The sequence below is a fragment of the Lytechinus pictus genome, chromosome 7, assembly GCF_037042905.1.
Source record: "Lytechinus pictus isolate F3 Inbred chromosome 7, Lp3.0, whole genome shotgun sequence".
NCBI classification, from domain to species: Eukaryota; Metazoa; Echinodermata; class Echinoidea; order Temnopleuroida; family Toxopneustidae; genus Lytechinus; species Lytechinus pictus.
In genome coordinates, this window is record NC_087251.1 from 39,827,996 (window position 1) to 39,900,084 (window position 72,089).

The 72,089-nt window shown below is 36.8% G+C and overlaps 2 protein-coding genes across 2 annotated transcripts; one reads left to right on the plus strand and one right to left on the minus strand.

Moving 5' to 3' along the window:
- Nucleotides 1-336: 336 nt before the first annotated feature.
- On the minus strand, nt 337-10,029 carry LOC129264482 (E2F-associated phosphoprotein-like). The gene is made up of 4 exons (XM_054902368.2): nt 9,435-10,029; nt 7,516-7,694; nt 4,341-4,544; nt 337-3,075 (listed from the first exon to the last, which is right to left on the minus strand). The coding sequence occupies exons 1-4, from the start codon at nt 9,545-9,547 to the stop codon at nt 2,498-2,500; spliced, it is 1,074 nt and encodes a 357-aa protein (XP_054758343.2). The 5' UTR covers nt 9,548-10,029; the 3' UTR covers nt 337-2,497.
- Nucleotides 9,243-38,244, plus strand: LOC129264483 (ATP-binding cassette sub-family B member 10, mitochondrial-like). Its single transcript, XM_064102667.1, has 13 exons — nt 9,243-9,736; nt 16,254-16,751; nt 17,040-17,255; nt 18,444-18,646; nt 21,218-21,352; nt 23,066-23,212; nt 24,574-24,709; nt 26,391-26,486; nt 27,982-28,191; nt 28,684-28,763; nt 30,547-30,727; nt 32,417-32,495; nt 33,592-38,244. Exons 2-13 carry the CDS (start codon nt 16,322-16,324, stop codon nt 33,818-33,820), a joined length of 2,142 nt encoding a protein of 713 aa, XP_063958737.1. The 5' UTR covers nt 9,243-9,736; nt 16,254-16,321; the 3' UTR covers nt 33,821-38,244.
- Nucleotides 38,245-72,089: the final 33,845 nt, after the last annotated feature.

The following is a 72,089-nucleotide window of genomic DNA, read 5'->3' on the forward strand; positions in this document are numbered from 1 at the left end:
GTATCACTGACAAGTCTTGGGTCAAATGACATTTATTGTCAATGAACATAATATTGTATCATTATATGAATGGTGTTTTTTGAATAATTATTTTATAATAGTTTTCAAAGTCAGCACTGCTGCTATATTGAATCGTGTGATGCAGGTGAGACTGCCAGAGCACTCCACTTGTTAATGACGGACATCACAAATTCCGTAACGAGTGATGGGTGCACTTGTCTAAAAAAGTATATCATGTCGGGATTGATTTTCAAACTTGGTCATTGCAGAAACTCTTCACACGATCGTAATATCACCATAGAATACAATTTTACATGACAAAGCAGAGAAAATTACTTAACTTTTTGATATTTATTCCCATCAATTAGAATTCATGAATATAAAATTATGTCTGATCAATCGCGCATGCACAATGTACTTCTTTATCTCGGAGACGTCTGGAGATATCTTTGTTGACATTACCAACATTTTTAGTATGGCCATAGAATGTTAATGATTTAACAATAATCATTCAAATAAATTTAGAGCTCAATTTGAGACATTTGTATTTATTTCGATCGAGTCAGTGCTCTGCAATTGTCCTGTGTCTAAAAATGGATTATCAAAAATATTGTTATCAGGATTAATTCAGGATTAATTACTGTACTTAAAACTGGATATCACTTTTTAAACATAGTTTTCCATAGATGACATACAATTATTCATTACAATTGAATTTAACTTTTCTTCATAGTTTGCAGTAAATTTCCAGTTATGCCTTCTTGTACAACTGAGCTGGGTGTTCTATGGTCTTGCTACAGCTTGATTACCTTTCGTTCTAGCCTTTAATTTCCACCATTGCCCATAAGGAGCAATGGGATTCATCTGCCCTGTATTCTCCCTACGACAATAGTGTGAGTACACTGCAAAAATACAAATTAAGATGGTAAATTGCAAATTGGTCTATACCAGCTTCGTCGACATTCTGTTTTGTATCATCCTACATCGTCTAATCATTCGTCTCCAACCAGTTTGTCTACTACTAATAATAGTAAGTTCTTGTATAGCGCACAACACATTATTAATAACGTCTCTATGCGCTTCCAAAGGACTTGGATATTATTACCCAGGCTGTAGCTCAAGCAGCTTTTACGCGCTCGGCATTTCAAGGAATAAATTCCTGCCAGGTACCCATTCACCTCACCTGGGTTGAGTGCAGCACAATGTGGATTAATTTCTTGCTGAACGAAACTATGCCATGGCTGGGATTTGAATCCACGACCCTCTGTTTCAAAGTCCGGAGACTAATCCACTGGGCCACAACGCTCCACTAACCATTTGGTCTATTGGTAATAGCTATGTAGCCAATTCATCATCTGTGATGGTTCTACAACCCTTCATTTAGATGTACCGTTATGAACCAAATTTTCATTTGACGTAGTAAAAATTCACAAGCACCAAGGAAATGGAAATTCGACAGACTGGGCATAGACTAAATGACAATAGGACGGGGGTATTAGACCAAGTGTTGTGTAGATCGAGTTCGTAGCACACCAAATGGGTTGAGCCCCTGTGATATTAGACCATATGAGAAGTAGAACAAGTGAAAATATACTATAAATAATGTCATTTTGATAAAACTCCTGTACTCAAACTGTAAAATAACCAGAAAAACAGTTGAAAAAAAAATTGCAAAGAATGCTTGGCAATCCAGGTTGCTAGTCACATTTCACAAATTATGCTCACTGGCCCTTATTTTGAACTCAGGCTTAAATTAAACCCTGGTTTAAAGTTGTGGTTTAACTATGGAAAGCCAGTTGTTACATAAATCTCTAACGGTAGAGGTTCAATGAATCAGCTCATTTGACTCCCAAAACATTATTAACTGCCTGGGAAGGATAAGTATGACAATTGTCTTCACCATTAAATAAGTAGTAAAGAGCACAGTAAACATGAGAAGCATTCACTGTAAACAACATTTGAAACGTTTCCCATGATTCTAGCACAGAGTTAGACCATGGTCTAAGTTAAACCCGACTTCAGAATACGGGCCATTAGAATTTATATTTGAATACTCAGTAGAGTACATGCATTAGACAGGATTGGACAGTGCATGTACATGCCGAAATTTGGAAAAAAATAGAATTTGTACCTAACATTAATTCAGTATTAATTAGTAGAGTCATGATTAGTGCAAGAGGTACAGGCAGGGTATCATAACAAACTAAAAGCTGAACAGTCACTTTTTCAAAAAGTTAAAATATTATATTTGATAATCTCTGAAAATGAGCCCTCGAATATTGGATTTCACTTTTTTATATGCACTGGTAAAATCAAGATTCTTCAAAAATATGATACGGATTCATGAAACTGTGATCCTCTGATTTTCAATGGGTACATAAAAAAGTTTAATGCTTGCTGTTCATCTGTCAGAATAGATAAGTGAACATCTGTAATCATGGACTGGGAAATGTCTGAAATCCAAAAGTAGGGTCCTCCAGAGTCAAAGATTACGTCCTCAAGCAGCACTTGACAATACATTGAAAAAGTGATAGATCTCCTGTTTGTCCAGGACGGCCACTTCTGTGTTGCAGATCGCACACTTGACAGGGTGGAAGAGTTCATCCCCAGTGGATGCACCTCCATCCTCCTCGTCCACTTCTCCCCCCTCATGCCGCCTCTTCTTCCTCCACTTCTTCTTATTCTTGGATTCAGGATACCTCAGTTGTTCGCTCCGGACAATGCAGCAGTTCATGACGAACATGGCCCTGTACTGGTTGGTGTAGAGTTCGTGCCTTTGACAGTCGATGCAGAGTGTTGTCATACAAGCAGGACAGTTCAAGATGGCATCTGTCTTGGGGATGGACTCTTGACTCTTTGCACCTTCGGCCTGATCGGGTTTGGGAGCCCGGATTGACTGGGCAGAAGCGCCAGTCCCTGAGGGACTTTCTGAAGAGGCCAGGTCATGTGATCGCTTTGGTGCCCTCTTAGGGTAGTACTGTGCTCTTTGTTTGTTCATCCAGGTTTGGTTGTCATCATCAATGTTGGGGTCATAAAGGAGATCATCATTGGTTGGAATGCGGTGTTGCTTTTTGGCTAGGAAATGGTAAAGATATTCAAAGAAAAGTGGAAGAAGGCAAGTGGTTAAGTCAAATGGTTGAAAGCTGTTTCAGGGAGAATTACTTCAAAATGAAATTTTCTTTAGTAGGGATATAATAGCTGGTATTCATCAGGCTGCAAGAAATCACAATGAATTTTTTGGTTCATTATCTTTTTCACTGATTTTCAATAAAGAAGATGAATCCTAGCACTCCATAGGAAATGTGAACTGAAATATTTTATTAGTCTAAGAGTTAACCCTTGGGTGTCATTACGAGTTCAATTTTATTTCTACATGCATCCTATTTCATACTCATACTCTGCCAACCGTCATTTGGCAAGACATCAATCTGTATTTGCCCCTCTCTATCCAGGGTTGTTATGTGGTAAAAATATGCACAATATAAATCATTTTCAACATATCCTATTAGATTTACTATAAAATATGGTCTGATTGCTGTCTGAAAGTGTCTAAACTTAATTTTCTATATTGTAACCATTTCATGGGTAAATTGCCAATTAGTATACACTTGCTTTGTCTTTACTTTTCATTTGGTCTCATCCCACATGGTCTAATCCTTGTTAATCTACAAACAAATTATCTACTAACCATTTGGTCTTATTACCATCAAGCCAATTTACAATTTTGCCTAATTTAATACATTTAGGCTACATATATCAATTTTGTTTAATATCAACTTGGCCAAACACCAATTAGTCTATAATTAGATGAACTGTATATGAATCAAATTTCCATTAGACAAAATGCAAAATAATTGGTAGCCAACGTTGAAAAATAGACCAGACCATCTGGATATTAGAATAAATGGGAATTAGACAAAGTGGGTATGAGACCAAGTATATTGTAGACCAAACAGCAATTAGACCAAATGGCCTGTATTCTAAACTCGGGTTTAAATTAAATCCTGGTTTAAAGTTGTGGTTTAACTACGGAGAGCCAATTGGAGCACAAATCCCTAACAATACACATTCTATATATCAACTCATATGATACCCAAATTGTTCATAGTTGTCTGGGAATGATAGCTGAAGTATTTTTCTTCATTATCAAAGCAAAAGGAAACAAAATAGTAAACATAAGAAATATACAATATAAACAGAATTTTTGAACTTTTGGCTTCCCATAATTTTAGCACAGAGTTAGACCGTGGTCCAAGTTAAACCGGACTTCAGAATACGGGCCAATTGGTTAATTCGACCACCATAACACCTGCAAGCTGTGATTGTAAGGATAGGCATACCTTGCTCCTTGTCTTCATCCCCACCACCTGCTTTCGCACCCTCTGCAGAGTTTTCCTTTTTCTCTTCTTCCTCTTCATCAGAGTCAAAGTAGACTTCATCATAGCACTGCTGTTGAGTAGGTCCTCCAGGGTGTCCACTTGATGGTGCTGCTGACTGCCTCTGTTGTGCAATGGATCTGGCTGCTGCAGAAAGCTTTTTCTCCACTGCCAGAAATGATAAGAGTATTATAAGGAAGACACAGATGATGGTTATCCCACATAACCCTTGGAACTACTGCACATGTCATCATAAAACAATGATGAAGGAGCTAAAAATAACACAATGTTGATACATCCATGGGCAGCATAACTAACCTCAACTAAAAATTGGGGACACATTTTCAAAGATATATTTAGCCCATACTTCTACCCAACCAAAAAATTACTTTTTTTCTTTCCAGGGCTCTTTTTGGAGAAACTTAAAAATTTTCCAGGGCTACTTTTTCATTTTCCAGGGCTCTTTTTCCACTTTCCAGGGCTACAATTTCTGGAGCTATTTCGCGGCTTTTTTGCGTTTGTGTGTGTGTGTATGTGTGTGTGTGTATATATATACACGGTAGCTAGCATATACCAGGGAAGTATAACACTTCCCTGGTTTGACCTTCGCATTGTTTCTTCGAAGTGATTGTTTATGATTTTAGTGTTGTGATGATAGATTGATTTTGATGCTTGAACGATATCTGAGTTGATTCATGGACCTAATACAGACCTATTCAGATTAGATCATGGAGGTAGAACCTCCATGAATTAATCCAAGTTTGAATGTTTGATACTTGGTTGACGTGAGCTTTGCGTGTTTACTATTTAGTGTTATAGCCCATTTGCTAAATTAATCTAGAAAGATCTGTATTCGTGTCTAAAGACAATGTAAAAGAAAAAGAAAGTTCTGAATTTGTACAATTCTGAGGTAATTTATTTTATCATACAATATAGGTACCTGCAAATGTTATGAAGTTGAACAAATATCCTTCGTACATATTTGACTGAAAGTTATTTAAATGACACTTTAAAAAAAAGACTTAAAATTATTCATACAAAATAATGATACAAGTCATAAAGGTCATTGAATTGTTAAGCGTTCGTATCAGTTACACAGATTCATGACAAAAAGGCCTACCAGAACCAAAACTGGCAATTTCCATCATCCATCATGAATGCCTAGCCTTGCACGGCCTCTAATTGAAATGAACTTATCCACGTCTTTGCAAATTTTACCTGACCTAATTTCTCCACACAGTGAGAGAGGCCATGTGGCAGCCAAACCAAAACAGAATGAAAAGGGCGGCAATCTCGTACCCCCCCCCCCCACCACCACAAGAATATCAGATTTCCAAACATGTGCTTCTCAAGATTGTGCAATACATGACGGAGACAAAGAAAGTTATGTAAACAAATTGCCGAGGGTTGATGTCCCTGAATTAAGGGGCTAGTCTACGTTTTCAGTCACTTAAGAAAATGGCGAACTGGCCAAAGGTGAAATACATCATTGAAAAAAAAATGAATGTTTGGATTAAAATAACGAAGATTAAATGAAATATGACTGAAAAATATCCATAGTTGAATCTCTACTTTTATTACTGACAGAACAATAACATCATTTTTTTTATTAACTTCTTGCCAATATTCCAATAAGGCAAGACTCCCATTTAAGACTAGCAAGCAAACGTTATCAATGGGATTTTTGAATGAAAGAAAAAAAAATCAAAGCGTGATTTTTTTTAAAGGGATAGACGAGACTCTTGTTTTGAACAGAGATATAAAAATATTTAAAAACAAACAAGAGGTGATAAACACTTCATTAAAATTATAATGAAGTTCGTAGTGAATTACAACTTGTAAAAGAAGAAATTAACAAGAATAATAGGGAAATAAAGTTTGGAAGAAAAGAAGGAATGAGGAGAGACAAGCTTTGGGGGGAAGGATCAAGATGGGTGGCTGCAGCTCGACATGGGGCTAGAGAGTGTACATAAATGGGAGGGGGGGGGAGCAATCATCTATCAAGTCGCCCAAAATCTTACACCTTCAAACTTCTCACACAATCCACACACAAATCCCAGTTCATGATACAATCACAAGTGTCGCTCAACACATGCGCACGTGGTCTCTACTGGCATTTTACAGTCACACACACAGAAATACACACTACACACAATGCACACGATGCATCCCCATACCACATGCAGTCACACTGAGCCTAAAGCACACAAGCAGAGAAACGTTCTGCTCGAAGTGTATGACTCCTCGGCTCCAAATTCTACATTTATTTTATCTCAGTGCTTGGAGTCGGCGCTGGGGCCGATTTTCGTCCATGAATGAGAGAGCATGGCAAAGACTCGAGTCCCTTTATCTCAGAACCGCCGCCGCTTGGTACTCGAGTCTCCAGAGATCAGGGTCGACTCCCCGACTCTGGCATTGAGAATCGGGTAGACTCGATTACCCGGCGCTGGTTCCCAAGCCTAGTTGACGGGGGCGATTATGAGTTTTGCAGTCGCCCTCGTGTGAATGTTTTTAGCCCTTTTCCGGGGCTCTTTTTGGACTTTCCGGGGCGAATTCGCCCGCCGCCCCCGTGTAATTTTTTGGTTGCTTCTACCCCCCCAAAAAAAAGGGCTGAATACGTATGATTAACGCAGTTTCAAACTAAATATTTCATAATTAGACACCAACTTACTGCTATTCATTCAAGCCCTGTCTTCTACTATTGTGATTATTCATAAGTGTCTTTCGCATTATGAATAATTAATGAGCCATTTTTTAGAACTTAAATCAAACTCCTTAAGGTCACAAAGTTGCAAGTCACACTGATCAATTATCAGCCTGACAGGGCCCATCTCAAAATATTAATAACCATATTCAATCCAAGTTTTTACTTCTTAGTTTCCTTAGCATTGGAGCTAAGCAGAATGGTGGTAATTTGGACACAGATTGTCTGCTGGTAGAAAATTTTAGTTCTTCATCCCCTGTTTCTTTTGAGGTACATATTCACCCAAAAATAAAAATAAAATAAAAATTGCTCCAAATGTACTTGAAACCATGCGAAAAGGGAGAATTTTTCGACTTGGGGAATGATCATGCTTTACACCTTCCAATAGGTAGTGCCACCACCGGGATTTTCTCTTTCCCTTATACATTAACTCACCATTAACCCTGAATTGATTCTCATGGTTTTTCATGGTTGCATCCAGCTCCATCTCCATCTCTTTCTCAAAATCATCTTCACTGGAGGACATCTGAAGGCTGCCTCGGCTCAAGCTCCTCGTCAAACGACGTTTCTGTTCTGGAGTCCCATTCAGGATGATATCTAACTCATCTTCAGAGCTACATTCAGAAAGAAAAAAAAACAGTGAAAGAAGAAATAAATAGCTTAGTCTTAAAAGCAATAAAAATTAGTAGACAAGAATTAATTTCAAACATGCATGACAATTTTCATCTTAATCATCAGATTATTAATTATGTAAATCAATATTGCTTTCCTTTTCTTTTTATGAGGATCTAGTCCCAGTCTTATATAACATGGAAATGTAACCTAACTTTTCATAATTTTAGAGTTTGAACATCAAATTTATGTTCTCACAAGTGTTGCGCAGGCTGGATTCCGACTTCTTTCATATTATGTAGATCTAACTTAATAAATTTAAAATTGGAATCACAAATTGACAGGTTACCTATTCAAGATGATGGGGTAAGGAATCAATGTACAGGGTGTAAGTGCAAACTTTTATTCAAAATAATGAAGTGAAAAATCAGTACTACAACCGACAGTTATCATAGACGAGGTGAAGTTCAAGTTCAACCACAGGCCACACTGTCAGTGTCACTGACAATGTTTTAGTTTTTGCTTTGAGTTTGACTTTGTGAGAAATTGAGACTGATCATAACCGATGGATTATCCTCAAACCTTAGTTTTAGTGGAGAAAATGTCCGATTAAAAAAATTCTGTTATTTATACAATTAACTTTTTGTGTTGGTGAACTTCCCCTTCAATTCAAAGTTCACCCCCGCTATTCTTCGTTGGTTACGCGTAGCCAGGAGGCTCCTAGAGAGTAAAAATCCTTTACCAACCTATGCTTACTCTCCACGGAGCCAGGAATTGCGTCCCATTCATGTGCATGTACCGCAAAAAAAATGAAACTTTCGCCCCCGAGATTCTACTTTCCTTCCAAAAGATCTAGCCCTAAATCAAATGGGATACAACTTCATTTCCGACATTTCTACGCTATTGATTTCATTCTCATACAAGAATTCATTAAAAAATATGAAAAGACAGGGAAAACTTGCCACCATGTTTACGTCGCCATCTTGATTTCTTTGTCTTTCGCCATATGCGTGCTGTAGGCATGTAGCCTTGGCCTTGCATGGCGAAAGACAAAGAAATCAAGATGGCAACGTAAACATGGTGGCAACTGGCAAGTTTTCCCCATCTTTTCACAATATTTTTTCTTGTTTTTTTAATGAATTCTTGTTTAAAAATGAAATCAATATCGTAGAAATGTCGGAAATTAAGTTGTATCCCATACATGATTTAGCTGGGCTAGAGCTTTTTTAGAAGGAAAGTAGAAATCTCGGGGATGAAAGTTTCAGTTTTTTTTCGCGGTACACGCGCATGAATGGGGACGCAATCAAATCCCTGGCTCCGTGGAGAGTAAAGCATATACCCAGTTGTTGTGTGTCCGGACAGGTTGTGTGTCCGGACGATCAATTTTAGAAAGTCATTTGGAATTGGAAAAATTTACAAGCGAAGTTTCATAAATTATATGTTAGGAAATATTATAAAGAACAAAATAGAAGATGATTACAAGTATTGAATTTATATTTTTAGTGTAATCCAAATACAAAAAAGAAGGCTTCAAAAATATAAAGTGTCCGGACACCCGACCCCCCATCCTACCACGTTAGTAAATGATTTTTACTCTCTAGGACTAGGAGCCTCGATCCTGGCTAGTTAGCGGCCGCGACCGCGCACTGATGCAGCCGGGCCGCCGGGCGATCGCGACAGACAACGGCGCTCGAGCCGAGAGGAGGTTGCACAGGATCCGCCACCCAGCCCGGCCAGATTACCTTTCATTTTCCTCATCGACATCGTTGACGCTACGATTTCCACTCCCAGTTCCACCCCTTCCAAAAATATTGAAGGGAACATTGCACACTCTCTGATCGTGATCTTCATCCATGGTCAAGCTAAACTAATCTGGAAGTTCTTGTGATAAAAATCTCACTCTTTTTCGGCAATATATGGGACTGAAGCCTTCTATCTTGTTCGACGGTGCGGTGGATGCGACACCGGAAGTCTCCGTCATTTGCCTTACCTCCGGCTCCGAAGGCCGAAGTTTGTGGGGAAATTTTTCGACAGCAAATTTCAGGTAATTACAATTGTTATTATTAAAAAAACTGATTGTTTCTAAAGACAATTTTATGTGGTTCATTTCGGTATGATTGATTTGCAATAATTTTTAATTTCAACATGCTTTTTTACTAATTCTTAATTATAGTTCCAAAATGAATTTCGATCCGTAAACATGACAGTGAAAATACAGTATGGGACTGGCAACCGTAGCCGGCATTGCGGCGCGCGCTGGCTCAGTAGCCCGATATACCCCGGTCCGGTGGTTGATATACCCCGGTGGTTGTGTGTCAGGACTCAGTCTTAGGACACATGACTTTTACTTTTAGTTATGAAAAGTTTACAAGCAATTTATTTGATTTTATTAGCACAGAATGTAAGAAAATGTTAATAAAGAACAAATAATGATGGTGATCATGGTGATAAGCACTATTCAACCTATATTTTTGGCTTAGATTAGAGTGAAACTTAGACTTATTGTCTCATAAATAAGAGTCATATTGAGAAGTGAGATAAACATAATTAGTGTGAGTGAGCCAGGCCCAGGACTGTCTCAAGTCAAAGTCTCAAGCCTCAAGCAATTCTTCTGTGTTCGGACACCAACCCCCAATGGGTGTTTCCACAGATCCAAAACAAATTTCCTGAAAATGAATCCTTAATTTCCCGAAATTAATAGACATTTCCTGGAATTTTCAATTTTGATTTTTAACGAAAATCAGGGAATATGATGGGGTGTCCAAACTTCGGGCACTTTTCAAAAATATTCATCAGGCTTAAATATTTTCACAAAATATTCCTAATTTATACAAAACCAATTCAAGAAATAGTAACCACATTGACGGCAAGATCGTAAACTATAAAATCATGGACGAAAATGTAAAGTAGGTCAAGGGGATTTGCCGGTATCGCGATCTCAAAATTCTATTCCGATCGGCGAATGCGCGCTGTGCTGGAAAACCGTTCAGAAAAAGTGTGACCTAACTTCGCGGACCAAAGTTTTTGTGGACATTTAAACAAAAACTCAAGCTCAAAAAGTGAAATATTTATATCAGATCGATGGCAAAATGCTATAGAATCGGTTAGTACCACATTTAACTCACATTTTTGATGATTTCTGCTTGCAAAATGGTGATATCGTGATGCTTGTTGAAAATATCAGATTTCTTCAAAACAAGTGCTAACGGTGACAAATTTGCCGATCTTTTGCCAATATTTTCATGAATACTGAACTCATCCTAAAGAAACTTACACCAAAGGGTAATTTTAGGTCGCTTTTCACGTTGATTACGTCAGATTTAAAGGATATTGGCTAGTTTTTTAGATAATGACCGTCCGCGAAGTATGGACACGCGCGAAGTTTGGACACACTGCCATACAATGAGCCTAAATTTGGTCCAAGAAGAAGTGACCATAATCAAGAAATTTAACATTTTTTTGTTCATGCCATCTTTAAAAATAGGAACAAAATTATGAAATGGGAGCGCAGAGCGCGAGCAGAAAATTTTGAGCTACGACGACGGAGCCTACGTCTGGAGCCGGAGGTAGATCTTATGTTGGATCTAAATCTTACTACTTCACTGACTGTCACTGTTCTTAGGATACTTAGGGAATATATAGTGGGACCACCACATATCGACCACCTTGCACGCATTAAAATTATTGCATATATTACAAACGATACGCGCGGGAGATAGGCGCAGTGCCCATTGGAACGGTAAGAATCAATTTTACGAGAGAAAAAGAAGGGGTAAAAGGTAAAAATTTAGTAGAATTTATAAAAATTGTTTTTACTAGACCCGAACCCTGCCAAAAAAACAGTTGTTCATACCAAGAAATCCGATAGGAAACGGCTTTAGAAGAAATATCTGTCTCCAATTGTCGAATCATGTGCCGGAGCTCGCAGTGGAAGTAGTGAGATGATCATTTAGCATGTTGTCATCATAGAACTGATTTGGAAGAGTCAAAATATTTCGCCACCACAACAAGAATCGGCTGAAATGTGGGAATCTGATCTGCTCAATTTTCTGCACAAATGAGACGAAAACTAGGTTAAAACTGATAAGTATTTTCGCAGATACGATTCTTAGAAAATTAGGTGGTCGATAAGGGGTAGTTCCAACCATACTGAACGAAGTCATTATGACTCTGTATTCAGTTCCAAATTCTTTCTCCTCTTTAGGATGGCCGGATCATCTTTAAATACTACAATGAATATTTAAAAGTTGTTACGGTTAATTGTCGTTTAATTGTAATCAGGGGCGGATCCAGGATTTTCCAAAAGGGGAGGCATGCACATTATGATTTATCCAAGGAAAAATTGGACCAGCAAAAAAAAAATGTCTTCTTTTTCAAAGGGGGGGGGGGCACACTTCTGTTTTAACAGTATTTTTACATGACAAATTTCAATTTTGCTTCTCAAAAAGGGGGGGGGGGATCTGCCAGTGATTGTAATTTTTGGATTTCCCTGAAGTTCCTGGAATATTTTCATTTCCAAAACCTTTCCTGGAAAGTCGAAATTTCCTTAATTTCGGGAAGAGTGGAAACACCCCATCCACTTGCACTCTTCAACCACCCTGTCTGTGGTGAGCCTATGCAACATACAATGCACATTCAAAAACTTTTGTGATTATAAAAAAATCTCAGATCCATTCAGTTATGATTTGTTTTCATTCTAGACTTAGAAATAATTTTTTTCACCAGAGCGCTCAAAACCTTTCATTTGAGCATATTTTTGTGAGACCCTCTATTGGTGGTATTAGAGATTGATGCAGATCTTCATCTTCACAGACTCGCTTTTTAATTAGAAAAAAAAATATCATTTAGTTTTGGGCCAAGGCATATTTTTTTATGATGAATTTACTGTAGTAAAAACTGACTGCCAAAATATCAAGTATTTATCCAGTCTAGATCAAGAGAAAATAACCCAAACGTTTAAAATCTTTTTCTTTTAATTTCACCACGCAGGGGTTACTAATTGAGGACAAGGTTACATATCATGGCCTTGTATTATTGGATAAGTGCCCCCATCCTACCACTGGTTGTTGCATGTCCGGACGGGTTGGGTTTTATGGACCGACGATTTCTTCCACTAGGTCTAGTCATTTGAAATGGTTTGAAATTAAAATCAATTTTTTGTAGTTTTCAAAGAAACTTTTAGAATTTAAAGGCCTAACGTAGCATACATGTATGCGTAGACCTCTACTCTGTTGATATTCCCGACCTTTCGTTTGAGGACGCGCACGCTTATTTACGACGGTAGTTGATTTTGGAAGAGACTTTTTGGGCCCGTCATCATGGTCGTAAAACTCTGTCCTGCAATGCAAATTGTGTGACATGAGATTATTTTTTTCGTTTCGCATCTGCGACGGAAACATTCAATATGCGTTTCGTGTGCAAAATTCTGGTTGCTACTATGGTAACAGCGATATATCCGATTGAGGACGACTTTCCAAAGCAACATTTGACTCCTCCTAGAGCTCGAGAGGCCGCCCGGGGGGCCCACTTCCATTGATTAGTGGATACCAGGAGCGAACACGCGTTAAAGGGGACAGAGTGGGCAGGTACGTTACTTATAGGCCTATGTAACGTAATAAGGGTGTCAAAACGATGTTTAAAATGCTGAAAAAAAGGGATATATATATACTTGTAGGGTTTCACAAGCCAAATACTTGTTAAGAGATGCATTTTCATAATCTGGAAAAGAATTGCTTCCCTTGTTTAGGGTACTTTTCGAAACCTCATGGTCGTGCCTGGTATCCACTCATCAATGGAAGTGGTCCCCCCGGAATTTGAATCTAATCCCCCATTTCTGGGGAAAGAAAAACATAATGCCCATTACATCGTGTGCGAGAGGCATATCGTTTGTGTAGAAGGAGTAAACAAAAGAAACAAAAGAAACAAAGAAACAAAAGAAACGAGTTCAAACGTATTGCATATGCTGTGCGCATATCAACGCGCGCGGAATTTTCGGCTGGAGAGGTTGATCTGACCCATGAAATCAATTGCCAGTGATCCACCAATAATCCACATCAAATGTAATATCGATTCGATGGACTGTAATGATCTATATCTAAGCCTTCATTCAGTAAGTTTTTCCTCACTCAATATGTACTCAATTTGTTTGAAAAACCACTTTCTTATCCATGTCATAATCTATTTTAGGTCCTGCATTTCGAATATCTCCAGCCATCAGTCGTAATATACATGCATGTATGGTGGGTGTCGCGGAAAAGGATTTTGCACACGAAAAGCAAATCTGTAGGGCCTGTAACCCCCCTGTAACACAAAGCTTAGCATTGATCGTAGAGCAGTTTTCTACGTTTGATTCTATTGACTATAATGCACAATCAATCTTAAAAATCAAGTGTATGATTAAGCGTTAACTTTTGTGTTAGGGGTCCCTAATATTAGCGTCCGTGAGGACTGCGAAAGGTCCCAATTGATGGTGTGATAACTGATTTCAAAAGCCAATGGCAATACATGCTTAGTTGACTTGATAATCATTGATGCACCAAAGTTATCTAAGTTAGATCATGATTTTTCTCAATTTCAATAGGGTCTACAAACTTATTACTTGATCTAGTTAGGCATATGCTTATAAGTTTAAGTTAAACTTCATAATTTCTTTATTAGCATTTTACCAATGTCATTCCATTTCTTAAGCATGTTGAGGAGTTCTAAGTTATGCACAATTATGTCTAAACTAGGGTCAGGGAGTAGGACTCCCTCTTATGTTAAAATGATTTTATATTTTGATAGAGCCTGTAGCAATCTTCTGTGATGTTGAAAATTGACAAAATGCAAAAAAAATATATTATTCACAATTATATATAATTCGATATATCACAAATATATATCGAAAATAAATGATTCTGTACTTGAAGGCCTTCCAATGTAGAATTGATTTGAAAACATTTTTTTAGATGGGGATATAATATATGTGACATCTCAGGATCGAACGGGCTGCACTTTTTTGGAGTTTGGTAATTCGATCCACATGAATCTGAAAGTGTAGTGGAGCCTAGATACGAACCATCGCCTGAGGTAGATACTGTACATACCAAAATATGGCTTTATTCCGTCAAAATCTCAAGCGTGTGTAATTCTCAATGGCATCGGTTCATTCCGTCAGAAAAATAAATACCCAATACTCTTGGAGAGTAGACTAGTCGTAATATCGGTTGATAACCGCTATGAAATCCATGGCTTTGAAAAATTCCTGCTAGCTTAGTGAGTAAGGCGACAGACTGGAGATGCCTCGTTCTGCAGCGAGAGGTTCGAATCCAAGTTCCAACCGGAAGTACAAAAAAAAAGAAAAAAAACGATAGAAGGGGGTTTTAGAGAAGTATTTTTTAAAATTAGTGGAGGGGACATAACGAAGTCTTTCCTATTTACTATAAATTTATCTTTATTATTTCTTCCTTTTCCCCCCGTCAAAAAGCAAAATTTAGGAGTAATCGAGGAGGGTGCGCCCACCCTTTTCTCCATGATGCTGTAGTTTGGGCGTTAGTGGAGCTCCACCATTAGGAGCGCAATGGCCATCATCCGTCTGTGTAGGAGGAGGACAACCGGGGGGGGGGGGGGGCAGTCATATATATTGCTGTACAGTGTACACATGCATGATTTAAAAAACGCGTTGAAAGGGGTGATTTTTTTTCAGGTTTGGACGCATGCCGCGCATGCACTCGGAAAGGGTATCAAAAACACAGATTTTCCAAAAAAAGGTGGTTTTTAAAGAATGGTCAATGGTCAATCACAGGGTCAAATGTATTTTTTTCCAAAGCTTTTTTTTTTAAAGAATAGCCAAACAAGTATAGGGTATGTTTTTCGACCAGCTTTTTCACGAAGGTCATATTTTGGCGATAAAGCCTGCAAAAAACTTGTTTACATGGTTATTTTGCACACAGAGAAAAAACTTGTTTAAGGGGTGTTTGGAAATAATTTGGTCATGCATGTGTACAGCTACAGCAATACATTTGACTGGCCTCCCCGGGAGGAGAAAAAAGATCAGAAAAGTTGAAAAACTCTGAAGAAACAGTAGATTTATCAGTCTAGCGTGGTGTCCACTGCCTGGAATTAGCCTTGAGGTCTCATTGATGATGGATCAAGTATTACTAAACATCCTGCCTGATTTTCAGGTCACATAACTAAGGTCAAAGATCATTTAGGGTCAATGATCTTAAACCATGTTGGGGGAATCAATATATCGAAATCTTAACCAAGGTACATTTTTGAAATGTTATAACTTAGAAACTATATGGACCTCGTTCATGAAACTTAGGCATAAGGGTAATGGTGTATCACTGAAGATCCTGCCTGAGTTTCAGGTCACATGACCAAGATCAAAGGTCAGTTTGGTAGAGAAATTCTGTTCTCCATAGGCTACTTGTGTTTTGGGGGTTTGAAAAATAACCGGATGAAGAAGAATGTTTTTTTTTTTTGCCTGGCATTGGTTCTCTGGTGTGAATGTGGCATTACTAATCACACAAAAATAACAACTTTGTCAGTAAATTACCTAAATTCTCTTATATGACTAGGTATCTGGTCTCAGGAAGGAAGAACCAGAGGAAGTCCATTCATCAGTCAAGGGTAAACTACCTCAAGAATGTATCTCCTGGGCACTTCCACCTTTATGCATCGGTTACCCGTCTATGGCAAATGCATCATCTCAAATAGTATGAACAGGACAAAACAATGCCTTGATTGTTGCCATAAATGTATTCCCTCAAGGATATTCCCAGGAAAGGCAATAGCGATTCCCCATTCGTCTTTCACACCAGCAAGGGTCTTCTGCACTTGCAGGATTTTCCCAAGGACTATAAAGCAGTACTACTTGTCAACACTGAGACCTTCAAGATGGAGTGCCCTAGTCGGTACTTCCAGGAGAACTTTTCACTCCTCGTCAGTCAGAAGAAACGGGTTCAGGAGAGCAGACTCGACCAAGAATGAACCTATCCCTAGTTTGACGGTTCCAAAGAGATCGGAAATCTGGAGGTTGCTGTCCTTAGCAGAACCTGAGAAATATAGACTTGCCGGTAAGTCATTCTAATATTTGTTGAAATATCTTGTATTGATGAAGAAGAATAGAACAATTTCTGTTTCTTGAGTAACTCCAGTACGAAAAAATAGGGTACCGATTGGATTACTGTTGAAAATGAAAATTTGGGATAACTAGTTATTAGTACCAGTCATTAGCAAATCTTTCTTTTAGCTAAAAAAAATTACTGGTCATGTGATAGATTTCAGCCAATCGTTTGACAGGGATACATATTACAAGCTTATAACATGTAGTCTATTTGTTATCACTATCTTCTTGAATATAGTTGCTATTGGACTCCTACTCATATCCAGTACTGTCACTATAGCAGTGCCCTTTGCCCTTGGCAAAGTTATAGACACCATCTACAATACATCGAGCGAAGAGGGCAGCAGAGATGATATGATGAAGAGGTTAACTAGGTTGTGTACGTTCTTGGCGGGGGTCTTCCTGGTCGGCGCAGCTGCCAATTTTGGGCGTGTCTACCTCATGCAGACATCAGGTTTGTCACATTCAATGTTTATATTATATTGGATGCAGTGTTCTAGCTAGACCCATTTTAGTGGTGGTTGTTATTTCACGGTATCACAAAGTTTTTTCATGCCATGTTAATGGTTTTAAAGCCAATAGTGAAGGAACATCACTGTAATAACAATCTGACCTTAGCAAATCTTTGAAAATACACTAATCATTACGTCAAACTCTCGTTGGAGAGGCGACCGCAATAGCTCAGGGCTTTTCTTCTGTCATATACCCCGATAACAAAATCTTCGTCACGGAGGAACCAAGATATTTCATTCCCAAGCGCTATCAACCCTGAATTGCTTGATAATCCCTCTTATGTAATATTTCTCCTCCGCATAGGCAAGCCTGAGGGTTAGACCATAAACAACAGCTGTGATATTACATAAGAGCAGCTCTGCCTGTAGTAGGCCTTTAAGAATTATGGTATTTGATATTTAATCAAATTTTCAAAGGCATATTGTATTTTGAAATTCAATGTTCATTTGTTTTCAATTTCGAACGAAGAAAATCGCCCCCGAAATAAGGAAACTATTAAAGAGAATAAAAATGACTGCATGCGATGGCAAGCGAGTTTGCTAGAATCAGCATGCTGTGTATGTAATTGACACGCAAAATAAAGGGTGAATGAAAGAAAGGGTGGGAGGATTACTTGTTACTACCAGTGGCCATCAAATTTGAGCAAGAAAGAACGCGGACTTTGTGTGATGTGATAACCCTCTAGCTATCTTAAATATCATAAATATCGTGAAAGCTAAAGATAAAAGATAACGTTTTCAGAATACCACTTCTCTTCATTTTGTTCTTATCTTTTTAGCGCGCTTTTGTATTATCTATGCGCGAGTTATAGATTTACGCGCTCAGCATAGGATGGAAAGCAAGATAAGAAAAAGATAAGAACAAAAGATAAGAATGTTTTCAGAATAACAATTTGAGATTGTGACGTAGAAAAGAACATATTTGAGATATGAACGTTTTCAGAATACCGCCCCAGGTGTTATTAACCTTTGACCTTTAACCTTTAGGTCAGCTAATCATCAAACAGCTGAGAGTGAGAGGCTGTTCAAGTTTGTAGTTGCTCATGAGGTTGGTTTATTTGAGAAGACTTTAGGAGTTTAGGTTATTGTACTCAGAAATGATATGTAACCTTTGACCTTTTAACCTTCAGGTCAAAGAATCATCAAACGACTGAGGGAGATGTTGTTCAAGTCTGTAGTTGCCCAGGAGATTGGTTTCTTTGACAAGACGTCTACAGGAGAACTCATCAACAGACTGTCCACTGATACATCCAAGATCGGCCAATCACTCACATCTAACATTTCCGATGGTCTAAGGTCAACAGTGCAGGTCATTGGAGGCATAGGCATGATGGTAAGTCCACTATGGAGTTCCCCATTATTCCAATATTTATTTCATATACAGATTTGATTGATTGCTAGTTAAATACAGATTTATATTTTTCATTTTTAGTTGGTTGGATAAGTATTACTATGGTTTTTAACTTGATATGTCATACACTATTAAAGAATGTTGATCTGATTTGTAAAAGTGAATGATAAATCATAAATTTGGCTATCAAGCACAAGGGACGAAGTCACAAAGATGGTTTTGAAAAACCTCGAACGGTTGAACCCATGGTTTATACAGATTTTCTGTATAAATCACGCTTATCTTCTGCCTATATTAAAAAATGTCCAATACTGATGCGCGCTTCAGTCTCATTGTGCCGAATTGACGGCTGTTTCCATGATTAAACACACTATTTTATTCTTGAGTCCACTGTTTTTAAGAGTGGATTCATTCAAAATAAAATAGCATGCTTAACCATGGCAACAGGCATCAATTTGGCGCACTGTGATAAAAGTTTGCGACGATGGCGGCGGCATCATCAACAACAAAAAAGTTTTTGAAATGTCATCATTACTTAGAAAGTATATGGACCTAGTTCATGAAACTTGGACATGAGGGTAATCAAGTATTACTAAACATCTTGCCTGAATTTCAGGTCATATAAATAAGGTCAAAGGTCATGTCGGGTCGATGAACTTAGTCCATGTTGGGGAATTCAATATCGAAATCTTAACCAAGGTTAAGTTTTTGAAATGTCATTATAAACTTAGAAAGTATATGAACCTAGTTCATGAAACTTTGACATAAGGGTAGTAGTGTATCACTGAAGATCCTGCCTGAGTTTGAGGTCACATGACCAAGGTCAAAGGTCACTTATGGTCAACACACTTTGGCCATGTTGGGGGTATTTGTGGAATTGTCATCATTACTTTACAATTTTGTGGATCGAGTTCATGAAACTTGGACATAAGAGTAACCATGTATCCCTGCATATCCTGTGTGCATTTCAGGTCACATGACTAAGGTCAATGGTCATTTAGGGTCAATGAACTTTGGCTGTGTTGGGGGTATTTGTTGAATTGGCATCATAGCTTAGAAAGTTGAATGGATCTACAGATGGAATTCATGGATAATAGACATAAGGGTAATCAAGTATGAATGATTGTTTTGTACACGTCTTAGGTCACATGATCATGGTCAAAGGTCAGCACTGCTGCTATATCGAATCACGTAGTGCAGGCGAGACTGCCAGAGGTGTACCACTTGTTGTTAGGTATAAGGTCATGGTTGAATGCACAGTGGGCAATCTTTGAGAGAGAGTCAAAACACATTTGCACCAACTTGTGAGGTAACTTTGGAAACAACAATGAAATAACAATGATATTAAGCTTTAGTTCTTTTTACTTTCCAGTAAAGCAAAGTCAGCTTACAAATCATACAACATGCAAATGATTGAAAAGAGAATAATATGAAATGGATGAAGTCTCAGGTCAAGTCGGGTTATTCAATTTAATGAACTCTGTGATAGAAGTAGCCCTTAAAATATGCAAAACGATTTCCCCCATAACTTATTATTATTGGGATCAATAAAAAATCTGTTCCGAATGAACAGGAGATGATAAAATAATCCTTGTATAGGATTGTTTTCCCTCTTTCTTGTAATATTTAAATTTTTGTGTAAAAAAAAGAATTATCTGAAATGGATGAAGTCTTAGGTCAAGTCGGGTTATTCAATTTAATGAACTCTGTGATAGGTACACTCTTTCTGAAGCAATGTTAATCCTTCGCTTCCCTCTTCTGCAGTGTTGATGTTCTCTGGTGTCCGTCTTGTCCTCCAACACCCAGATCGTCCCCATTTTAGGTTATGGCTTTTTCCTCTTCCTGTACACCTCCTCATTTTTAGGGAGACAGCTTGACCAGGGGTAGCATCTCAAAGCGCTTTGTATCTCGTGAAAAAAGTGCCATAGACATATCAACTGTTATCATTATTATTACCTTCGAAATAAATTGACCACAGAACTCGCTATATTCAAGATTTAACAGGATCAGCCAATGCTATGATTCATTCTACATCATATTGCCGACACATTTATCAAAATGATAAAAATGATTGGAATGTTGAGAATGAAAGGGGCCTGTAACGCGAAGCTTAGCAATCATAGTTAGAAGAATATCTTTACAATTGATAGCACTGACCACAGTGTACATTCATTCGTGTCACCAACCTTTGTGTTACTGGACCCTGATTATGTTATATTGCACTAGTCTGAATTGATGTGCAACATGTGGAGCGTTGCGGCCCAGTAGATTAGTCTCCGGACTTTGAAACAGAGGGTCGTGGGTTCAAATCCCAACCATGGCGTAGTTTCCTTCAGCAAGAAATTTATCCACATTGTGCTGCACTCAACCCAGGTGAGGTGAATGGGTACATGCCGAGCGCTGGAAGCTAGCTGCTTGAGCTACAGCCGGGGTAATAATATCCAAGTCCTTTGGAAGCACATAGAGATGTTATTTATAATGTGTTATGTGCTATACAAGAACTGACTATTATCATTATTATTGATTTGTCTTTCTCCCTTTTACCCCCATCAGTTTTATTCATCGGCTCAGCTGGCTACTGTAGTAATATCAATAGTACCCCCATTCTCCGTTGTTGCCATTCTCTACGGGAGATACGTACGCTCACTATCCAGGAAGGTCCAAGACTCTTTAGCAACTGCGACACAGGTAAGTTAACAAATCCAGTAAAACCTCAATGTTATCAAGAGATGGCCTTTGGATGGTGCATTGAGACATGTATTTTGGTCTGCATGACTTGCCCGTGCAATATCAGTGTGCATTGCATGATGCGCCCAAATCTGACAAAATTCCCCATAGGTTTATGTACAAAACTAGCTGTGCAATATCATGCTGTATTGCGCAGTATAATGATTATTTTGGATGGCTTTACGTCATCCGATGCATAAAGATTCCACACATTATGGTCAGTATTGCACTCATTTATCATTTTTTGCAACATTCCCTAATGCATGCAATATTTCTGGTGGGTGCTTCCTGAAGCTGTTTGTAGGTTAAGAGTGACTTTAAGAGTGACTGGTGGTCCTTTCTTGTGGTAAATGGTACATTCATTGGCGATGGTTTAGCGCGTAAGAAAGGATCACCAGTCGTTCTTAAAGTCGCTCTCAACTTACGGACAAGTTTACAAAATGGCCCCCTGGTATTCCATTCTGAGCCTTTCAATATGATGTAGATACTCATCTCTACATTCCAGTTTGAACAATTATTACAATCCATTTATTATTGATCTCTATGAGGCCAATTCAACGTTCACTCATTCATACACACTCAGGTTATATAGTTATTGATTTTAGTGGGAAACAAGCATGTGCGATTTTTGACCCTGACACATTCAATGGGTAGGTGTTTATTGTTAACATGTGACAGTGTAATTATTGTTAAAACGAATAAAATACAATATTCAAAGTATTTGATAAAATATATTTGGATTATAAACATCTGATTCGTCCTGATTTATTCTGATACTACGTTTGCTGATTTCATCTTTCAAACAATAATAAATATGATATACAATATGTCTTTTCAGCACATTTTAGTTGTGATTAATTCGTTGTTGAAGGTACATGTACATATAATAATAATAATAGCCAATTTTTACATAGCGCTTTTCCCAGAATGCGCGTTATAGCATATTATTACCCCGGTCATTGGATTCATTTCAATCCTGCACAAAAAGTGCACAATTTCCACTCCCTGGGGAGCATTGAAATACAAAAGTATAAGGCTATTATTATGACAAAGATTTTATGACATAATTTGCTCTCTTGTTTACATACAGCCCTTGAAAAGGCCACCGCACACCTGATGATTAGTCTTTGACCCTATTGGAATAAATTGTAGTAAAATGTTCATGGAACATCTTAATGTTTAAAATTATGAATCATTGTACAAATATTTATGTTCAAATCTGTGACTATGCTGCCCTAATATTAAAATATAAATATCAAAATGAATATCTATTCGTAATGACGTCGTAACAATCATACAATTGGCTATGACTTTTAATTAGTTTGGCCTTTACTCCAAAACAAAGGCTTCCAATCACCCAAAATTGCTATATTGGTATTCGTACAGTCAATGTGAACCTCAAACAGATGCTTTTCATTCACATTTTCAGTAAATAAGCAAAATGCACTTTGTTCCAACATCATATCCTAGACCAGTTGTAAGGTGTGTGGAGGTGCATATTACCGGATTGTGAAAAAAAAGAACAACCTTTTCACAGTTTCATGTTATTATAACTTTAATTGTCACAATTCATCTCAGCTTATGTTCGATTAAACTGGCCTTTAATAAATCAAATATAAATCATTAAATCTTGAATACCCCTCCCCCATCTCTCTCGCTTTCTCATATACGCAGGTAGCAGAGGAAAGAATTAGCAGTATACGAACTGTGAGGGCGTTCTCCCATGAGAAACGAGAGGAGGCTGCTTACAGCGACAGAGTAGAAGGTGTCTTTCAACTCACAAAGAAAGAGGCATTTGCGAGTGGATTATTCTTCGGTGCAGTAAGTATATCATTCTCTCCTATTGTAAGCAGGCAAGATGAAGGTTAAATTTGTAAAGGGAAATTTGCCCCCAATTGTGTGAAGTAGCCCTTAAAATTTGCAAAAGGATTTTACCCATAACTTATTATTATTGGGATCAATAAAAAAAATCTGTTCCGAATGAACAGGAGATGATAAAATAATCGTTGTATAGGTTTGTTTTCCCTCTTTCTTGTAATATTTAAATTTTGTGTTCATTTAAAATATTATACAAGAAAAATCACATGTTTATGTTAATATACTAGGATCATGTATGTTACATTACTAGTTTTCCCTCCTCTTCATTGTATTTGAATTTTGTGTTCATTAAAAATATATTCTACTTTATATGGGAAAAGTCAGAAATGTTAAAATACTCATGTGTCTACGTATGTTTCAGTACTTGGATCACATATTTTTTTGCATTGTTCTGGGGATTGTTTCATTACGTCTGTTGTTCATGATTTTTACTGACAATTGTTATAAGCTACTGTAAATCCTCGCATCTGATTGGCTGAGAGCAAATTAGTCAGTGAAAAATCACTTACTATTAAACTAAACTCTTCATGACATGCTCCCCTGGGCCCCACCTTACAAAGAGTTACGATTGATCCCATCTATCGTAACTCTATGGAAATCCATCAATGTCATAATTTTTTCCAAAGGAAATTTGCACAGTGTCATTTGTAAACAAAGAGAAGCACAGGGAATTTTCAAGAAAACAATGACTGCATGAGTATACATCATAGATAGAAAATATTTTGAACAAACATGTATGACCTTGCTGGCCGTCCATAGTTGCGGTTGATCGGACAAATCGCAACTCTTTGTAAGACGGGCCCCTGTTGTTTATTGGTAGTAGTAGCAGGGCTCCACACTAACCCTTTTTTTCTACTGGTCCAACCTGTTCATGTCAGACCAGTATACCTAGTTTTTTAAAAATTTTACTGGTCCGAACATCAAATTTACTGGTTTCCCAAAATAAAGAAAAACATTTAAAAAAGACTTGTCTGAGTTTATTTTGTTGTCTTTAATTGCCCACCCCAAAAAAAAAAAAAAAAAAAAACATACAAAATAATTTAAAGTAAACACTATTTCTCAATTTTATAAAAGCAATTTTAAAAGATGCCAGAGCCATTTTTATCATTCACAAAAATGAGGTAATATCATTGGTATCAGTTTGATATATTTTTAAGTGGTCATGTCGGACCAGTAAATCTGGCTATTTCTGAAAAGTTACTGGCCCAACAGCAATTTTTACTGGTCTGGGACCGTCAGACCAGTGCCAGTGTTGTGTGCTGGTATTAATCATTAGATTTCTTTTGTATCTGCCGTTCTTGTAGATGGGTTTATCTGGTAATCTTATCATCATGACTGTCCTTTATAATGGAGGTCTGATGATGACAGAATCACAGATTACTGTAGGGGATCTCTCTGCATTCCTTCTTTATGCTGCCTATGTTGGAATATCAATCGGGGGTAAGTATATATAAATTTTTTGTGCAATTTCATATGATAGTAGTACTTATTTTTCAAATGTTGTTTTATTTGCTCTTAATTGCGCTATACACATATGATAAGGACTTTTTTCCTTTGCTATAAAGATGTCCTGCTTATAATGCTTCTTGTCCCACTTACGCAGTATCGTTCACCTGAAGAAATAATAACATACGTGTGTTTAAAACATATACATAATATATAAGTTCTTTTCTATATACCTTTTAAAGGGATAGTATAGGCTGAAAATATTTACATCTTAACCCTCAATCTCCCGGGGTATTTTGATTCTTGTCATTCCCGGGGGGGGGGGGGGCCATTATGGCCCCCCCTTAAGATCTCAGCCGTGGATTGCGCGATCACAACGAAAATTTGCATGATGGTAGAGAATGACGTAATCTACGCAGTTGCATTGGTAAATTTCACTGAATTCATATATTTTTATTTTATATGAATTAATTATGCTAATTTATTCATGAAATCATACTTTTTGCTCTGATTCACTAAATAAAGCTCCTAGAATGCTATTTTTTGGTGAAAATATTCTTTATAGCATTTCTAACAATTGTGAATGAAAAAAATTCTGGTACCAAGACCGATTTCTTATGTATTTTATTGTTTTTTAAATTTCTTATGTATTTCGTTGTTTTTTTACTTTTTGTTTTTTATTGTTTTTTCGATGGAAATTGTTCCAGACTTAATTCTGATCATAAACAAGGCAAAATTAATTAAGTTTAATCATTAGAAGTAGAAATAATGATACATTTATGAATTTTGGCCAAATACACAAATTGCATTGGATTTGTACATGAAATCACGTTTATGAGCAATTTTGGGTCTGACATGCACTTACATAATGTTGCGTAATGTCGTAACCGCGTACCTGGGCGTCACAAATTTGGTCTCAAAATTTGCGCGAGACTTGAAAGTAAAAAGTCAGTGAGCGGCGAGGTCAAAAAATTTTGCGCAGCAGATATATCGCGAAAATTGTTGAGGGGGGGGCCATAATGCCCCCCCCCCCCCCCCGGGAGAATTAGGGTTAATACATATAATAAAATACAAAAGAACAAGTGGGGATGTGACATCATCAGCCCACCTAATGAATATTCATGATGACTCTTTTCACAAAATATTGCTAAACTTTAGAATTCAATAACTTTGTTATTTGTTATCCGATTTTGATGAAATTTTCGGCATTTTGCTCAGTGAATTCTACTCTATTTATTAAGCTATAAATACTTTCAGCCCGGACCATCCCTTTAAACTGGCCTCATGGTCACTTTATGAGACACAATGTTTCTTTTTTGGGTATGTGTTGCCTTTTATTTTTTACACTGTATTTGATTCTTCCTTGTAAAACTGGAAAATTGAGATATTGTATTGCCTCTAAAAGTAAAAAGATTTAAAATGCCTTCTTTCAGCATCCCTCTGTGTTACCACAATCACAAAACATCAAAATTTTAATTTTTCACTGTTAGGAATAAATTACCTATTGAAATATGATATTCAGATTCAGGACATTACATTTAATTCATGAATTCGAAAGTGGTTGGAGGCGAGAGAAACAACATTTCTGAACATAATCATGAGTAATGATGTCGTAAGGATGAACCTTAGATGTTTAAGATAAAATGTTCTCCTTGACTTCATCTTCTTAATACAGGATTAAGTAATTTCTATGCAGAACTGATGAAAGGGATTGGAGCTAGCACCAGGCTTTGGGAGCTTGTTGACAGAAAACCTTCTATACCACTTTCAAGTAAGCATTCTCAGAACTTACATATCAGAGCAAAAATGGGAAAAATCCCAAAGTGCCCAAAAATATCCAAAGCAAGTGCGTAAAAAAAAAATGGGACAGTTTTGAAAAGTCTATAAAGAATTGTTTCAAATTATGACATCTATAGTTTGATATTGATAGATGCTCTGAAATCTTATCTTTGAAATGCCATTAAAAAAAAAAAAAAGCGAACACGGGACGTTTTTGTGGAGGGGTCAAAAAGAGGCTTGCGCCAAAATGGCAGAAATGAGAAATTTGATGTTCAGACTTCTTGCTAATTAGCAGACCTTCTCTTAACCTTTTCATTATCTTTGCCACTATTTTTGAATTATGCTGTCAAATTTCATTTACAAATTTATTTATTTACTTGAATTATTTTGTTTATTCATTTAAACTTCTTTTACCTTTGAATTTTCCTTCATAAGTAAGAAAAGAAGACTTTGTGTCAACACAAGCAAGAAGATTTGCATTATTAATTGGGAAAACTTGTAATTATTCAAATCATTTTATTATGTGAAACAAATTATGTTATGGTACCTTTAAAAAAACATGAATCCTATTTTCAGGGAGTTATTGATTCCTTGACCAAGTTTAATTATGTGCTTGACAGGACAAACAGGTAATGATTCATGTCTTTCAATAGCATTGAGTCAATTTTGAAGGAGCTAGCTATGGCAGATCGGATAAAATGTATAAAAAAGTTGTGAGCAAGCGAAGCGAGCAAGCAAAAATTTCCACTTTTTTATTAAAATATCAAATTTTGTGATAGATTTTGACATAATATTTAGAAAATAAATCATAGTTCACTTTCTATCTTTCCTTTCATTTCCTTTCCACTTTTTTTCTTTTTTTTAATTGAAGGGGGGGGGCACCCCCAAGCCCCCGCCCATCTGCATGCCACTGTTCAAAGGCACCATAACCTTTGTAGCACACAATGAAAGGATTTGAAAAAAAATACACGCTCTCCCATACTTCGCTTGCAAAGCTAAAAGAGAACATATTAGAAAGTAACAGTAACAGAACAATTCAAGCAAATAACAAAATTTGAAAATGAGTTTTGACCGCATAATTCGAAAATTATGGCAAAGATAATGAAAAGGTTAAGAGGAAGTCTGCTGATTAGCAAGAAGGCCGATTATCATATTTATCATTTTATGCCATTTTGGCACAAGCCTCCTTTATAACCCCAGACAAAAACATTCCTTGTTCGCTCAAGCACAAATGAAACTAATTTTTTTAATGGCATTTGAAAGATACGACGTCAGAGCACCTCTTAACACTAAAATATAGACATCATAATTTGAAACAAAAATTTTATAGACTTCAAATCTGTCCCGTTTTTTTTTTATACGCACTGTATTGCTACTTCCTCAGCATTCTTCCAGAATCCTTTGGCTTGGGTGGTCATTTGAATGGATTCTGTATTCGATAGGATCTTTCAATTTATATCACTGTCATTCATATTCATATGTTTCAGGTGGTCTTAAATTGGACATAACTCAACTCAAAGGGGCAATAGACTTTAACAACCTACACTTCTCCTATCCAATGCGCCGCGATATGCCCATCTTCACGGACTTGACTTTATCTGTGGAAGCGGGATCAGTGATGGCTGTTGTAGGGGCCAGTGGATCAGGGAAGTCTAGTCTTGGGGCTCTCCTGTTAAGGTACTATGACCCCATTGAAGGTGAGCCGTTGCTTGAATTTTTAGTGAGATTTTATTTATTTTTTATTTCATTTATTGATATATTCATATTCCTCAAAGCCTCAAAGTACATTTCATGATAAATCATTTTTACAATGAAAAGATGCATCAACTGCATAAACATATGCAGGGTTGAAATGTAACAAAGAAATTAAAAAAGTGGAGGGGTCTACTGAAAAGCAAAGCTTGTAAGATGTAGACCCCCTATCAAATTTTTTTCAAGGGTAATATGATATAAATAGAGTAGAAACAATCAGCAAAATTCTATAAATTTGTATAGATGTAAACACTGTAACGCGAATGTATATACACTATATACAAAATCAAATATTGACTTTAAAATAATCAACACTACCGTGGATAAGTATGTAGCTCACAAAATGTTTGATTGAATCAGTAAGAATTCAGAAGATATTTTTTGATCAAGTCAGGTTGTGTTCAGCATTTTTATATTTATTATTCAATATTTTCCAGGTTCCATTACATTAGATGGAAAGGACACCACTATATTGAGTCCAGAATGGCTGAGACATCAAATTGGAACTGTTAGTCAGGTAGGGTCTTTAGATTGTGACAAATGAATGCACATTTGTGTATATCAAAACATATCTTTAGATTTGGTAATTCCCCCAAGAGTTCATGTCGCTATTCCACTTTATTACAAGATTTTAAACATATATTTGCCCTCCCTAAAACCATTACGATGTGAAAGATGTAAAATGAAAATGTGCTTTATTTGATAAATTTTGTGATTTTACATCAATATTTATTTATCAGGTGCCCATTAAAAATAGAATGTATGAATCTTATTTTTATCCATAAAATAACTTCTCAAGCATGGAAAGGGTTAATAATAATAATGATAACGGTATATTTACCCAGGGTAGCCACTTCAGTTCCGAAAACTGTTCTCCCAGCAAGCCTTGCTATTATTTTACCCCGCTAAGCTAGGCTACCTATCAGGAGCACACAGCTTTTTGAGGAATGACTTCCAGCCGGTACCCATTTACCTCACCTGGGTCGAGTGCAGAACACTGGATGAATTCCTTGCTAAAGGAAATTACGCCATGGCTGGGATTTGAACCCAGGATCCTCTGTTTCAAAGTCCGGAGACTAATCCACTGGGCCACGATGCTCCACGTTGAAAGTTTCGGGATATACAGTGTCCCAACGAAGTATTTGTTCACTATACATTAACAACAGATGAACCATGTCGGAAATTGAAAATTCTCAAGCTTAAAATCAGTTGAAATGTAGATCTTAAAGGTAAATTCCAGTTCTGGTAACAATCACAAAATGACTTTTTACAGAATCTAATATAATGACCACCCAAGTGTCTGTTTGTATGAATAAAAAATATGTGCCAAAGGATTCTGGAAGAAATTGTGTAATTGCTGAGAAATAAGCAAAATAAGCGCGGATTCAGGTCTTTATTCCAGCAATAATAATACACTGTCCCACGTGTGCCTATCTATGTTGGCGATCTTCAGTGTGATCGTATTTCAGCTTAGATTTTATGATTTCACAAAGTTCAGTTTGTGTAACTGTACCAGATCTAGATCCACGATGATATAGTCATACTTAACCTTGGTTTTACAGACTTTCTCACGAAATTAGTGTTTTACTGCAACTACTTTCATTTAGCTTTAAAGGGAAAACCATCGCTTATCCTTTGCACCTAGTGCCAAATTCTGATCAGTTATGGATGAATGATAATGAATCATTTTATGCAATGAAGCATATTTTCAGACCTTGCAATGGATGAAGCATAACAAGCATGCTTCAGTGATCATGACTTTATTTCTCACTTATACAGTGGTCAAATTTTAATAATTAATAATAATAATATTCCGCATTTATATAGCGCTTAATACATCGGAACGACGTCTCTAAATGCTTTACAGACATATTACCCCGGTCATCGGATCCTTGCATGCCCGCATACAATGTATGCACCTTCTCCACTCCCTGGGGAGCATTCCAACAAGACTCAATTGCTAGGCATACTACATATAGGCTTTCACTTCCTACCGGTTACCCATTTAACACCTGGGTGGAGAGTGGCAAAGTGTGGATTAACGCCTTGCCAAAGGACGCTAGGCCATGGTGGGATTCGAACACACGACCCTCTGATTACAAGGCGAGAGTCAGAACCGCTACGCCATGACGCATTTAGAAGATAGTTGTGTAATATATTCTTGATCTGGCCTGAATTTACATTGTCTTCGGTTGAAAGTCTATCTTGTTTAGTGATGGATTGTGATTTCAATCAAAAATAGCAATCATGCAAACCTCTTCAAGGCAGTAGTTGGTATTTTTCTTTATTTCACTTTGCAGGAGCCGACACTCTTTTCATGCAGTATCAGGGAGAACATATCCTATGGAGCTGTCGATCCAGATGACGTTTCCATGGAGATGATAGAGGAGGCGGCTAAGACAGCCAATGCCCACAACTTCATCAAATCATTCCCGAATCAGTATGAAACGGTTGTCGGAGAGAGGGGTCTCATGCTCTCGGGTATGTATCAGATATTATTATATTTATTGATATTGGCCCGTATTCTGAAGTCGGGTTTAACTTAGACCATGGTCTAACTCTGTGCTAAAATTATGGGAAGCCAAAGGTTTCAAAACTTTCTTTACAGTGAATGCTTCTCATGTTAACTGTGCTCTTCACTAATTATTTGATGGTGAAGACAATTGTCATACTTATCCTTCCCAGGCAGTTAATAATGTTTTGGGAGTCAAATGAGCTGGTACATTGAACCTCTACTGTTAGAGATTTATGTAACAACTGGCTTTCCATAGTTAAACCACAACTTAAAACCAGAGTTTAAATTAAACCAGACTTCAGAATACGGGCCATTACATTTTAGGTTCTCTTTCACTTATTCAAATAATCCTTTGCTTATAATAACAAGGATAGGGATCCACAGCAATTTTCTTTGTGGGATTGAGGTCATTTATAGTCACTTATTCAGAGTTCGTCCAAGATGGCCTCTCAAGAAGCGTTTAATGCTTATTTGGCAGGGCAATTTGAAAATGCCAACCTGTACCGGCTGCACAGAATCTTAGAATAACAATGTGCTAACAGAGGCCCTTTGACCACTAATAATGTCGTAGTGAAGCCTGATATCACAACGTGTTATTTAATCTTGGATCAACTTTGACATCACAATCCTAAAGATGTGACTAGGCTTAATGTTAGTGCTCTTTTAGCACTAATGTTGTTGCCGTGCAACTGATACTGTACACTATGCCGAATGATATCTTCTTGGCACTCATGTCGCACATGTTGGTGTCTTTGAATAGCCCTACCAGATAGGCCTTGTGAGCTTCGTGACAGATTAAGTCATTTCTGTGTTGGATTGAGATTTTTTTTTTATTCACTATTACATTGTGATATGTTGATTAATACCATGTTTGCAATCTCATATTTTACATTTTTTATAGTGAACAAAGAGCTATCAGTGAACTATTTTCTGAGATTGTTGTTCCAGCCTTAGTACAATTGTTGACATCTTCCTCAAATCTTCATATAACCCTTACCCTACACCCAACCCCTCTGGAGTAGAATTTCGATTCGTGATTGTGATTAGCGTTCGTGATTCTCGTTTGGTTTCACATGTGCTAAAAATTTGTCATTAGCCTTATTGTTCACTGGAATCATCATTCAAATCACGATTTTTTTTTTCCGTGTGAAAGGGCGGGTAGAGAACTCTTTGTAGGTTTTAAAAAAAAGTCTCTTGAATCATTACTCTAAAAAAAAAAATTATCAGCTTCTTCAAAATATTTGAATTTAGAGAGAAGAGATTCTAACAGCCCACCAGTGATAATGTATTCAACAAGACTTTCATGTAATACTGTATTGTTGATGACAGAGGTAGACATTCCTGCTGTGTATATTACAATATGAAATGAACATGCAAGTTATGAAATTACAAAATTAGATGAAATTGACTTTCCAAGTGCAAAATTCTTGAGCTCTGCAAGAGAGGTGAAATTGACAAGAAATTCTTTCTATCACACCATGAAATATACTACGTATTGGTAAACAAGTTGGAATGCAACTTTGTGCAGTGTTATTCTCTCCTTTTAGAGAAATATGCATGAGTAATGAGTTTTCTAATCAAACTATTTTTCTTTATTAATTTCCTTTTCTTTATCTTCTATTTTGCTTCGTAATTTTTTTTCCCGGTGTTGTCAGGTGGTCAAAGACAAAGAATAGCCTTGGCTAGAGCAGTACTGAAGAATCCTAAAATATTACTTTTAGATGAAGCTACAAGGTATTAATTTTGTTTTAATATTCAATTTTACATGATATGATTTAATGTAGATTGAAATCCTTGCACATGTACAGTTTTTAATTTGAATCAACAGTTAAGATACAAGTCTCACCCTTGGGGTTTTATATATTTTTGAGCAAAATTAATTCAAGATTGAACATATTTCTAGAAAAAATGATGGCTTCTTTTTATGAATTATTTAGCATTTTTAGTTTTGAAAATGAGAACAGTGTAATCTCTCATGGAATATGTTTATAATTCTGAAATAAATATTGATTTTTAGATGTGAAATTTCATCATTGTTGTCTTTTTTCCCCATGAGATCATTTTATGATTTTTGTATTTGATATATTGTGTTTTTCTTCAAATTTTGCATTCAGTTTCATAAATCTGCTCTTTATCTTTATTGATATAAAAATCAATGTTATTTCAATTCTTTAAAACTTCTCTCTATTGGTGGAATATATGATTTAACTAATGGCATTGACCCATAGATTGCAATCAAATAAATGCACAAAATATGTCAAAATGTACAACATACATGTACATGAAGAATCCTTAATAATATAAACATTATCTTTAGTGGGCCATTTTTCTCATGAATTCTGTAATCTGATTGATTGATTTGTTTGTGAGACAAACCCGTATTTACCTATTTACTTGGTCACAAAGATCAAACAGGTAATATACGCCCACATCACCTTCTTGGTGTTTACATGTAGCTGTTGTTGTTTTAATATTGTTTTCATTGTTACACGCATGCCCAGTGCTGATTTCAACCTTGTAATATGAAACCGTATTCAAGCATGGCGCCGCACATTACTATTTGCGCATTAATTTCAATGGCAAAATGCACATTCTTTTTATTGTGATCATTGTGATGACTTCCTTTCAAAAATCACTCTCAAAATGCAGGGTTTTGCATTTTTCTTTAGTTCTAACTTCTATTCTATTGATTTCCCTTATTCTGCAATAATAAAGGATACACTTAAAGTGATAAAATCGTTACACCCTGCTTGTTCTTATGAAATACAGGAAATATCTAGCCCTTGCTAGTAATTATTTTTATCCACCGTTTTCTCTCTATCTTTGACAGTGCCTTAGATGCCGAGAGTGAGTATCTGGTCCAGGAAGCCCTTGAGAGGTTGATGGTTGGGAGGACAGTCATCACCATCGCCCATCGCTTGTCAACCATCAAGAACGCAGACATGATAGCCGTCCTGGATTCTGGTCGGATCGCAGAGACGGGTGCGTACGAGGAGCTGATGAGGATACCAGACGGGTTGTTCAGGAAACTGGTAGAGCGGCAAACTGTCATGAACTGATGCTGTTCTACAATGGTTGGAATCGGTAATCGAGGCCGGTATCAGGGCCAGATTTAGCCAGCCTTGTCCTTTGCCATGGCCTTGGTTGGAGTCGCGTATACAAAGTCTTTCGTAGAGGTTATTCTCAAGCGGCCTTGTGACTTAGGAAGTACCGGCCTCGACTACATCCCTGGTCCTAGACCTCACAACAATGACTGTAGATGCACACCTACGAGAGCACAATGGAAATCTTAACCAAAGAATTTCAAAAGCTGTTGGAACAGTAGACAATCATGGACTACAGCTCCTTATTACAACAGAGTAGGTATAGAGGCCAGTAATAAAAGCTAGACAGTACTTCTTTCTGATGCAATTTCCAACATGGTGTAAGATAATGATTTTTTTTTATGTACCCTGTACAATTTTCTATCCATAATGTATGGGATTGAGAAATTTTGATTAATCATGTCACAATATGGGAAGAATTCTCAAATTTCCATTGAATGGATTTAGCATTAGACATTGTTAAATGATGAGATTGATGCACTTATGTACATGTAATATGAAATTTATGTTAAGGTCTCAAGAAAACTACATTTAGGATTTGAAGTTTTTAATTAGTTAGAGCACAATTACTAGACCTTGGTCGAGTTGCAGACGTAAGAAAAAAAAACATCAAGTGAAAATTCTGAAGGAAAATGGAGCATGGGCAAAAAATCTATTGTAGACATTTATATGTACAGTTGGGGCTAGAAGTTAACATACCTCCAGGAAATTAAATGCAAATTGGTCACATGCCAAACACCATAAAATTTACCTTATTTATCAGAAATATTGGTAGTACCATGACAAATTTGGTATCAAATAACAGAGCTTATAAAGTACTTCGCATGAATGGGGATGTGATGGGACTTTATTGTTAGGTGGAATTTTCTATCCAGAAAATCTAGTAATGTTTATGCCAAATTTATGTTATTATTAAGTCAATATATTTTCAAACAATATCAATTACCAATATAAAAATGTTAAAACCTATGATTGATATTACGTTGTGTATCATGATATGTCACCACCAAACAAAAGGTATAACCTGGTGGGTGTTTCATAGAGCTGTTCATAAGTAACAAACAACTTAACAAACGACTGGTGATCCTATACAACAAATTTACATTGATGTTAATTTAGCACCTAAGCAAGGGTCACTTTCATAAGTTATGAGCGACTTAATGAATGACTGTTCATTAAGTTGCTCGTAACTTGTGATTAGCTTTATGAAACACCTTCCTGAAATGTTTGTGCTAAGAAATTACAAGCACAAATATGAACTGTTTTGGCCAAGATTTTTAAAATGTTTTTCTAAAACTTCAGATTTTTGTCACACCTGCATAGCAGAGTGAGACTATAGGCACCGCTTTTCCGTCAGCGGCGGCAGCATCAACATCAAATCTTAACCGAAGATTAAGTTTTTGAAATGACAGCATAACTTAGAAAGTATATTGACCTAGTTCATGAAACTTGGACGTAAGGTTAATTAAGTATTACTGAACATCCTGCCTGAGTTTCAGGTCACATACCAATGTCAAAGGTCATTTAGGGTCAATGAACTTAGACTATGTTGGGGGATCAAGATCAAAATCTTAACTTAAGGTTAAGTTTTTGAAATTTCGTCATAACTTTGAAAGTATATAAATTATATGGACCTAGTTCATGAAACTTGACCATAAGGGTAATCAAGTATTACTGAACATCCTGAAATTTTGTCATAACTTTGAAAGTATATGGACCTAGTTCATGAAACTTGGACATAAGAGTAATCAAGTATCACTGAACATCATGTGCTAGTTTCAGGTCACATAACCAAAGTCAATGGTCATTAATTTAAGGTCAATGAACTTTGGCCATGCTGGAGGTAATTATTAAATTGCTGTCATAACTTTCAAAGTTTATGGATATAGTTTATGAAATGTGGATATTAGGGGTAATCAAGTATCACTGACAAGTCTTAGGTCGCATGATCAAGTTTAAATATCATTTAGGGTCAATTAACGTAGTATTGTATCATAATATGATTTGTGTTTTTTGTGATTATTTTATAGTAGTTTTCAAAGTCAGCACTGCTGCTATATTGAATCGCATAATGGAGGTGAGACTGCCAGAGGCACTCCACTTGTTGGGTAAAGTTGATAAAATTTCCTGATGATATGTCAATGTGATGATAGAGCAGAATGAAATAATTTGTTTTGATACCATATTTTTCATGATAGCACATATATATTTTTTTTAGAATAGTCAATTTTATGATGTTTGGCAAGTGTACAATTGTCATAGAATTTTCTGGGGGCCCTACTGTACTGTAGGTGTTACAAAGAATTTATTTTTTTGTGGAATACTCAATTTAAAAGAGAAATGGTGAGAACATGCCCAGCGTTTTTTCAAGAAATGTGGAGAATTGATTTTAATAGATTTATTATGGGATTACATGTATGTTATGACGTTCAGCTAAAATAGAGTTATGCAGAAAATATTTGTAGAAAAAGTGTATACATATAATTGAATAGGGAAATTAAGATCAACTAATTGAAATATATTAAGCATAGAAAAAACAATATGTTTAGTTATTATTTTTCATTATAAAATTAACAAATATAGACTGAGATTATTGGCATTGTTGCATCTGGTATGAAATAAGATTTAGAATCGTGTGTGATAAGATAAATTCTTCTGACATGTATATATCATCAATGCAACTCATTTTCTGAAATTACAATTAGTATTTGTTTTGTTGTTGTTGAATTTCAAATTGCAATATAAAAAAAAGAAGGAATGAGACATAGATTATACAATAATGAACTTTTGGGCCAAACTGTCATTTTACATAATATGATATGATAAAGTGACAGCATTCTCATTTATTATATTTTTTGCATGCATTTTGTAATGAATAATGCTACACGATACTGTATCATAGTCCAAATAACTACACAATATGCACTTATGAATATTCTATTGAGTTGCAATAACTAGAATGAGCTTTTAACTGTGATGATGTAAACATTAACAAGTATTGCTTGCATTTGACTCGGACTGTATTTTCGAAGCAATTTGCCACTATTCTCTCTTTAAAGTGCATAGAGAATATCAAGCCTCTGTCTTTCATGTTTTTTTATAGTTTCTTAGATTGAGATAATACATGTATGTAGTGAGCTCACCATTAACAACTGATTGCGATCATCAGGTTAAGAAGTAAATTGAAATATGTTTGATACAAAATATCCCTACATTCAAAACTTACAAAAGCAGTAACCTGTATCGTAATTTGATTTAAGCACTTTACAAGGCTTTTTTTTCATACTGTTTTGATAATAGAATTCAGTATTTGCCTACAATTTGGAGAAGTGGGAAAGGAAATAAATCTTTGATTATGATGACCAGAATAACACAATTATCTGAAATTTTGGAGTTTGGATGCCAAGGTGTAGGGAAGAATAGTGGCAACATTTTTGTCTCGCCTGCATAGCAGAGCTAGACTATATATAGGTGCCGCTTTTCCGACGGCGGCGCCGCTGCGGCGTCAACACTAAAATCTTAACCAAGGCATAAAAAAAATATATATATCATCATAACTTGAAAAATATATGGACCTAGTTCATGAAACTGAGACATAAGGGTAATCGCGTATTACTGAACATCATGCCTGTGTTTCAGGTCACATGACCAAGGTCAAAGGTCATTTAGGGTCAATGAACTTCAACCATGTTGGGGGAATCAATATCGAAATCTTAATCTAAGGTTAAGTTTTTTAAATGTCATCATAACTTAGAAAGTATATGAGCCTAGTTCATAAAACTTGGACATAAGTGTTATCAAGTATTGCTGAACATCCTGTGCAAGTTTCAGGTCCCATGACCAAGGTCAAAGGTCATTAAGGTCAAAGAACTTTGGCCATGTTGTAGGTTATTGTTGAATTGCCATCATAACGTTGAAAGTTTATGGATATACATGTAGTTAATGAAATGTGGACATAGGGGTAAACCAGTATCGTTGCTCATCTCGCACAAGTTGTAGGTCACTTGATCAAGGTCAAATGTCATTTAAGGTCAATGAAAGTAGTAGCATATCATATGAATGGTGTTTTTTGTGAATAATTATTGTATAGTCACTTGCAAAGTCAGCACTGCTGCTATATTGAATTGCGTAATGCAGGCGAGACTCCCAGAGGTGCTCCACTTGTTAAGAATTGACATACCTTTGAATATCTATTATTTACAATTGTACATGACTGTGTAGTGATTTTCCCCTTTTCAGTTTTATTACTATTGCTTGAGTCATGAACATACTGTGAAATCTGTTGAAATGAATGAATGAAATCTGTACTACTTCATTCATGCACTCATTCATTGATTAATGTTTGCATTCATAGATAATAAATAAACAAACAAATTAAACATGGAATGTAATTTTTTGTATATGTCTTCTAATATAGGCCTATATCAAACATAAGATTGATTGCTCTATCAGACCACAGTGCTTTGATGTGTTTACCTCCGGGGGGGGGGGGGGGGGGGGGCCACTTACATTGACGAGTGGATACCATGCGTGACCAAAAAAACACGTAAAAAGGATGTCTTTTTCAAGATAGGGCACGTTACGTACGTAACGTGATAAGGGTGTCAAAAACACAAAAATATTGAAAAAAGGGTATCTATTTCGCTCAGAAAAATATACGTGTTTAGGGTCAAATATGCGGGGATGATAAAACAACGTGTTTAGAGTCCGATTTGCGCGAGGTAAGGAAGGTGGGGCCGTACTAAACCAAAATAATGGTGTCTAAAGGTAAAACCGACGACCGACGGATTCGTGACATAACAATAAAATATCTCTGTACTTGTTTAGGGGTTCATTTCAGGGAATACTTGCATCGTTTTGTTTCCAATACTTGTTAAGGGGTGCATTTTCAGAATATGGAAAATACATCGCTGTACTTGTTTAGGGGCTCAGTTCTGAGAATACTTGCCAATAGTATTTGTTTCCAATACTTGTTAAGGGTAGGGTTTCACACGCCAATACTTGTTAAGGGGTGCATTTTCAGAATATGGAAAATACGTGTTTAGGGTGCTTTTCAAGACCCCGTGGTCGCGCATGGTATCCACTCGTCAATGGAAGTGGCCCCCCGGGGTTTACCTCTTCTTCAGAGGGATTATCTTGATTTCCGAGAGTCTAATGAGTGTGCCAGCATCATCTAGCTGAACATTTTGAAGACTGCGTAGATTGTACATAGAGGCAGCTACAAACATTCATTTTTGACTAGCGCACCAGAGGTGAAAGCGAGACTAAGGGATCCGAATGTCGTCCGTCCGTCACAAACATTATGACACATAACTCCGCAATCATTAGTCACTTTTCAACCAAACTTGGATGGTAGATGTACTTTGGGGACCTGCATGTTATGTTGCAGTTGGAGGTCACATGGTGTCACAGAGGAATTAGAATTGCATTTACCTGTGTGTATCTTAAAATGATACAGGTTAAGAGAGGTGAGATAGAGAGAGTAAGAACATGCTTTTTGTGCCATTGGTGGTGAATTGTGGTGAATGATAGTGACAGATGATTAAATGAGATTAGTTATGAAATTGAGGATTAATTTTCTAATAATAATAATAAGGCATTTAGGAATGCTATACATAGTACACTATATCATAGCGTTAACACTGTAGATCAATTTACAACACTTAAAAAAGCTACATCTATCCTAGATACAAGTACGTTTTCAACTGTTTCTTAAATCTAAGAAGAGAAGTTTCAGATCTTAATTTAGTGGGAAGCTTGTTCCATTCTTTTGCCGCAGTAACAGTAAAAATACGTTCACGGGCCTTGCTCCGGGTTGTCTGATAGGTTAGTCTAAAATGATCTCCACCTGACCGCAAACCTTCTCGTTTAGGATTATGAACCTGAAGTGCCCCCTTGATATGCATTGGTACATGATCATGAAATGATTTATATGCATACAAAAGAATCTTAAATAATATTCTTTGTTTAACTGGTAGCCAGTGTAATGCCCTTATTAGTGGAATAGCATCATGTCTACGGTCAACTTTGTGAATAATACCCGCTGCCCAGTTTTGCAGACTCTGTAGTCGCCTTACGTGCATTTGGGGAACTTCTGTAAGGAGTGCATTACAATAATCGATCCGAGATAGTACATGACTACGTACCGCATGATGACATGCATCTACTGTTATGTACTTTCGTATGCGACATATATTTCTTAATTGAAACCTAACAGATTTACATAAAAAATCAATTTGCTTTGTCATAGACATGTTACAATCCAAATATACACCAAGACTCTTAATTGAAGAGGATGGTAAGACTTGTGATGTACCAATATCAATAGAAATATTATCTAACCCACGAAGGTTATATGGTGAACCTACTACCAGAAATTCAGTTTTTGCTTCATTCAGCTTTAGTCTGTTATTATTCATCCATATGCTGATGTCTGCAACACATACCGAAAGGGTTCTCAATGCAATCTTTAAGCCATGTGCTGCCCTGGGGTCAAAAGATACATAAAGTTGCGTATCATCAGCATATAGATGATAAGACACATTATGAGTTTTGGCAATGTCTGCGATAGGTAGGGTGTATACAGTATAACCTATCGGTCCGAACACAGAACCTTGAGGAAGGCCAATTGAATTAACAGAAACTAGTGAATGCTTTCCATTTATTTCCACACATGTAGACCAATCATCCAAATGGGTCTGGAACCAGTTTAAAGCTGTGCCCTGGACTCTTATCCGTTTCGAAAGCCGGGTCATCAAAATCTGACGATCTATCGTGTCAAACGCTGCTGATAAGTCTAAGGACAAAAGCAAAGTTACTTGACCCTTGTCCATAGCAGACATAATGTCATTCTTCACCTTGATAAGAGCGCTCTCTGTACTATGGTGAGATCTATAGGCAGACTGATGAGGATCCCATTAACTATTTTCCGACATATGATCCGTGAGCCTACGACAAGCAATCTTTTCCAATACCTTCCCAAGAAAACTGAGGTTGGATACAGGCCGGTAGTTGGATAGGCAATTCTTGTCATGGCTTGGTTTCTTGAGTAGTGGCCGAATAACTGCTGACCTCAATGAACTTGGAAAGTCGCCAGACTGAAGGGACGAATTTATGATATTCGTCAAAATATGAAGAAGGTATGGTAAGTTCTCTTTGAGGAACCATGTGGGTAACGGATCCAGACTGCACGACTTGCATGGTGATCCTAAAATGATCTTCTTTACTTCATCTTCTGTAGCAAGATCAAAGCGTGACAGTGGCTCAAAATCCTTTTGACAAATGTCAGTGGCTGGATCTGAATAGGAACGAGGCTGCACATCATCTAGGCTCCTTTGAATCTTTCTGATCTTTTCTTCAAAGAACGAAGATAATTTATTGGACAGTGCTTCAAGAGAGTCATAGAAAGGAAGAGCTGGCAACTTCCTGTTCATTAGATAGTCTAAAGTTTTATACAGCTCCTTAACATTACAAGAAGATAAAGCACTCTGATAATAGGCAATTTTCTTCCGACAAATGCGATTGGATGACTCGCGTTTCATTGCCAGAAAAACTTCACGATCAGCATCAGAACCGGATTTCTTCCACCTTCTCTCAGCTTGTCGTTTTCGTTGGCGTGCTCGATGAATGTCCTCATCATACCATGGCATTCTTCGTCGTACCTGCCGTTCTTTCACAGTAGGCGGAGCAAATGAATCAAGAAGTGACTGAAGGGTGTCCTTATACCATCTGAAACTGGCTTCAGCATTCCCATGGTGTGTAAAGTTATATATAGATTCACGCAAGGCTTTTACAAATGATTCCCTATCAATTATCCTATAGTTCCGCAATGTTTGGAGTATCTTCTCTGATTTGGGCATCGGTACGTCAATAAGCAAAGTTATTATAAAATGGTCTGACATTTGTTCATCGGCGACTATACAACTTCGCACAACTGATTCCAACTCAGATGTAAACACTAAATCGAGTGTGTGTCCATGTGAATGAGTTGGACCTGTGACATGTTGTTGAAATCCGGCAGCAGATGTAGCTCGAAGAAAAGCACTAACATCGGCTTTTGTTGGTATATCTACATGGAAATTGAAGTCTCCCAACATAAGCACTTTCCCTGGAAGAACAGATATATCAGTTAGGAAACTGTCAAATTCATTCATAAAGTTAGGAAGAGTAAGACCGTTTGAAGCTGAGGGTGGAGGACGATATATCACGATGAGATGTAAGGTCGATGACCCACTGACGATGTGGACATGTTCAAAGGTGTCAAACTCAAAAACTGGTTTTGTGGATAGTTTCAGTTCCGACCTAGCTATCACTGCAATGCCCCCTCCATTGCCAACTTTCCGTGGTGCATTGATGAATATGTACCCAGGTGGAGTACACTCCCAATTACAACTTGATCATCGTCTTTTAACCATGACTCCGTAATGATAAAAATGTCAATATGATGCTCTAAAATATAGTCGCAAGTATCTTGAGATTTTGATCTCAATGAACGAGCGTTCCACAGACAGACCTTAGCTCCGGAGTTAATGTCAGTGTTTGATCTTGGAACAACAGTAAGATTACTATGATTGATTCCACGCTTCATTCTGTCATTACGGTCTGGTCTATTGGTGATGCGTGTTGGAATGCTTGTAGGTATAAGCTTTTTCCTACCTCCTCTTTTTCCTCTACGAGTTGGTCGCTTATTCCTTATACCTAGAAAACAGACATTCTCCCAAACGTCTAAAGGAAGTTTCTTATATGAAGCCTCAGTGTTCACTCGAATGAGCTCTTGCCTGCTATAGCTTATCCTATTGTTTGAGGTGTTATCCCGTTCATGGCCTTGAATCTTTAAAGTGAAAGAGGTCTTTAATGTGAAAGAGGTATTTTTTTATTCTAATAGGCCAGAGGTCATTGAAATGTCTGAGTAGATTTGCTGAAAGAGGTTTAATTTCTTAGTGTGAAAGGGTCAAGAGTCTGTAGAGTCTTCAATGCAAGAGTTAATTGAACTGCATGCCTTATTTTATTCAGCCCAGAATAGGTTTTTGTGTTTGGGAATTTTCAGGTGCAAATATGCAAATTAACTTTGGACATGTTCCTTGTACTGAACATGTAGAAAGGTACACTTGGGGCAGACACACCCAGCCAACTAGAGAAGGAGGACATGCCAAGCCTGGGCATGGATCCTCAGGAGATTTTGTTCAATTAATTTCTTCAGTATTTTCTGGTTTAGTCTTCTAATTCTCCAAGTTTGAGAGCAGGAGAAGAACCTGTTTTGACAGGGTATTTCATCAATCCTGTATACGCGTAGTTAATTCAGCACCACCGGTGAGTTGACTTATATGAGCTTTTGTATAGTTTGAAGGTAACAAATTATAATGTATGTGAAAGAAACAAATATGACTTATGATAAAGGATATTTTATTATAGTAAATGGATGATTCTTTATGACCTATTTATAAAGAATTTGAGTAAACCCTTTTTTTTCACATTTTTTAGGTTGATTTTTTGTTATCTTTCGCGCAATTTCTAAGAACTGAGAGTGCTGTTAGACTTAAAGAGCAGACAATAGCAATATAAATAGATTATTCATCTTAAGGATACAATTATATTGCGAAATTTGATAAAATGTTCATAAATTTTGACTGAGTGATAGAGCTTTAAACCTAATGTTGTGATCACATGAGGTCTAAAAATGCCAAATTCTTTTGAATGCGCAATTCTTAAGAACATCCTTTTGGATGAACTTTGAAGCTCTATATCAAAAAGTCAAGCAAATGGACCCATGTTCATTTTTGCATATTTGGAATATTCAGCTGCTAAAGTATCTATGTGCAAAGTATGATGATATGTTTGGGAGCAAGACTACGGAACCATTTGCATTTTAGACGTCATTATCAGACTTTTGCTTGTTTTCGGCACATTTTGTGCTGTTTTAAGCCAACTTGCAATACTTTGGACACTGATAATTTGAAGACGAACAAATGGACTCCATATTTTTAATGTTTTAAAGTCTTTAAAAGATATTCCTCTACAAATCTGGAGAGTGAGGAAAATGAGATGGATTTTGAATGTTTGGGAGCAGAACTACTGAACCATTCGCATTTTAGACGGTATTATTAGACTTGCATGTTTTTGGCTCATTTTAGGCAATTGTCAAGCCAACTCGCAACACTTAAATTTGGACACTGATAGTTTAAAAACGAGCACATGGACCCCATATATTTAACTTCCCTACACCTTGCAATGTTTTCCTCTACAATTTTGCCGAATTTGATGAAAATGACATGGATTTTGAACTAAGTGAACTGGGCTGTTTGCAATGTATTGAGGACGGGGGGGGGGGGCATGGTGGCCCCCCTTCAGATCTCGGCTGCTGTTCACACGATCGCCCCAAAATTTGGCACACATTCTTTTCCACATAAAGTACAAGCCAATACAAAAACAAATTCCGAAAATGATTATTTTTTATTTATTATAAATAAAATATGCAAATTTATTAGTTAAAAACATTAATTACATATTTAACATCCAATTTCACTTCATATTTTCTTTTTTTTCCAGATGTCACCTTTTTAATCTAATTTAAAGGTTTCCACAGAGAAAATTTGAATTTTTTCTTTATGTATTTCTTTGTTTTTTCATATTTTGTTTTTCATTTTTTCAATGGAAATTATTACAGACCATTTACCAACTGAAGTAAACACTAGATTAATAAAGCAGACCAATTAGAACGAAAAATAATACCCTTTTGTACACACATGACATTGTTTCGTAAAGAGTCATGTGGCGTCATGATGCTATACCCGTATGCCGTGAATTTTGTCTCAAAAGTTGCACAAGACTTCAAAGAAAAAAGTCATAAAATTTTGTGGCGTTATCATTTTTCGTTTTGGAAATATCGCGCGAAGCGTCAGGGGGGCCATCATGCCCCCCCCCCCCCCCAGTCCTTTTAGGGTAAACTATACTTGCTTAATTTTTGAGTAGATTCACGTCTTTTGAATTAAAAAAAAAAGTTTATGCACCATGCTTGTCAAATGAGAGTGCCACTTACTCCAGATAGATATTGTTTTGCCCATTTAAGGAAACCAAAACCCAAGAAGAAAGCGATCTTATTGGAAAGAGTAAAATGAGAGGAACAATTTTTTAAAAAATTTCATCAAAAGACTTGTTGTACTTTCTATGGGGAACCTCAAATTGGTAAACATGCTTCAAAATGGCTGATTTTGTGGACAACTCTCTACTTGTTATGTACACAAATTTTCAGATTTTCCTCATCTTTCAAATTGCATCTTACCTCCCGAGCAAAACATGGCATGGGAAAATATAATTCACACCACATATGTCAAGGTCAAGAGGAGATAATGTGAAATACGTAAACAAAAGGGGAAAATCTGAAAATTTGTGTACAAAACAAACGGAGAGCCATTTTGAAGCACGTTTGCCCATTTGGGGATACCCATGGAAAGTACAAGACTTTTTAAACATCCATAACTTGCTTAATTATTTCATAACCGATTTTGGGTAAAACTTTTTTTAAATTGTTCCTCTCATTTTAATCTTTCCAATAAGATTGCTTCTTCTCTTGGGCTTTGGTTTCCTTCAAAAGATATTCTCCTTCTTTGGTATCCTATTAGTTACATATCCTGTAAGTTTGATGCGATATATTTGGTAAATTCGTGAGGTCTAAGCAGCTGGTAGAGCAAAATGATGTGCATAAGTTTTATACTATTTTCATGGCTGTACACAGGGAGGGGGGGGTGGACAAAATGAATAAAAATTTGAGATGGATGGAGAGAAGTGACAGAGCTTGTCATAGGGGTGCTTTTGCATGTCTTTCAAAGTAGGAGTATAGTACGATCACTTCCCGAGTATTTTAAAATTATATCCATGATTTCGAACAATTTCATTTGCTATTTTACCGAATATCAACTAAGAATCTTTTATAAGAAACATTTTGTTAAACGTTTTTTTAACTGAATCCATTCCATCCATTGTTGCTTTAAAAGGAATAGGAATCAAACAAAATGCACCCCAAAGGTCATCTCGAAAACCTAACAGACTTTTCTAGCTTGTAAGAGCATTACATTATATTGCTTCATATAAGAAAAGAGCGATATATAAATCTAAATCTAAAAAAGAAGCGCGAGATGAATTATATATTTTAATTTATAAAATGGGACAGTGATCATGAATATCTGTTTCTTTTTCAGTTTAGAGGGCTGGTAGTCCTCAAGTCTGGAGTTTTTATGTAAAATCAGGTAAACACAATACTGAAAATTTCATCAAAATCGGACAAGGAATAACAAAGTTATAACATTTCAAAGTTTGGTATTATTTCGGTGAAACAGTATGAGCAATGAGCCACTGGCGTAAATCCCGGGGGGGGGGGGATATATCCCCCCCCCCCCCACTTTTCGAGGAGGGGGTGATGGCCTGTACAATCATTCCCCCCCCCCCACTTTTTACGAAAGAAATGAAGAAAAAAAAATCACAAGAGATAATTGTTTTCCTTATTATAACATTGAAGAGAAACCCCCGTTTCTTCTAATTCATCAATGTTGGGGTCTTTGGGAAGGGATTAAGATGGAATGTCAAATTTTTTTAAATGTAATCTCTAATAAAACCATTAAACCATCATGGGGTAAAAAGATAATAGTGGAGGGGTATTTGCCATATGGACATACAGTGGCGTAACTACGGGGGGGGGGCATGGGAGGCACATGCTCCCCCCATCGGCTGACAAAAAAAACCCCGGGGAAATGGGGAAAATGAGAAAAGAGGGAGAAAGGAAAAGAAACGTAGTGGGAAAGAAAAAAGTATTATTCATTATAATGTTATATTATATTATAATTATGTTATGTTACATTACATAAGAAACATTTAAATCATAACTTTATGAAACATAATTTGCCCAGGGCCTACGTCTTCATTGTTCCTGGTGCTCGCATTGTCTGTTCAACGAGATATATAATCCTGTTGTACTAAAACATCCCGTTTTCAAGTCAATATAAACCAAATATATTTCCTTGCACTTGAGTTATCATTGTTTTATGTAGTGACATAGGCCTATGCTTCTTTTACATGACTCAAAAAGTGATTGCCCCATGTTAAGGTCTTCGTATATATAAAAACATTTCCTGTCCATGATTACGTTCGCATTATAGTGGATTGGTGAGATATGTCTGCTCTTCATGAATTCCTAAAATCAGTCCTTAAAATGTCCCTTTTTCTGATCTGAATATCAAAAATTTACAGCTCGCGCTTCGCGCTTGCATCATTTGGTTAATGAAATACGTATGGTCCAAGTTAATTCCTACAAAGAAACCTTAGAATGCCCCACTTCAGGTCTGAATTATCTAACTTATCTAAATTTTCTGCTCGCGCTTCACGCTCGCAATATTTGATTAGTGAGATGCGTATGATAATCATGATTGCAATGACTACAAAAAGTGTTTCATGTGTTCAGATGTAATTCTAATAAAATCAGCAAGCGCTTGGCACTCGCATTAGATGACTTTGGTGAGATATGCATACTCTTAATGGATTACTAAAATATATTCCTTAAAATCTCGCTGTTTGGGGTCAAAATATACGAAAATTTCAGCTCGCGCTTCGCGCTCGCATTGTTTAGCGAGACAGGTACCTATCATGATTACACAAATTTGATCATAATGTTTTTAGGTGTGAATATAAAAAAAATTCAGCTCGCGCTTCGCGCTCGCATTATTTGATCAGTGAGATACATGTCCGTTCAATGACATTGTCCTTAAAATGTCTCTATTAGGTCAGAATATCTAGCAACTGAGCGCGCTTTGCGCGCTCACACAGTGATTCAAAAATTTTGCTGGTGCCCCCACAATGCCGTGACCCACGGTACGCCACTGTGGACATATCAATTACAATTCCTTGCATATCTAAAAACATGATTGCAAAAAAAATGCCAAAATATTTCAGTCACCCCCCCACCCCTCAACACGGATTTACGCCAGTGCAATGAGCTGATGATGTCATATCTCCACTTATTCTTTTGTATTTTATTATATGAAATTTCGAATTTTGGTCTCCAAGAATGAAAAAGTGGATTGGCTACTGATTTAGGGTGTAAGATAACCTTTGCTGCAACTTTTCTTGTCACAAGGGGGACATACACACATTTGTAAGAATATGAAATAATCATGATTTCATGTAATAACAAATAAGAAAAAAGGGAAGTATGACATGACATCATCACTTTGATCTGATGACGTAACAACACCAGTCAACTAAGATCAGATCATCACAACACCACCAACCATTTGGTTTCTTTCTCTTTGTTATTCAGATTCCCTGCTTTTTTTTCTTTCCACCCTTTTATTTATTTTCATTTTCGTCGTCTTTCTCTCCCCCCCCCCCCTCTCCCCCTCCCTCCCCCCCTCTCTCTCTCTATTTCCCCCATTCCCTCGATCAAAGTTAGAAGTAAAATCGGATTCGGTTATTCATTTTGATTATCTTGTATTTATCAATGATATTGATATTAACTTTGGGGTTTCATTTTCTTTTAAAGTTAGTTTCTGAGGCTAAATTATACTAAGTTGTAGTCATGTAGAACATGACAATAATTTAGCCTCGGTAACTAACATAACTTAGAAAATTAAGTAACTCCGAAAATTAACCAGCATAATTCATAAAATTAACTTCAAGCCAATCACTTCCATTTCATAATAATATTTTATGCCTAAAAACCGCGCGACGTCACCGCGACGCAATGTGTCAGATTAATCCTCAAAATAAGAAACCGGGACTTGATTAATTAACGAATTGATTTTCCAAATTTGAGTTCTCCGGCTCGCTATATTGTTCCTTGTATTTACAATTAAAAAAAAAACACGATGTCACACTAATGAAAAAAAAATCACAATATACTCCAGTAACTCCACATTATCACAAGGAAGCTTCTCATTGTTATTTTAAGTTGGAGGTTAATTTTTGAATATTTTTGTGACTGAGTTAGTTTGGGACAAAGTTACATATTGTCATGCATGTTAGATGTTTGTAAACCATCGATCTGGAAGATCTCTTTGACCCCCCCCCCCCCCAAAAAAAAAAAAAAATAATAATAATAATAATAATAATAAATGAACAAATAAATAAATAAATAAATAAATAAAAAACTCCTTACACCCGTATATTATCAATATCCTTTGACTGGACAGTTTTATTTCTTTGGAGTTAGTTCAAATGAATATTAAAAAATATTTTAAGGGGATAGGCAAAGTCTTTGTTATGGGGGTACTCCAGGATGAGAAATAACATGTAAATATATAATAATAATAAGTAAAATCAGTCAAACAAAATACTGACATTTTCATCAAAACTGGACAATGATTAACATAGTGATGACCATTTAAAGCTTTGCATAATTTCGGTGAAGCAGTCTATGACTGTCGAAATGGATATGCTATGAGAACGCTGGCGATATCATATCCCCACTTATTCTTTTATAGTCTATTATAATTGTAAATTTATTCAAAAATTTGTCTACCAAGAATGAGGAAACTGACATCTGATTGCATAAAATATTCATTTGTGTAACTCATTTTGTTACAATGGAGGCATATCGTGCAGAAATGTGTGAAAATATGAAATAATTATGATTTCAAGTAATCACATAAGAAAAAGGAAAGTGAGGATATGACATCATCATCACATCTAATGAATATTCATGGCGGCGTGCATATAACGGTTCTCTTAAAATATTGCTCAGCTTTCAAAATTCAATAATTTCGTCATTTTTTTTATTATCAGATTTAATGAAATCTCCAGCGATTTTCTTTGTAAATTTAATTATTTACATATGAAAATTTTAGACCCGGAGAGCGTTTGATCAACATTTTCATCCAACAAGTTGTCAGATCTGACAATTTTCCTTGATTTTGATTGGCTGAGGATCACGGTTTCTATGGCAACTGTCGGATAAAACAGTACTTGTCGAATAAAACAAGTCCTTTCATGAAACGCTCCCCCGGGGACCCATTTGATATATAATCATACATAGTTAGCCGACAAGCATACAAACAAGTAAATTAATAGATAAATAAACAAATACAAATAAAACAAATAAATGAATAAAAATGTGAATGGATGAATAAGCGAATGAATGAATGAATGAATGAATGAATGAATGAATGAATGAAAGAAAGAAAGAAAGAAAGAAAGAAAGAAAGAACGAACGAACGAACGAACGGACGGACGGACGGACGGACGGACGGACGGACGGACGGACGGACGAACGAACGAATGAATGAATGAATGAATGAATAAATAAATAAATAACAAATATGTTGATTTAAAAGAAGAAATTAATTCGAAAGGAGAAACTAATCACAAAGGAAAGAGCACAATGGAAAACAAATTCTGGTGAAAGGGGAGGCAAACTTAAAAAACGCCCCTTTTAATTTGTCATTTGATACCGAAATAAAATCTTGAGAGGTAAATTATTTATAACATCTGTATCTGGGCATTTGCCAAAGACCTATTATAAGCATTCGATTCAAATACTGTATTCATTCATCGTAACAAGCAATTGAATAGACCACAGAGCGAGGAATCCAAGTCCATTTGTTATTTCGCTCGTGCAATCCTCGAGAAAAAAAGGTCTGGTTTATGACGTAAGAATGCAACACACCTGCTAAAAATAACTGCGGTGCGCCAGAAAATTTCTGGTCAAACCATTTCATAGCAACAGTTTTCAGAGATACTGACTGGTCAGTAAAAAATGCAGCTAAATGTATATTTTTGTTCTATCAGCAATTTACAATCTCGGGGTGGTGGCGCCCGAATGCCCGTCTTATTCAAATTCAATTCTGTTTTATTGAAAATATTAATCAACAAGTCCGAAGACTTACATTGTAAGTTCACAATGAAAAAAAAAAGAACAAATACGTGCACAATGTATATCAAATACATGGTCTATTATTTGTCCAATCATACACAGACAAAATAATAATGAAAGCTGTCACATGGAGGAAAGGGCAGGGGGCGTTCGAGATGACCCGTATGCCCGTATGATTACCTTCTTCCTTAATCCCAACATATACATATTTATATTTTTCATAACAAATTGATTTATGTATGAATTTATGTTTACAAGAAAAATGTGTGATGAAATGGAAGAAAACAAATGTTTTATTTGAATTGAAGAGGGCCTTGAAAGAGTTACATAACAGTGCGTACGAAGTTTCCCAAATTTGTTATGTAGATATATGATGATAAGAATGAAACACCAGCGGAGTCTCCTCCCTCCTTCTCTCTCTCCCTCTCTTTCTCTCTCCCTCTCTCATTGAGAAGTGGTTGTCCCTAAAAAAAAAATCATTATGTTTCCTCTACTATTTTCCGGTTTTAACACGCCTATATACGAATGATTTTTCATTTTTTATGATTTATCAATTGATCTTTAAATAGAAATTAGTGTAGGTTTTAATGAGTAATCATACGTGTTTGTTTTTAAACTCGATTAACAGTTTCGTCTTTTATAGTTACAAATTAATTGATTGATACTAATTCACCCTGTTTAAGAGCTGGCATAGTTGAAAAAACTGACCATACGATTGTGATTTTTTGCATAGTCAGCCCCCCCCCCCCCCCCCACTTTGGAAACCGTTCCGCGGCCCCTGATTATGACCGTGCATTGGAGGATCTCAAGGGGCCGTCCGTCCCCTAACAAATAAGATTTGGAATCATGACTTTGTAGAGTGATAACCGATTTTTCGGGAGGGGCTGGTTAGCAATTTTTTTTTCTATTCCCGTACGATCCGCCTATTGTGACCTTTCATCGATTGTTGACTGTTACATTTACGTTTCATGTTGCCGTGTAAAATCCCCTGAATTCACTGTTTCTACATCAGATATGCTTGAATTAACACCATTCATTTGTTTTAGGCACCGCCTACTATTTGCCTGGATGTAAAAATATATCCCTCCGCGCACTGACCATTTGCTGACCATTCTTCCAGTTCATTTTAATCAAATTACAGAAAATAGACATTGTTACTATGATAAGTTAGGTTGCATGTGATGGATCAAAATTCCACCTTTATCAGTTGCATCCTTGAGATTTAGACAATTAATATCACCAGAAAGGCAAGTAGAGGTGTTTTGTTTATTGTTTGCATCATTTATTTTAGTAAGTGTTATAGCATAAAGTGAAATTTAACTGATAAAGGTATTGGGTTTGTAAGGTTATGGTCAATGCTTTTTACATTCACATTGCATTAAGAAGGTTAATAGTGAAATCTTTTTCTTGAAGGTTGAATATAAAATATGTTGATCATATGATATAAGAATTATTCATGATTCCGCTTAAACCAGAATGCCAGAACAAGAAAAGAGTGGTTTCATTTCTCTCGACAGTCTTTAAACCATTCTTAAACATTTAATAGCAAAATCATAAGACAAAAATTAAAAAAAAAGTCTATACGATTTGTGGCTAAAGACCCCAAATTTAGATTGGTTTAAAATATGAATAAAAAGGACCCACATTTTGACTGACATTTTGTATTTTGGTACAGAATTCGACAGATTTGTTCAAATAAGGGTGTCATTTGTCAAAGAAAAGCTGTGATAATGGGCAAGACAATAGCCAGTGACCAATCCGATCTTTTGCAAGGAAGAGGGGATCGATCGGCCACGCCCTCGTGAAGCCGGCATCTTGTATCTACATACCCCTGACCCAGACTGCGATGGCGTCATGTTGCCGGAAGCCATTTCTCTGTAGGGTAAGTAACTATATATCAACAAGAATAGAAAATGAAATCTCCTACAAGTTGATAAGATTTTATTGCCATTTGAGTAAAGTGAAATCTTGAGCTAGATCGAAAATGTAAAATATGGAAATAAAATCAGGTATATACCTATAATTATGTTGAATAAATCACAAAAACAAAGAGTTTTTAAAATCTTATAATACCACGTACTTAACATAAATCGGAAAGTAATAGAATCTTCTTGTTTTAATTATGATTAAGGTCTAAAGTTACAATGGTGACACCAGGATTTTAAAGGTGGGGGGCAACTATAGGACCCCAAAAAATGTTTGGGGCAAGTACGGATTATACAAAACAAAAACAAAAAAATCACAATTTCTGGGAGGGGGTTGGCAACGGCAGGGGAGGAATGGGGTGGGTGCTTGGTGCCGCCCTTGCAAAGTTGAGAGACCCAGATTACACAAATATTTTTTTTCCACGTGCACTTGTAAAATCCCATATGCCTTAATCCAGTGGCGTGATGAGCCAAATAATAAGCGACCAAAGCGAGCGAGCAAAAAATGACCTTTTGGAAACGAAAGGCTGATTATGTGATAGATTTTACATGATGCCTAAAAAAAACCCTAAAAATTCATAAAATAGCATCATAATTACATTTCCCCTTTCATTTTTTCTTCCTTGGTCGTTTTTTTTTGGGGGGATGGCCCTAAGCCCCTATCTGTACACCAATGTTGTAATCAATGCTGTATCCTTATTTTGCAGTGAAAAAAAACTTGATCTCTAATCATAATACGAGAAAAGGGTATTGAGTTTTTTAAGTTTTGCACGCCTTTGATTTCTTTGCTACAGGCTTCTCGGGCGCTTTTGGGGGTATTGACTCTTGGCAGGGACTACTAAAGGGTTTGCTAGTCAGAAACAACTAATTAAGAGGGTCGCGAGTCATAATGTTTGAAGACGACTAGTGACACCCAGCGACCCCCTTCACCCATTATGACATAAGGCCCTCTTCAATAAACGACCCTCTAATTTGATTATGACTGGCGACCTTTATCATTAATAAACCCATAGGCGGATCCAGGGGGGGGGGGGGGCCAAGGGGCCCGGCCCCCCCCCCCCCCCCCCCCATTGGCGGAGCAAAAAAAAGGGGGGGAAAGAAAGAAAGAAAAAAGGGAAAAAGGGGGAAAATAGAGAGGGAAAGAAGAGGAGGAAGACGAGTGAATAAAATAGGTAAGAGTTGAAAATAAAAAGAATCTTTCATGTCACTTTCTAAAATTTTCGCTCGCGCTTCGCGCTCGCATTGCCTGTTAGGTGACTTACCTATTTTGTTCAATATGGAGTTTAAATATCAAGTTTGGAAGTCAATATACAAACATATTTCACCTCGGAAATCGACCTTTCATTATTTTGTGTGATTTACAAAAAGATTTTTAAAAAGAGGCTGTAAATAATTCAGTTTTAGGCCCGTATTCTGAAGTCGGGTTTAACTTAAACTCAGGTTTAAAGTTGTGGTTTAAGTATGGCGAGCCAATTGTTACATAAATCACTAACAGTAGAGATATCATACTTCAGCTCATTTGGCTCTTAAATCATTCATTTTTGTCTAGGAAGTATAAATAGATGATTGTGTCCACCATCGATGTATCAGGAAAGAGCACAGTAAACATAAGAAACATACAACTTAATACAAATTTTGATACTTTTGGCTTCCCATACTTACACCACAACTTTAAACCTGAGTTTAACTTAAACCCGACTTCAGAATACGGGCCGAATTTCTTGTCTGAATATTAGCATTTTCTGCTCGCGCTGCGCGCTCGCAAATTTTGATTTATCAGGTACCTATAATTTTCATGTATTCCATAAAGTTTTCAAAATATCCCTTTTCAGGTCTGATTGTCAAAACGTATCAATTTTTATTTATTTATTTTTATTTATTTCAAATCTTTATCCAGAGTAGCCTGTTCAGCTTTATACAAACAAAAATCAAGTAGTGCTACAAGCTCGCATTTTGATTAGCGAGTTATGTATGTCTCAATATTGATTATACAACAAACTACTTAAAATCCCCTTTTCATGACAGTTTATCAAAAATTTTGGCTCGCAATTTTCGCTCGAATTACTATAGTAATAGTTAAAATATATTAAATGATGCATCCTATGTATAAATACAAAAGTGCTCAAATGTCAAGTTTTCAGGCCATAATATCATCAGATTTCGCGCCCTCATTAGGCATTAATGAATAAGATATTAAATTAATAATTGTCCCTTTTGTTTCATCTAGCGCTTAGCAAGAGGAATAGCAAGTCATTTATTTTCATATGATGACATGTCCCGGTCCTATGTTAATACTCAAAGTAATTGTTTGTTTTGGAAAATATCAGCTCTTTATTAAGTGCGATCCATATCCACCTTACAATTTTCCTATACAGTGCTTGAAATATAGAGCTGAAAGTTACTTTTTTTTCAGATCGGAATATCAAATAGTTTAAGCTCGCGCTTCGCGCTCGCTTTGATTTTTATGATAAAAGATGTATTTAGAATGTCTAGATTCTAGGTCTAAATATGAAATACGCCCACGTATGTTTATTCAGATACTCAACTTGTTCTCTATTTAAATCATTATCCAGTTTCAGATCACAATATCTAAAATTTTCTGCTCGCGCTTTGTGCTCGCATTATTAATGTAGGAAGATCCCCTATTATACTAATTTTTTTCATTATTTACAAAACATGAATAGAGTGTCCCGTTTTTAGGTCTAAATCTCGATTTTTTCCGCTCGCGCTTCGCGCTCGCATCAATTGTTTAGTTATATAGCTATCCTGTTCACGATTAAAAAAATTGATTAAAATTGTACATTCTTTATGTAGAAATGTCACAATTTTTCAGCTCGCGCTTCGCGCTCGCATTATTTGATTGTTGAAATATGTAACGTCTTCGTGGCTAAGTTCAAGCAGTCCTTAACAGGTACCTTTTCTATCAGTTCAAAACGTATATAAAAAAAATTATGCTCGCACTCTGCGCTCGCATTATACCTATTCTGTTTAAGTTACAGAAAGTGCTTAGAAAAATGTCAAAAATATATGTAACTTCTTCAAGGCTAACTGCAAGCACTCTTTAACAGGTACCTTTTCCATCAGTTCATTTCTGCTCTCGCTTCGCGTTTGTAGTAATTATTCATTTCCATATACACTTTTTTTCAGGATAACAAACATTGCCCAGAATGTTCAAAATTTTAGTAAAAAATTTTAGTAAAAAAGATTTCCAAAAAAAAATTTGCTCGCGCTTTGCGCTTGCATTATATAAATAAGGATAATGATATTATATATTTATGTTTATTCATAAGAATAAAGCTAAGAAGTGACTATTAAGACTACCCCTTCAAAGAAACCAAACATTATCTTCGAGCGGCCGATCCGGGAAAATATGGCTTTAAAAATTCCGCCCCCCCCCCATTCAGTTGCGAAGGCTGGATCCGCCCCTGAAACCCTTTACGTTTTTCTGACTAGATATCCTCTTCTGATATTTTGCATTAAACCATCTTGGATTAGGACTAACGAACCTCATGATTGATGACCCTCATGTTGGATTATTAGAAACGACCCTCATCTTTTATCCTGAACAACCTGGTAACGAACCTTCTGACTAGTAGTCCTAATGACTCTTTAACAAATGACCCCCTTTCTGTTTTATGACTAGTGAACCTTCAGGCAAGTCGGATGGGGCGGGCACTTGGTGACACAATCCAATCAATGTACAGGTGCACTTCAGTTATAGTCATGTAGATTGGCGCCAACTGAATATTCTTTACAAAATTCATACGTCATTTTTCTCATCACGTGATCAATCAATCGGAATCATTTTTCCCCGAGATGAGGAGAGGTCAAGCACGTCCAGCAAAACCGGAGCTACTCAATTTACAATTCAGAAATTATTTTCAAGGCAGTTAGGAAATGATCATACGTTTGGATATTAACAAGATGGACTTATAACAGGGAACAGTTTTCTGGAGTTATCTTGGAGTTTTCTTGGAGTTATCTTGGAGTTTTCTTGGACACAAAACTCTTCATTTTTGTGTGCGGACGATAGACACCACTCTCACTACAGAGCTCCGCCGAGACTTCATCCGTACCTTACGGGAGGTTTGCATGGTCTCCGGACGGTCGTCCTACCCTTGTTACGATTGATCTAGACTGCTATTTATGATTTTATTATATCAGCGGAAAGAGACATGTTTGTGGAGCTTTTGAGAAATATTTTCTCACTGGATCTTATATGGAAATTTGTTATGGTGTTGAATTCGTGTTCCTTCAAACATGGATGCATGACGATGCAATCGATCTTCAAAGAGAGGAGGTCAACATAATTTTGAGGATGCTGAGCCTGAGACTCCAGAAACATCCCTGTATGAGTGAGTCATTTTACCCGTAGAATTACCTCTCATGGTATATTATGAAAAACAATTCTCGTCTTTCATATCGATAACGAACTTGAAAAGTGGTCCTTATTATTAATCGCCCCTTCTCTTTTTGTTTTATGACTAGATCTAGCAAACCTTCGGGAAAGTCTTTTTTTTTTGGGGGGGTGCTCTTTTTCCATCTAAGGATAACGTCAGTAGGAGTTATTGGTAAATTTTGACAACTAAGCTTTATAGATCTATCGTTACTTCTGTATTTTAACTTATTAAAAGGGTAGATTCTTCCTTTAGAAGAAAAATGAGATGGTAAAACGGGCTTCCATGATTTATTAAAGTGCGAAGCGATATCAAAGTTAGATCTTAAAATAGTCACTAGACTAGCATTTTGTCATATTTTGTAAGTTATACTTACCTTGGGTTAACGTAATTATTTCATCATTTCTGGAGATTTGCTTCTTTGAAAAAATATGTTGACATTTTTTCTTATTTTGTCTGCAACTAAGATAGACTCTATAACTAAGCCAGGTGCCGGGAAGCTTGGCGGCGGAGCCCACCTGGGTTATGGTACAACATGCGCCGTTGGCGTATGTCAGTCTATGGGATTTTACAGGCGCACTGCATGTAAAAAATAGTATTTGTGTAATTCGAGTCCCTGAACTCTTTGAAAAACCTTTCATATCATTTTCAGTACCAAAAAACCCCTACTTTTTCGATTTACGCTAAAAGGTTGAGTAATTATTATAAAATAGTGTTAAGATGGTTATTAGTCGATCAGGTCCCCATGCAGGGAGGACTTTAATGTCTAAATGATTTCTATATCATTGGTATCCTCCGGTGCGATATCTAGATTTATGTGGATATAATTGAATTTATTTCCACATCTTCATTAAAAACAAAAAGCAAAATATGTAGGACTCAGTACAAACAATTCAAAAAATATATAATGGAAATGTGGTGGGATCAGAAAAGGTTTTGAAGTAGACCTATGAATGTGTTGTACTACTTGTTTTCACTTTCGCATTTATTTGTATCTATTAAAATAACAACAGTCCCACTTATTTTCTTTATTATACCTTTTATTTCCAGATAATACCTTTGAAAAACATTGTCAAATTATTCGTATTTTTACCCAGAATTTATCTAGTCTCAAAAAGTAATTAAAGTAATATGAGTTTTGGCGAAATGTAATGTTTTATTACATGGTACCTTATTTGTTTCAATTGAACCCATCTAGGGGAATCTGGTATTAGAAATATAAAATTTAGTCAAAATAGGGGCCATCTTTTTGTAAATTTGTGGATTTTCACAATATGATTTTAGGTGAGACCCCATAAATATTGTGTCTTATGATTTTGGCTAAATATTAAACATCGATTTAAAATGTCGTACGATGAGTGAAATTGAATTTATAACTAGGCCTATATATTGATCGTTTTCGGGTGGGGTCACCTGGTAAAATAATAAATAAGCCTACTTCAATTTTCCAATTAGGATCAATTGGAACGGGGGGGGGGGGGGTTCACCCCTAACTCTGTCAGAAACCAAGTACAAAATGTTATTTAGCTTTGATGGTCGTATCGGGAACCCCTACCTAAATTTCTGAAACCGTGAAAAGGTGATCTTTTTTTCTGATCTTGAAATAATGAATTATTTTGTGTTCAAAGCGAAACATGCAGAAGACATCAAATCATCCTATCTTTCTCTCGGTCTCTCCGTCTTTTTTTCGCCGTCTTCGATCCCGAGAGCTCACATTTTAAAATGTAATTAGCTGTCAATCAGTTTATAGATTAACAAAAGAGTTTTGAGTTCAAGCAGAGGGTTTATGTACATTTCAAGCGTGCAAGTATGCGTTAATTAAAAAAGACTTGTAAATTACCATACGCGTTATTTTAATCGATGCGACACGTGCCACCTGTCATCATGCCACGCAACTCCAAAAATAAAAGGAAGGGAAAAATGAACCCCCCCCCCCCCATCATCACTTTCCACCTGCTCAAAGCTCCACTTTTAGACAGCCAGACAGGCCTTTCACACAGCGCACAAGCATTTCAAGGGATAACTTCTTCCGAGGTTCCCATTTACCTCACCCACCTGGATTGAGTGCAGCGATAAGTCCGAAGAATATCCACTGGTCCACAACTCTCCACTCAAACGCTTCACACCCTCGTTGACTATCTACTGAAACAATTTCTACCCAGAAAGATAAACAAACATCACACTTCCATTGCTTTAAAGGTTGATCATACTTTTGGTATAATATTGTGAGCAAACGTAATACTAGTATTTAATTTAAGAGAAAATCAGGGATCGCTTATCAATAACGAAAAGGGATCAAATTTGTCTTATTTAATAGAGCAGATGAGAATGAAACAACACTCACTGAGAAGAGGTGACTGTGACGTAACTACTATACTGCCAATCTACTGCCCCCGACTTTCAGGTAATACCCCCCCCCCCCCCAAAAAAAAAAAGATAATAATGCTAATAATGGTCAGTTGCAAATTGGATATCTGATTGGAAATTATACGAACTACAATATTCTAAACTGTCGAAAATCAAAATATTTCAAGTTAAAAGTAATAAGAGATCAATATTCACAGTCAAAATGTCACATTTTCTCGCTCGTATGTTCAGTAGTACGCTACAGGATGTGACAAAATGGGTTCATTGAACATGCTGAGCGAGGTGTTCAGAATCATGCCCGAGTTGAAGTTGACGGAAGTTATGTTCTTTCCCTTTTTAGGGTGTTTTATTGGTTTTCCTCGCTCGCTGCGCTCGATCGTGGTCTGTATGGATACAGGATGGTCAGAAAATGTATGAAATTTGATAAGCCAAATGACAAGATATTTCTTAGAGCCATGATGTACGAAGAAATTACACGTTTATGCTCACAAATAGTGTTTTCTTTTTTTCTCTCGTTCACTGTCCTTGCTCGTATATAAAATACGATATAGATTTAAAACGGAAAGAAAGTAAAAAGTAACGCGAAATTGAATTTTTACTATACATTACAACACGGCTTCAGAAAGCTAATCAAATTTTTAAATGATTCTACTTGTATCGTGCATTGCCGCATTTTGATCACAAATTTTCATATTTGTCGATATTCAAAACCTAAGACAGTGTAATTAATGACAGAAACTTATTTGAATAAGGGAAAAAACATTTATTTTGATATTGATTTATCCATATAAGAGGAAAAGATTGTAGAAAGGAAAGATTTTAACATTTTGAATAATCTTAAAACATTTTAAAGCTGACCTTTCATTCAATTTCTGAAAATAAGGTAATTCATATTGGAAATACAATACTGATCAGTTTGCTATGTTATTTTAATTATAAATGTTTGTAGCTAATGACGTAGAATAAAATGGATAGAAAAAAAGCACGAGAGATATATATTGGGGATTAATTCATCAGTAACTCAAATACCTTTTCTTTGAACCATGGGGTATAGAAGTACCACGTCTTTTCTGAAGGTTAGCCGCTAGTTACAAAACGGGCCAGTAGCCTTGATATTTTTAGGGGGGACCGGGGGCTTCCGAATTATAAAAGTGGACCTTCAGAGTTTATGATCTATTCCGTACAGTCCCGTAATGAGTCAAAAAATTTGAAGGGGCCAGACATAATGCGTACGAGGCAAAATTGAGAAAAAACTGCGAGCGAGTGAAGAAAGTGAGTCAAACTTTTGACCTTTTCAATACAAAAAAAATTGTGATAGATTTTGATGTAATGTTCAGAAAATGATATATTTCACCACTTTTGCATTTCCTTTTTGTTTTCTATACTTTTCTCCTTTTTTATTCATTTTTTTTGGGGGAAGGGTCCATGCCCCTAGCCCCCATCTGTACACCAGTGGTTTCATACCTAAGTTCAGTTCCGTTACACCTAGGGGCGGATCCAACTTTCGCCCATATTGGGCCGGAATATACATTTCCCCCTAAATTTAACAATTTTTGTCTCACCTGCATAGCAGAGTGAGACTATAGGCGCCGCTTTTCCGACGGCGACGACGGCGGCGACGGCGACGGCGGCGGCGGCGTCAACACCAAATCTTAACCTGAGGTTAAGTTTTTGAAATGACAGCATAACTTAGAAAGTATATGGACCTAGTTCATGAAACTTGGCCATAAGGTTAATTAAGTATTACTGAACATCCTGCCTGAGTTTCATGTCACATGACCAAGGTCAAAGGTCATTTAGGGTCAATGAACTTAGACCATGTTGGGGGAATCAACATCAAAATCTTAACCTAAGGTTAAGTTTTTGAAATGTCATCATAACTTAGAAAATATATGGACCTAGTTCATGAAACTTATACATAAGGTTAATCAAGTATCACTGAACATCCTGCATGAGTTTCACATCACATGACCAAGGTCAAAGGTCATTTAGGGTCAATGAACTTTGGCCGAATTGGGGGTATCTGTTGAATTACCATCATAACTTTGAAAGTTTATGGATCTGATTCATGAAACTTGGACATAATAGTAATCAAGTATTACTGAACATCCTGTGCAAGTTTCAGGTCACATGATCAAGGTCAAAGGTCATTTAGGGTCAATGAACTTTGGCCAAATTGGGGTATTTGTTGAATTACAGCCATAAATTTGAAAGTGTGTTGGTCTAGTTCATAAAACTTGGACATAATAGTAATCAAGTATCACTGAACATCCTGTGCGAGTTTCAGGTCACATGATCAAGGTCAAAGGTCATGTAAGGTCAAACAACTTTGGCCACGTTGGGGGTATTTGTTGAATTGCCATCATATCTCTATAAGTGTATTGGTCTAGTTCATAAAACGTGGAAATAAGAGTAACCAAGTATCACTGAACATCTTGTGCGAGTTATAGTAGTTTTCAAAATCAGCACTGCTGCTATATTGAATCGCGTGATGCAGGTGAGACGGCCAGAGGCATTCCACTTGTTTATGTTTTAATTACATCTTAACATATTAATTACGAACCAAATAAGGTATCTTTTAAACAACTTTGGAAAGCGAGTGCAAGCTCAAAGTTTTGTATATTTTATTGTATTTAGACCTAAAAATTAAACATTCTGGGCAATTTTGTGATCATAATCTGGATAGGTATTTAAATAAATGCAAGCGCGAAGCGTGAGCTACTATTTTTTATAAACTGACCTGAAAACAAGAAAAAATTACCAGTGTAGGACTGCTTAAAGTGACCCATGGGGGAATACATATCTTACCTAGCATATAATGTGAGCGCGAAGCGCGAGCTGAATCTTGTTTTTTTTATTTCCCTCATATTCGAGGATTTATTGATGAAACAAAATAAAATTCAGCAATACAAAATATAAAAATCAAGGTAGTATCCTATAGGGATCATAATGGCATATACAATATTATATCAGATGAATTCAAATGTAGTGAAATAATCTTCTTGGTAGCCTATTGTCTACTTTTTACATCTTTTCATTTAATCGAATTTTTCCTGCTATCTCTCTTCTAAACACATAAATAAGACCATTTTCTCTTCTATCATACTTAGTTAAATTTCTTTCCAGAATAAACTTATAAATACACCATAGAGCTACTACTAAAACGATGTATAAATCCTCATGTTCTAGAATGAATAAACGATTTATGTCGATTTTTATTTCTTTATGAAAAAAATCTTTGATAACTCTCTGTAATTAAACAAAAAAGGGTTCATTTAACTCGCAAGTGAAGAATGCATGGATAACATCTTCTTCAACTTTACAATGTAGGCATTTGTTATCGTTTGCAATACCCCATTTATGAAGGTTTTGCTGGGTTGGTAGTAAGTTATAAAAAAATGAAACAGAACTCGCGTAGTTTGTTTTCCTGAAGATTCAAGAAAAATCTTTTGAAAACATTCGACCATGTAATATTAATAGACACATTTGTTTCCCAAAATAAACAGTGCATATTTACGAGTGGTATCCTATTACAAGACATAATTAATCTATAAAATTCGTTTTTCTTTTTTGTTAACAATAATACAGGGGACTTCCATTCTTTTATTTAGTGGATATTCTGCATTCGTATTTGTGATTTGATGTATCCATACTTTTGGTATAGCTTGCTGGAGTTTCATATAATCAAATATTAAAGTTGCTTTACATTTCCTCGTTCTCAACACACCAAAAAATTGTTCTGTAATCTTGAATGAGCCGTTTTCAATTAAATCATTTGAAAATAGGATTCCAGCATTATACCAGTCTCTATAATAAAACATTCTGCCAATTTAACATTATATTTTGATTAAATCATAAAATCTCTCGAGCTTTTTTCGTTTTCATGCTCTTTATATTCCAGACATACCTGAGACCTTATCATCATCCATGCGTGCAAAACCTCTCCATAAAATATAAGTTTTTTTTTTATATAGTCTTAAGAATTGGTTTATCATAGTTACATAATCTTGTTTTTTAATTTATCATAAATTTGCAATTTACCGTAATGTGTCCGAACAGGGGCTGAAGTCCCCCCCCCCCCCTGCGTGAACCGCAGGTAGATTTTTGAAGCATTATTGTATCATTCTTGTGGTATTTATCATCCATTTTTATGTGTTTTTATTATTCCAGCGTTTTCACGGAATGAGGAATGAAAGTTATGGACATTGAGATGGAATTTCCAATATATTCATCGTCGACCTCACTACATCTACAATGTCACGCCTCCTCTAATGTTGAACTTGAGAATATAGCCAACAAGACCTGATAACTGCAAGTTAGAAGACTGCAATGCCTGACATCCATTTGTACTATTTGGTTATGGCAACGAAGAAAGAAGAACATTTGGTAACATTCTTTGCGATACTTAAGGAAAAAACGTAAGCTGCAGAAACAGTTTTACAATATTATTCTTGTGGACATATTTCTTTATTTCCGTGTGCGGACTAGACACAATTTTCGCGGCAGAGCTTCGCCGAGACTAATCCGAACCTCACGGGAGGTTTGTTGATTGGTCTCTGGACGGTTGTTCTCCCCTTAATTTACCCATTTGAACTTGATAATATTGTGAACATCAGCGGACAGAGACTTATTTGTGGAGCTGCGGATAAATATTGAAAACACTGGATCTTAGAGGGAAAATTTGTTTGGAGCTGAAATCATGTTTCTGTGGACATGGATACATGCCGATATCAGAGAGAGGACAGATGTCAGACTGAACATTTGTATGAGTGAGTCCATTTTACCCCTAGAACAACACAGCAATATCACTTACTGATCTTAATGAAACTTTGACATTTATGCATATGGGTTACGGTTGGTTTTAGTGCCAGGATTTGTAGAGTAAGTTAATTAGGCAAAATGATAGGGTCCCCCCATAGGAGCCTGACCGAAGCTTGATCTTAGCCCATCTCCATAAATGTTATTGTGTCATATCAAGAAGATTGCTTTGTTGTCACCTACGGGTAATCGAATTCATTTAATTTTTTTTTTATGAATAAGTGCCGAAAGCTTTACAACTTTTTTTTTAGAAAAAGGTTGTAAGGCTTTCCCCCGACAAATCTCGTTGAATTGTTAGCGAGAATTCGGCGTAATTCCATACAGGGGCGGTGCCGGCAGTGAGGGGGTGGGGCGTTGCCCCCTTTGAATTTTGTTTAAAGTACTTAGAGAAAATTACAAAAGAGGAGAAGAATATAAAAACTAATTAAACAAAATTAAAATATCGTTTTAGTTCCTTGAACTCCATTAGAACACTATAGCTGGCGCGACCTTTCGGTTGTCTTGCCCCCTATACCCTGGCGCCGCCCCTGGGTAAAAATGCGTTCCCATGCCAAGATTATGGCAGGTGAAATTATCGTAGAAAGCATTAACGATATTCGATATTCGGGCGTTAATAGATTTCGTATATAAAAGGCATTACGTTTGCCCTCTAGGAACAACCGTAACGAACGTTTAAAAGGTGAGATATATTACATTTATTTCGTACGTTTGATTATTATTTTTTTTTTTCGTTTGATTGATTTTGGGGCAGCTTGCTGCCCCTATTTACTTCTTAGTACAGGAGGAACTAAGTGCTGAGTAAGTACTTTTTTGTAATATTGATGGCATGCCAATTTTATCCTTTTTTGAATTTCCATACAATTTCTACTTTACTTATAAGGATAATAGTGTGGTTCAGTGCACAGTCCCATAGCAGATCGAGTTGTAAACCCCATGGAGATTTTTTTTTCCATGGTAATCCTCAAAAAGTCAAGTGTGAGTGCGAATGGATGGATCATGAATAGGCCTATCGATATAGAAACAGATAAAGACCCTACATTTAAAGTCAAAAGAAGACCAAAGATTCTTCCTACACGTAGATATGCTCAGATTGTTTTTGTACAATTCTTAATTGGACAAATAATAGTTCTAACAACTGACAGCCCCATGCACGTAATAGTAATAGATCTAGACATCGTTACCATTATGGACATCATGTGTCGTGTTGACAAAACTGAATATGGGCTATCCATCCGTTTCATATTTTTGTTATTTTATAGGGGAAATCAATACTTTACTATACCATGGTTGTTGCTCAAAGGATCGTGGGTTTTGAATTGGAAAGGGCCATTGTATGCGCTTATAAGGAACAAATTGTAACAATCGTATAAAAACATAGGCCTAACTTTCTTTATATTATTATATCTAGATGAAACATTAGCAAACAATTAACAACTTAAATTGTTTACCGCATGGAGATGATGATGATGATTATGATAGCGATGATAGCGCCGGTTATTGATCAATTCAATTAAATTCAAGAATTGCATTTATTGATGATTATGCAATATCGTACATGGATTAAGCTGCAGCTGTAGCTTTCTTCTTAAAAAGGTTGTTGGCACAATATATAAACATCATAATACATTATACATTTATATGAAAAACAATGTAAAATGTCATGAGGAAAATATAATTTTGATTTTTTTTTTGGTAGATCTAGTGCATAATCCTCACATTAAAATAATTATCAGAATCGAGATTTTGATTAACATGGATTGATTGTGTTTATGTTTCAGGTAAGGAATACCCCAAAAGTGTCTACCCGGCATTAGCAAGGTGGTATTTGGACAGCAAAGAAAATCGCGACTTTCGTCGTCTTGCCGACCTGAGTGACTTGAAACCTCGGTCATTATGGTTATACATGTATATACCCAAAGAACAATATACTTGTATCACGTCATGATCTTAATTAATGTTGTCGAGCTGGTTTGTGAGGCGAATTTTAATGTCACAGTTTGTAGAAAAGGTCACACATCTAGGACCTTAGTATAGGGGATTGACTAAATTTGCTCGGTAAATTTATAATATCATGTCAAGAAGATTACTGCATTATCGCCCGACGGTTACTTATTCTTAACGCGACTGGGATAGTACGACTATTCCTGAAACGAGTTGAGGTGGCGCTATAGTTAAAATCGTATTTTGGCTTTACTTTGGACTAGGGAAAAACATAAACCGTTGACTTTGTTTTTACGTTTTCCTCCGTCCAGTCGTTCATTCATTGAGTCTCTCGTACGATCATTCGTTTCTTGCTTTTAGTCATCATGCTCAATACGTAGCACCGATCGTCTCGTTCGTTTGGATTATCGCGGTAAGTTTAATTTCACTAGTAATCTTATTACAATGTCTTTGTATATAAATCAATCAATGATATCAGTCTATATTTTCAAATTCGTTTTTAACATTGCTGTTATTAAAATTTCGTAATTTTGATTTGACACTTTAATACAGATCCACATTTCTTCACATTTAGTAAAGTGGTGGAGACATAGTTTTTCATAATATTACCGTTAATTCTATTATTAAAGGGGCTTTAGACAAATTACGTACTTAGAAATAATGAAATCAAACTAGCAACGACATAGGTTTGATATTTTTTCTATCGATAGATCTAGATAATGAATAGAAATATTATTTTTTTAAACGGATGATTATTATCAAGTGACAACAAACCATGAGGTTTGTATATTGGGTGCATGGTTTATGTATAATCAAATGCCAAACAATCGTCAGAAACAAACACTATTTTCAATTATTACTATTTTCTTGTTAATGTTCCAGGTGTGGAATGTGAATAGGGGCCTACATCTTCACGCGCTTTGAAAGAGAAGCTTCTGCAACCATATCGACTAGCAAATACCCTCTTGAAAATCTAACAAGCTCCGCGAGAGTAATTTTCCTGTGGAACAATTATACAGCAGTTTTTTCATCGATATCCAACAAAGCTTATACAACCAAAGAGGTTTAATACAGCTGAACAATTTATCTCATCCTTAGAAAGGGATGAAAACTAATGTAATATACCAGATATTTGGTATTCTGGTAGGGTATGGTTGATTGTGGGGTTGACTATTTTGGTTGATAACTCGTAATGAGTAATGACGATATATACACAAACTGTAAAAAAAATGTAACTAAGTGTGAGGATTTTAGTTGTAATGTCAGATTGTTTGAGAGCCAGGATATGTATAATGAGTATTTTATTCCACAGGTTTCCTTCTAGCAGCGATTTGTCAAAACTAATTTAATTTAGTAATCTTTTGAATCAGAGATTCGTCACCCTTCCACCAGAAAGCAAGTATTCTCCTTCCAATTACCACTAGCTCTATCACCCTTTCATCAGTGAGCAACTAGCCACCTTCCGTCTTCAACTAGCTTTGTCATCCTTTCGTCAGAGAGCAACTAGTCTCATTCCTTCTACTAATAGTTTCGTCACCCTTTCATCAGAAACTAACAATTTCTCCTTCACTTTACCACTAGCTTTGTCAACCTTTTACCAGAGATCAACGAGTCGCATTCCATTTACCACTAGTTTCGATACCCTTTCATCTGAGAACAACTAGTCTCTCATCTACCACCAGCTTCATCACCCTGTCATCAGACAGTCTCATCCATCTACCACTGGCTTCGTCACCCTTTCAGTAGAGACCAACTAGTTTCCTTCCTTTTTCAACTAGTTTCGTCACCATTTAGAGCAAGTAGTCTCTTTCTATCTACAACTAGCTTTCTCATCCTTTCATCAGAGAGCAACTAGTCTCCTCCATCTACCACAAGCTCTATCACCCTTTCATCATAGAGCAACTAGTCTTCTCTTTCCATCTATCACTAGTTCCATCACCCTTTCATCAAAGAGCAGCTAGTCTCCTTCCATCTACCACTAGTTTCATAACCCTTTCATCTGAGACAATTAGTCTCCCATGTACCACCAGCTTCATCACCCTGTCATCAGAGAGTCTATTCCATCTACCACTAGCTTCGTCACCCTTAAATCAGAGAGCAACAAGTCTCCTTCCTTCTTCAACTAGCTTCGTCACCCTTTAGAGCAAGTAGTCTCTTTCTATCTACCACTAGTTTGTCATCCTTTCATCAGAGAGCAACTAGTCTTCTTCCATCTACCACTAGCTTTGTCACCCTTAAATCAGAGAGCAAGCAGTCTCCTTCCATCTACCACTAGCTTCGTCACCCTTTCATCTGAGAGCAACTAGTCTCTTTCATCTACCACCAGCTTCATCACCCTGTCATCAGACAGTCTCTTCCATCTACCACTAGCTTAGTCACCCTTAAATCAGAAAGCAACCAGTCTCCTTCCATCTACCACTAGCTCTCGTCACCCTTTCATCTCGGAGGAACTAGCATCCTTCTATCTACAACTGGCTTCGTCACCCTTGCACAGAGAGCAACTAATCTCCTACCACAAGCTTTGTCACCCTTTCATCAGAGCCTCCTTCCATCTACCACTAGCTTCGTCACCCTTCCATGAGAGAACAAATAGTCTCCTTCCATCTACCGCCAGCTCATCTCCCTCCATCTACCATAGTTTTGTCACCGTCTAATCAGAGAACATCTAGTCTCATTCCATTTACCACTAGCTTCGTCACCTTTTCATCATAGAACAACTAGCCTTCTTCCATTTACCAATAGCTTCTTAATCATTCCATCAGATACCAACTAGCTTCCTTCCATCTACCACTGGCTGCGTCACCATTTATAGCAAGTAGTCTCTTTCATCTACCACTAGCTTTCTCATCCTTTCATCAGAGAGCAACTAGTTTCTTTCCCATCTACCACCAGCTTTTTCACTCTTACACCAGCGACCAACTAGTTTCCTTCAACCAGCTTCGTAACCCTTTAGAGCAAGTAGTCTCTTTCCATCAACCACTAGCTTCGTCACCCTTTCACCAGTGAGTAACTATTCTCCTTCTGTCTACCACTAGCTTCGTCATCCTTTCATCAGAGAGCAACTAGTCTCCTCCATCTACCACAAGCTCTATCACCCTTTCATCAGAGAGCAACTAGTCTCCTCCATTTATCACTAGTTCCATCACCCTTTCATCAGAGAGCAAATAGTCTCCTTCCATCTACCACTAGTTTCGTCACCCTTTCATCTGAGAACAACTAGTCTCTCATCTACCACCAGATTCATCACTCTGTCATCAGCGAGTCTCTTCCATCTACCACTAGCTTCGTCACCCTTAAGTCAGAGAGCAACTAGTCTCATTCCTTATTCAACTAGCTTCGTCATCCTTTACAACAAGGAGTCTCATTCTATCTACCACCAGCTTCGTCACCCTTTCATCAGTGAGCAACTAGTCTCCTTCCATCTATACTAGGTTCGTCACCCTTAAATCAGAGAGAAACTAGTCTCATTCCTTATTCAACTAGCTTCGTCACCCTTTACAACAAGGAGTCTCATTCTATCTACCACCAGCTTCGTCACCCTTTCATCAGTGAGCAACTAGTCTCCTTCCATCTATACTAGGTTCGTCACCCTTAAATCAGAGAGAAACTAGTATCCTTCCATCTACGACTAGCTCTCGTCACCATTTCATCTGGGAGGAACTAGCATCCATCTGGCTACCACTGGTTTCGTCACCCTTGCACAGAGAGCACCTTATCTCCTACCACAAGCTTTGTCACCCTTTCATCAGAACCTCCTTCCATCTACCACTAGCTTCGTCACCCTTCCATGAGAGAAAAAATAGTCTCCTTCCATCTACCGCCAGCTCATTTCCCTCCATCTACCACTAGTTTTGTCACGGTCTAGTCAGAGAACATCTAGTCTCCTTCCATCTAACACTAGCTTCGTCACCCTTTTACCAGAGATCAACTAGTCTCACTCCATTTACCACTAGTTTCGAAACCCTTTCATCTGGGAACAACTAGTCTCTCATCTACCACCAGCTTCATCACCCTGTCATCAGACAGCCTCTTCCATCTAACACCTGCTTCGCCACCCTTTCAGTAGAGACCAACTAGTTTCCTTCCTTCTTCAACTAGTTTCGTCACCATTTATAGCAAGTAGTCTCTTTCATCTACCACTAGCTTTCTCATCCTTTCATCAGAGAGCAACTAGTTTCTTTCCCATCTACCACTAGCTTTTTCACCCTTACACAAGCGACCAACTAGTTTCCTTCAACCAGCTTCGTAACCCTTTAGAGCAAGTAGTCTTTTTCTATCTACTACTAGCTTCTTCATCCTTTCATCAGAGAGCAACTAGTCTCCTCCATCTACCGCAAGCTCTATCACCCTTTCATCAGAGAGCAACTAGTCTCTTTCCATCTACCACTAGTTCCATCACCCTTTCATCAGAAAGCAAATGGTTTCCTTCCGTCTGCAACTAGCTCCGTCACCCTTTAGAGCAAGTAGTCTCTTTCTATCTACCACTAGCTTCTTCATCCTTTCATCAGAGAGCAACTAGTCTCCTCCATCTACCACAAGCTCTATCACCCTTTCATCAGAGAGCAACTAGTCTCTTTCCATCTACCACTAGTTCCATCACCCTTTCATCAGAGAGCAAATGGTTTCCTTCCTTCTGCAACTAGCTTCGTCACCCTTTAGAGCAAGTAGTCTCGTACTATCTACTACTACCTTCGTTACCCTTTCATCAGAGAGCAACTAGTCTCCTTCCATCTACCACTAGCTTCGTCACCTTTTCATCAGAGAGTCTATTCCATCTACCACTAGCTTCGTCACCTTTTTATCAGAGAGCAACTAGTCCCCTTCCATCTATCACTAGTTTCATCATCATTTCATCAGAGAGGAACTGGTCTCTATCCACCACTAGCTGCGTCACCCTTTCATCTCGGATGAACTAGCATCCTTCTATTTACCACTGGCTTCGTCACCCTTCCACAGATAGCAACTAATCTCCTACCACACGCTTTGTGACCCTTTCATCAGAGCCTCATTCCATCTACCACTAGCTTCGTCACCCTTCCATGAGAGAACAAATAGTCTCCTTCCATCTACCGCCAGCTCATCTCCCTCCATCTACCACTAGTTTTGTCACCGTTTAATCAGAGAACATTTCTCTCCTCCATCTACCACAAGCTCTATTATCCTTTCATCAGAGAGCAACTAGTCCCCTTCCATCTATCACTAGTTTCATCACCTTTTCATCAGAGAGCAACTTGTCTCCATCTACCACTAGCTTCGTCACCTTTTCATCTGGGAGAAACTAGCATCCTTCCTTCTTCAACTAGTTTTGTCACCATTTATAGCAAGTAGTCTCTTTCATCTACCACCAGCTTCTTCACCCTTTCACATTCCATGTGACAACAAATAGTCTCCTTCCATCTTCCGCCAGCCCATCTCCCTCCATCTACCACTAGTTTTGTCACCGTTTAATTAGAGAATCTCTAGTCTCCTTCCATCTAACACTAGCTTCGTCATCATTTAATCAGAGAGTAACTCGTCTCCTTCCTTCCTACAGTTTCCATCCTAGCTTTTACCATGATCCTATTCAACATTTCACCGTTAATAAGTTCTGCTGTTTCTATCGACCATTTCACCCTTCGTCTAAATAAAGGTAAGAAATAATAGATATTTTAAATGTAATTTCACCTCCTTTTCACATTTAATCTAAAGCCATTAAGCTGTTTCCATATCAATTTATTACGCAACTATTAAAATCAAAGAGTATCCAATAAGTATGACAAAATCAATATTACAGTTAAGGTTACAATTAAACTGAGACTCAAAACTTTATGAGAAACTCCAATCATTATCATTGATATAATATTATTAACTGTTTCTCCCATGATTTCAAAAAAGCCCGCCGCCCACCCCCCCCCCCCCCAATTTTTTTTTACCTTCTGCCA

What these genes read in the sequence shown, in the direction of transcription:
- LOC129264482 (XM_054902368.2), bottom strand. Translation starts at nt 9,547, where the DNA reads ATGGATGAAGATCACGATCAGAGAGTGTGCAATGTTCCCTTCAATATT. An exon ending in GTCGATGAGGAAAATGAAAG is followed by an intron (nt 7,695 to 9,434) that starts GTAATCTGGCCG and finishes TTCTGAATGTAG; the next exon opens with CTCTGAAGATGAGTTAGATA. An exon ending in GGATGAAGACAAGGAGCAAG is followed by an intron (nt 3,076 to 4,340) that starts GTATGCCTATCC and finishes ACCATTTCCTAG; the next exon opens with CCAAAAAGCAACACCGCATT.
- LOC129264483 (XM_064102667.1), top strand. Translation starts at nt 16,322, where the DNA reads ATGTATCTCCTGGGCACTTCCACCTTTATGCATCGGTTACCCGTCTAT. An exon ending in TGTTGGAATATCAATCGGGG is followed by an intron (nt 24,710 to 26,390) that starts GTAAGTATATAT and finishes TTCTTAATACAG; the next exon opens with GATTAAGTAATTTCTATGCA. An exon ending in GAGGGGTCTCATGCTCTCGG is followed by an intron (nt 30,728 to 32,416) that starts GTATGTATCAGA and finishes CGGTGTTGTCAG; the next exon opens with GTGGTCAAAGACAAAGAATA.